The 62,612-nt window shown below is 42.1% G+C and overlaps 3 protein-coding genes, 1 long non-coding RNA gene and 2 other non-coding genes across 7 annotated transcripts; 5 read left to right on the forward strand and 1 right to left on the reverse strand.

Annotated features, from left to right (window-relative positions):
• The first annotated feature begins 7,131 nt into the window (after window positions 1–7,131).
• Window positions 7,132–8,199, forward strand: Ccr8 (C-C motif chemokine receptor 8). Its single transcript, XM_076869188.2, has one exon. It carries the CDS (start codon window positions 7,132–7,134, stop codon window positions 8,197–8,199), a length of 1,068 nt encoding a protein of 355 aa, XP_076725303.1.
• A 9,517-nt stretch (window positions 8,200–17,716) lies between these two features.
• On the forward strand, window positions 17,717–34,780 carry Slc25a38 (solute carrier family 25 member 38). Of its 2 annotated transcripts, XM_076869201.1 has the most exons (7): window positions 17,717–17,992; window positions 24,275–24,396; window positions 24,989–25,073; window positions 27,581–27,760; window positions 28,013–28,181; window positions 31,811–31,977; window positions 34,000–34,780. In XM_076869201.1, the coding sequence occupies exons 1-7, from the start codon at window positions 17,924–17,926 to the stop codon at window positions 34,120–34,122; spliced, it is 915 nt and encodes a 304-aa protein (XP_076725316.1). In that variant the 5' UTR covers window positions 17,717–17,923; the 3' UTR covers window positions 34,123–34,780. The 2 variants fall into 2 exon arrangements, with proteins under 2 accessions (XP_076725316.1, XP_076725325.1); XM_076869210.1 differs by lacking the exon at window positions 31,811–31,977 and having other exon boundaries at window positions 17,844–17,992.
• A 1,818-nt stretch (window positions 34,781–36,598) lies between these two features.
• On the reverse strand, window positions 36,599–39,436 carry LOC143409233 (uncharacterized). The gene is made up of 2 exons (XR_013092626.1): window positions 39,339–39,436; window positions 36,599–36,896 (listed from the first exon to the last, which is right to left on the reverse strand). It is a non-coding gene; the product is annotated as an uncharacterized LOC143409233 (long non-coding RNA).
• A 161-nt stretch (window positions 39,437–39,597) lies between these two features.
• Rpsa (ribosomal protein SA) lies at window positions 39,598–43,972 on the forward strand. The gene is made up of 7 exons (XM_076869223.1): window positions 39,598–39,648; window positions 40,574–40,740; window positions 41,523–41,641; window positions 42,503–42,748; window positions 43,128–43,256; window positions 43,365–43,530; window positions 43,791–43,972. Exons 2-7 carry the CDS (start codon window positions 40,608–40,610, stop codon window positions 43,883–43,885), a joined length of 888 nt encoding a protein of 295 aa, XP_076725338.1. The 5' UTR covers window positions 39,598–39,648; window positions 40,574–40,607; the 3' UTR covers window positions 43,886–43,972.
• LOC143384086 (small nucleolar RNA SNORA62/SNORA6 family) lies at window positions 41,224–41,372 on the forward strand. The gene has a single exon (XR_013089256.1). It is a non-coding gene; the product is annotated as a small nucleolar RNA SNORA62/SNORA6 family (small nucleolar RNA).
• Window positions 42,803–42,951, forward strand: LOC143384080 (small nucleolar RNA SNORA62/SNORA6 family). Its single transcript, XR_013089255.1, has one exon. It is a non-coding gene; the product is annotated as a small nucleolar RNA SNORA62/SNORA6 family (small nucleolar RNA).
• Window positions 43,973–62,612: the final 18,640 nt, after the last annotated feature.

Consider the following 62,612-nt stretch of genomic DNA (forward strand, 5'->3'; position numbering starts at 1 on the left):
AGGACCTCACAGGTGCTAGGTGAGTGCTCTACCGCTGAGCCACAAACCCAGCCCCCACAGTTGTTCTTCATATTGTCAGATGAGAATTTTTATTATTATTATCATTATTTATTGTTCTACTTAGTTGTACATGACAGCAGAATGCATTTCAATTCATCATACACAAATGGAGTACAACATTTCAATTCTCTGGTTGTACATAATGTAGAGCCACACCATTTGTGGAATCATATATGGACCTAGGGTAATGATGTCCATCTCATTCCACCATCTATCCTATCCCCAGAATCCCTCCCTACCCTACCCTTTGCCCAACCCAAAGTTCCTCCATTCTTCCCATGCCACCCCATCATAGATCAGCATCCACTAATCAAAGAAAACATTCTGCCTTTGGTTTTTGGAGACTGGCTTATTTCACTTAGCATAATATTCTCCAACTCCATTCATTTACCTGCAAATGCCATAATTTTATTCTCTTTTAATGCTGAGTGATATTCCATTGTGTATATACACAGTTTCTTTAACCATTCATCTATTGATGGGCATTTAGGTTGGTTCCACAGTTTAGCTATTATGAATTCAGCTGCTATAAACATTGATGTGGCTGTGTTACTATAGTATGCTGATTTTAAGTCCTTTGGGTATGAGATAGCTAATATTATCTACAGGATAATGAGGAGTGGCATAGCTGGGTCAAATGGTGGTTCCATTCCAAGTTTTCTAAGGAATCTCCATACTGCTTTCCAAAGTGGTCACACCAATTTGCAGTCCCACCAGCAATGTATGAGCATACCTTTTTTCCACATCCTCTTCAACACTTATTGCTTGTATTCTTGATAACTGCCATTTTGACTGGGGTGAGATGAAATCTTAAAGTAATTTTGATTTGCATTTCTTTAATTACTAAAGATGTTGAACATTTTGTCATATGTTTGTTGATTACTTGTATATCTTCTGAGAAGTATCTGTTCACTTCCTTAGCCCATTTATTGAATGTTTTTTTTTTTTTTTGGCACTTCTTCAACAAAGGGTGCTGGAAAAACTGGAAATCTATATGTAGCAAAATGAAATTAAATCTCTATTTCTCAGCATGCACAAAACTCAACTCAAAGTGGATCAAAGACCTAGGAATTAGACCAGACACCAAAGAAGAAAAAGTAGGCCCAAATCTTCATCATGTCAAATTAGGCCCTGACTTCCTTAACAAGACTGCTAAAGCAGAAGAAATAAAATCAAGAATCAATAAATGAGATGGATTCAAACTAAAAAGCTTCTTCTCAGCAAAAAAAAAAAAAAAAAAAAAAAAAAAACACAATCATTGATGTAAAGAGAGAGCCTATACCATGGGAGCAAATTTTTACCACATGCACATCAGATAGAGCACTAATCTCCAAGATATATAAAGATGAGAATTTTTAATGCACAGCAATGAGAAAAGCATCCTGGGTCATGTGCCATGGAAGATCCAAATTTTGGCTTTGGCTCCACCACTAACTTACTATGTGACTTTGAGTAAATCACTTTTCCCTTGTGGACATAAATACTCCCACTGGGAAAAAGAGTCGGGATATAAGAGGTTGACTAATGGCCCCCCAAAGATATCAAGTCCTAATTACTAGAATTTGTCCTTGTTACTTTATTTGAGAAAAGAGCCTCTGCATACCGATAATCTTGAGATGCAGAGATCACTGTGGATTATCTGCATGGATCCAAAATTCAATCACAAGTATCTTTATAAATTAGAAGCAGAGGTAGGACACATACACACCGAGGAGAAGAAAATGAGAAGATGGAGACAGAGGTTGGAGTGATGTGGCCACCAGTCCAAGATTGCTGGGGCAGCCAACAAGTGGTGGAAGAGACAAGGAAGGATTGTCCCCTAGAGCTCCCAGGAAGAGGCAGTTCAGCTGTCTTACAGTCATCTGGTCTCCAGGACTGTGGGAGAATAAATTTCAATTTGTTTAAGAGACTGAGTTTGTGTTCATTTGTTACAGTATCCTCAGAATGTTCATATGTGTTCTTCGATTCACAATAGCCAAGCTATAAAACCAACCTAGGTGTCCTAGGACAGATGAATAGATAAAGAAAATGTGCTCTATATATACACAATGGAATACTACTTGGTCATAAAAAGAATGAAATTACGGCATTTGCTGGTAAATGGATGGAACGGGAGGCTAATCTACTAAGTGAATAAGCCAATTCCCCAAAGGCAGAATGTCCTCTTTGATTTGTGAATGCTAACCCACAGCAAAGGAGGAGAAGATTAAGTTCATTGGACTAGCTAAAGGGGAATGAAGGGAAGGGGGGATGGGAATAGAAAAGACAGTAGAATGAATCAGACATATATTTTCTACCTGCATATATGAATACATGACCAATGTACTCCACGTCATGCACAATCACAATAATGGGATCCTAATTGGAACAAGTCATACTTATTCTATTGTGTATAATATTTCAAAATATCCTGTCCTGTAAAACATTAAAAGAATATCTGTCTATCTATCTATCTATCTATCTATCTAAATGCTCATCCACAGGACAAGGGAAGATGGTGTTCAGCTCAGGGGCCCACACAGCCCTCTGATCTCAGAACAGAGTCACCCTTAACTCTGGGCTGTGTATTCCTTCTTCCCAGAGCTTCACCTGACTCCCACATCTTCATCGTGTCTCATTTCCCTTCACTAATTTAAGAAATCCCAGTTCACCAAGCCCTAGTGCCAGGCGTGGAGGAGCAACAGATTAAAGGATTTTAAGGAATTCACAAGAAAGATTGTCTGGGGCACCACTGGGCCCCAGAGCTGCCTCCTTTAACTGCGTTTGCTTCTATACAAGTTAAGTGCCTTAATAAAAGTAAGCCTTCACCAGTGCCCAGCTCTGCTGAGTTCAGGAAATGTGGTGGATGGAAATCATCCCACCGTGCCTGGGCTCCCCACATCCTGCACTCAGGCATCTTATACCTTCTGTCCTAGGCGCTGGGCTGTCATTCTGGCCCCACCTGGAAGTGGGCTTGCGGGAACTCCACCTGGGCCTTGCTTAGCTGGGTGGGGGAGGGAGGAGCACAGCTTCCACTGCTGACGAGGGAGATCTTGCAGTTTCCACCGTCACAGCAGGAGTCAGCTATACCAGGGAACCCTGAGTTCACTGCCAGCTCACCATTGATCTTTGCTTATCGCATATAACATTCTCATAAAAGAGCTAGGGTTTTCCCCAGACTTCGTCAGAACCCAAATGAGGTTGGGGAGGGGAGTTAGCTGGATATGTGTTCAGCCACAGGCAGATGTTTCTAAAAGATTAAACTGTTAGGCCGGAGAGTGTCGTCTGCAAGTGGGAACATGCTATCTCCCATTTCCATAAAGAATTCCCCCTCGTGTCCAGGAGGGGAGAAGCAGTAGGAGGAGAAATTACAATCCCTCTTTCCTTTTCCCTTGCTGTCCTTCATTGGAGGAGGATAAGTTTCCATGCTTGACAGGTTGAGGAGAGTTCATCCTTTGTCCTCCATTAGGGCCATGTTAACCTATTGGGTCCACCTCTCCTGCCTTCTTGGGAGAACCTAGACCTCACAGCAGTGGCATTTGGGCTTGAGACCTGTGTGATAAGGTAGCTAAGTGGGTTTTTATTTTTTAGATAGGTCCTTGACCTTGATAACCTGGCAACGCACCATCCCCATGTGCTGGTGGCTGTCTCCCCAATGGGCTGATTGCAAATAGCAGAAATAAACCATATATCTGTCAGCTTAAGTTCTATCCCTGAAAAGCCCCGTTGCTGTCATTGTGTGAAAGTAAGCACAAAGCATTAAGACAGGTGAGGCAACAGTTCTTGCCGAAATACAGAAAAAAAAAAAAAAAGTGACATTTTTGCTTTTTTTCCATCTAACATTGTACAATTCCAATGACGGTGCAGTTTCCATAGTAGAATTCAGCAGTCTGCTTTTCTTTCTGCTTTTAAATACCTTCCAAGTCGTTTCTAGTAGAAATGCTATGGTATTGTAGCTGGAAGCCTTTCTTTCCTTTCCACATTTTGGATTATTATCTTAGGATAGATTTCCAAAAGTTGGTCCCAAGTTCCCCCAGAAACTTTACACGTTCTTCCATGACTCCCAAATTGTGCCTTTAGATGTGCTCCGATGTCCCTTTGCGTGACGGCCGTGCTGCAGAGAGAGTGGCAGAGGCTTCTCTGGTTGTCTTAGTGGTTTTCCTTTTATCTCCTGCGTTTGAAGGAGGGCCCAGCAGCTGACCTAACTCTCTCTTTCTTTTTTTTTTTACTGGGGATTAAAACCCAGGGGCAATTTACCACCAAGCTACGCCTCAAGCTGTTTTTAATTTATATTTTGAGACAAAAACTTGCTAAATTGCTAAGGTGCCCGGCTTCCTCTTGCCTCAGCCTCTTGAGTCACTGGGATTACAGGTGTATACTACTGTGCGCCTGGACTGTGCCCAACTGAGATTACCTGCCTTGCCATTTGTGCAAACCCTTCAGCAATGTGACCCCCAACCCTCGCCCTCATTTCCCTATCCATAAAACCTTAAATTTATTGTCAATCTCTCAAAGACATTTCTAAGGACATGAATCCCCCATTTCTTCCTGGTGTAGCTACACTAATTAAATCTCCTTTCCTCCTTTTTTTTTTTTGGAGGGGGGATGGAACCCAGGGGTGCTTAACTCCCTGAGCCAGCACCTTTTATATTTTTGTTTAGAGAGAGGGTCTCACTAAGTTGCTTAGGGTCTCGCTAAGTTGCTGAGAATGGCTTTGAACTTGCAATCCTCCTGCCTCTGCCGCCCCAGCCACTGGGATACCAGGTGTGTGCTTCCACATCCTACTCCTTTCTTGCTTTTTACCATTACTTTATCCTTTGGGTTTGGGAAGCAAGTAACTGTTGACACCTCCAGAGTCAGGCCTCTAGCAACATTTTCAGCTACTTTTTCACTTTCATGAGTTCTGTCTTAACACATCTGTTTTTTAGCAAATTTTCTCCCAAACTTACTAGGTCCTGAGGGATGGTGATGACCTCTATCTGCTCCTATTCCAGATTTGGGATGAAAAGCTAGATGGAGTCCATGGAAGAGTGAGGACAGGAGGGGCAGGGGGACCCAGCTCACTGGTAGAGTGCTTGCCTAGCATCCATGCAGCCCTGGGTTCCATTTCAGCTCTGGAAGAAAAAAAATAAAACATTTAAAAAGGAAAAAGCTACTGTTGCCTAAAAGCATGTCATGGGCTCCACCCTTCAGACTGACATTATTATTATTTTTTCCTCACAAGCACTCCAGAAGGAAGCGGTATATTTTCCATACAAACAAGCTAAGAATGGAAGACCAATGAGCTGTGAGCCCAACTGCATTCCAAAATCAAAGAGCAGCGATGCCTACGATCTTCATTGGTTCCCACACTCTATATCTCCCAGACTTTTCTAAGATTCCTAATCTGGCAAGATCTTTTCTATCAGTGAGTTTTTAATCAAAACTCTGCTGCATAGCAATGACAAAATCTCAGTTATGCTTAAAAAGAATTCATAATTGTTATTATTAATGCCAAGTGTATCTAAATTGCTCATGCAACCCCGGGTGGCCGGTGAGGCAAACCTGTTGATCTTTGATAGTATATTGGTCTGTTTTATGTTGCTAATAACACAATATTATACAATGGATAAGTTCTAAAAGAGAGTCTTGGACTGGGGTTGTAGCTCAGGGGTAGAGTGCTTGCTTAGCATTTGTGAGGCACTGGGTTCGATCCTAAGCACTACATAAAAATAAAAAAAAAAAAACAAAAACAAAACAAAGTTCCATTAACATAAAAAAATTAAAAAAATAAAAGACAGTCTTCCTCCTCATAAAAGCCCTTCAGCTCACTTGCACCTGATTGGCCAAAGAAAGTTACATGAATGACAGTGACAGTCAGAGGTACTGCAAAGTCATATAGAAAAATGTGTGGACACAGGAGGACTGAGAAGAAATGAGCCACACAGAAACCTCCAGAACAAAGGGTCTATTAAGGTATGTGTTGATAATCAGCTTTGGGAAAGGAGGGGATGAGTAGGCAGGGACACTTTCATGTCCTCAGGGAGAGGCACCGAAAAGGCTGATATTTTAGAGATGAATTTTAAGGATCTTTGTATGCCTTCAGAGCCCACAAACTGCAAGGTGTCTTAGAGGCTGCCTGTGGCTGTGGCTGAGAGAAGCAAGTCAGCGAGCCAGGCCATTTTCTCTGCAGGACATAGGAGGGAATCAAAGCTCATACATGAGTGAAAAGTAGATAAGAAAAGATACCTCCTTTCATTAAGCATTTGGGGGGACTTGGTCTTAATACATAGAATATATTTTATTTTGATCATCTCATTGGGCTCAATGTGTTCTCTTTTATGCTTTTCAGTGAAGAAAAATGTATGCATGTATGTGTGTATATGTGTGTGTGTGTGTGTGTGTGTGTGTGTGTGTATGTATGTGTGTGCAGGGAATTGAACCCAGACTTGTGCATGCTGAGCATGTACTACCATTGGCCTATATTCCTGGGCCCTATGATTTTTTATACAACTGAATTGCAGTTTTCATTAGGTTTACTACTAGTGAATCTGGTGATTTTCATTTTTAGTACAATTGGGATCACTTTTTTTTTTCCCTACTGCATTTTAAACTTAGCTATTTCTGGTGCTTAGGAAAGCAATTAAAAGAATGAGCTAAACTTATGAATATCACGTTGATGCATCTCTACAATACAAAATGAGAAACATTTTGTCATCTGTGTAACTTCAAAGCAAACACAGAACAATATTACACATAAGCATGAAAAGAACAGGGGGGGGTAGGGAAAGAGAGAGACTGAGAGAGGGACAGAGAGAGAGAGAGAGAGAGAAGAAAATAATGAAGGAAAGCAAGAAAGAACGTGGAGAGGGAGGGAGAGGAAAAGGGAGGGATTGGGTCTTTCTGACCTTATTGAACTTTACTTACCTTCTAAAAGGTACGATCTCCAAACATGGTCACTTTGGGGGCAAGGACTTCAACATGTGCATTGGGGAGGGGACACAATTGGGTCTATAACATACACCGCATTTGTTTAAATAAAAAATATTTTTAAGGAATGAGTGACTTTGCGGTACCCTCTTATGTGTCTTTTTGACTAGGTCCCCTGCCTTGATGGATTATACCCTTGAGCCCAACCTGACGTTGACGTCCGACTACTACTATCCTGACACCTTCTCGAGCCCCTGCGATGGGGAACTTATCCAGAGAGACAGCAAGTTGCTTCTTGCCATCATTTACTGCTTCCTGTTTGTATTTGGGCTTCTGGGAAACAGCCTGGTTATCCTGGTCCTTGTGGTCTGCAAGAAGCTGAGGAGCATCACGGACATATACCTCTTGAACTTGGCCTTGTCTGACCTGCTTTTTGTCTTTTCCTTCCCCTTTCAGACCCACTATCAGCTGGATCAGTGGGTGTTTGGAACCGTCATGTGCAAGGTGTTCTCTGGTTTTTATTACATTGGCTTCTTCAGCAGCATGTTCTTCATCACCCTTATGAGCATGGACAGGTACCTGGCTATTGTCCACGCCGTGTATGCCATAAAGGTGAGGACGGTCAGGACGGGCACAGTCCTGAGCCTGGCAGTGTGGCTGGTCACCATGGTTGCCACTGGCCCATTGCTAGTATTTTACCAGGTGGCCTCTGAAGATGGTGTTCTCCAGTGTTATTCATTTTACAATCAACAGACATTGAAGTGGAAGATCTTCATCCACTTTGAAATAAACATCTTAGGCTTGTTGATCCCATTTGCCATCCTCCTGTTCTGCTACGCCAGGATCCTGCACCAGCTAAAGACTTGCCAAAATCACAACAAGACCAAGGCCATCAAGTTGGTGCTTATTGTGGTCATCGCATCTTTACTCTTCTGGGTCCCATTCAACGTGGTCCTCTTCCTCACGTCCCTGCACGACATGCACGTCTTGGATGGGTGCATCCTGAACCAGCAGCTGATTTATGCCACCCATGTCACAGAAACCATTTCCTTCACTCACTGCTGTGTGAACCCTGTTATCTATGCTTTCATGGGTGAGAAGTTCAAGAAATGCCTCTCAGAAATATTTCTGAAAATTTTCAGCCACATCTTCCCCTCCATGGGAAGACAGATGCCCAGGGAGGGGTGGGAAAGGCGGTCATCTTCCCACCCTATGGCCTCCCGCTCCTCCAGCATAGACTACATTTTGTAAGGGGTGGGGGGGCGTGCCTCCAAGTGTCCTCTGCCTTCATTGCCACTTTTCTCTAAAGAGAAGAAAATGACTTCCATGGGGGCTGTGAAGCCATGTAGGAAAATTCTTAGGAACTTTGGTTTATCGATACAGACATATTTTATATATTTAATCCATTCCTACTATTGCAAGTTAATCTCAACTTTCAAAAATATTGGTACTATTCTGGAAATATTCTATATGTTTCACTTTTTTATTTTTTAGCTTTAGGTGGACACAATATCTTTATTTTATGTTTATGTGGTGCTGAGGATCGAACCCAGTGCCTTACACGTGCTAGGAGAGCACTCTACCACTAAGCCACAACCCCAGCCCCTCCACTACTAATTTTAATGCTAGCAGTAGGTTTTTTTAGGTTTTTTTTTTAAGGAAAAAACCATATTCAATCCGGTGCAGTGGTGCACACCTGTAATCCCAGCTACTTAGGAGACTGAGGCAGAGGGTCACAAGTTTGAGGCCAGCCTCAGCAATTTAGCAAAAACTTGTCTCAAGAGACAAAAAAAAACCAACGCCTTCCACAAAACCAAACCATAATCTTGATATTGAAGAACTTCTATTCTTGCTTCTTTGATGTCTTTATTAGGCACAAATTTAAATGTTATCAAATCCCTTTTTCTTATCTATTGATGTAACCATATAATTTTCCACCACTGTTAATTTGGTTTATTATACTGATTTTAGTATCTTAAGTCAACCTACATTTTTCCTGAAAAATTAAAAATGACCCTTTGGTCTTGGGTTTCTTATATCTGTGTTCATTAGTCTTGAAGTTTCCTTTCTTTTCATGACCTGGTCAGATTTGGCCTCTTAAAATGTATTGGGAAGTACTCCCCTTTTCTCCAGTTTCTGAAACACTTTGTGTATAAATTTGATATGATTTCCTCCTTGAATGTTTGGTAGAATTCACCAATGAATTTATCTGGGGTTCCTCTCCAGGAAAATTTCAAATTATGCACACACATTCTGTGACAGAGTCTATTCAGTTTCTCCTCCTTCCTCCTCTTTTTTCTTATCACCAGCCCTTTCCACTTTTATATCGTCAGACAGGGTCTCACCAAGTTTCCAGGGCTGGCCTTGAACTTGCAATCCTCTTGACTCCTTCTCCCAAATTGCTGAGATTACAGGCATGCCTGGATAGACTATTCAGATTTTCTAGTTTTGCTTGTCTCAGTTTTGAAGAGTTGTGATTTCATTTTATTTGACAAGTCTACTAGCATTATACTGTCCTCAATATCTTCTCATTACCTTTTAAATACATGAGGAGCTAAGAATTGTCCCTTTTCAGCCCTGATACTGACAACTGGTGTTCTCTTCCTCTTTTAGATCAGTCTTTGGGGCTTATCAGTTGTATTAATCGTTTCAAAGAACCAGCTTTGGCTTTGTTGGTTTCCTGCCTTCATCTGTTCATTGATTTCTGCTCTTATCTTCATCTTTTTTGCTTTCTTTGAGCTTAATTTACTGTTTTATATTAGCTTCTTGAAACAAAACCTTCCATCATTGATTGCCAATTGTTGTTCATATATTTAAATCTACAAGCTGAGTACAGTGGTGCATGCCTATAATCCCAGCGGTTTAGGAGGTTGAGGCAGGAGGATTGTGAGTCAGTCTCAGCAACTTAGTGAGGCCCTAAGCAATTCTGTTTCTAAATAAAATTTAAAAAGGCCTGGGGATATTGTTCAGTGGTAAAACACTCCTGGGTTCAATACCCAATACCAAAAAAAAAAAGAAAAAATCTACAAAATTCCCTTAAAGCACTGCCTTAGGTGTATCGTGTACATTTTAATGTAATAGATCTTCATTATTTTTTCAGTTTAAATTATTTTCTATTTTCCATTGTGTTCTCCCGCTTATAATCATGAGTTACTTAGAAATTAATTTTAAATTTTGAAACATATGCAGACTCTATATATGTGTACACTTTCAGTTATTTGAAATTTGTTGAGAATTATTTTATGATGCAAGATTTGGTTTGTTTCAATAAGTGTTGCATTACACTTAAAAAGAATGGTCATAGTGGGGAGAGAAAGGGGGTCATGAATTGAAATCAATTTCCATGCATGTATGAGTTTATTGGGACGAAACCAACTACTAAGTATAAATATAAAGCTCTGGGGGGAAAAAGAAAGAAAAAGAATGGTTGTATTCTGAAGTTGTTGTCCATACCTGATTAATTAGATTGTTCAAGATTTCTATACTCTTGCAGACTTTTTCTTTTGCTTACTCTGTGTGTAACTAAGAGAAGTACATTAAAATCTCTAGCTGTAGTTGTGAATTGTCTAATTTTTTTTTCATTTTAATTTAGCTTATTCTTTCAGTGTATATTTTAAAGCTACCTTATTAAGTACATACAAACAGAAGATTTTTATGCCTTTTTATTGAATTGGTCCCTTTATCATTTTGCAATATCTCTTTTCTCCAGTAATACTTCACTAGGCCCAACCTCTTTAAAATTCCTCATGTCGCAATAGCACCAAGCTGAGATCAGGTCTTTAACAGATGGACTTTTTTTTTTGGGGGGGGGGGAGGTGCTACCAGGAATTGAACTCAGGGGTACTTGACCACTGAGACACGTCTCCAACCCTATTTTGTATTTTATATTTAGACACAGGGTTTCACTGAGTTGCTTCGCGCCTTGCTTTTGCTGATACTGGATTTGAACTTGCGATCCTCCTGTCTCAGCCTCCTAAACCACTGGGATTACAGGCATGCGCCACCGCACCCAGTATTAGGAATTTTTGAGGGACAATTCAGATCCAATTCGTAAAGTCTACTCTATTCAGCATAGAAACACTGGCTTTCTTTTCATAAGTATATGCATTGCTTAAACCAAATTACTATCCTATGACTAAATGACCTCTTTTGTAAGTATAATTTAGTTGGTGTTTTTTCCACAGAGAGGGTTGTATTACCACAAGGATATATACAAAATCCAAAAATTGATAGACTCTGCTGGAGGCACACACTTGTAATCTCAGCTACTTGGAAGCCTGAGGCAGGAGGATTAGAAAACTGAGGCCAAACTGGGCAACTTAGCAAGAACCTGTCTCAATACTTTGCCTGCTGCCTCCTGGGTTCAGTTCTCAGAAGAGAAAGAGAGAGAGAGAGAGAGAGAGAACCAAAATATCACTTTTAGGTAAAATATTCTCTACAAAAGACTGACTTTACAATGTTTTTTTTATCTTTTATTTTCTAGTTTAACAATATAATTTTAATTACAGACAATAATACATTCTGCAAGGTTAGTGATCTACATGGGATGGTATTTGTTAGTCAACTTTCTTTTGCTATAACAAAATACCTAAGATAATCAACTTAAAAGGAGGAAAGGTTTATTTTGACTCACAGTTTTGGAGGTTTCAGTTCACTGTCACTTAGTTCTGTCATTCTTGGGCCTGTGGCAAGGCAGGACATCAGAGCAGGAGCACATGGCAAAGGAAACTGCTCATCTCATGGCATCTGGGAAGCAAAAAGAGCAAGAAAGGGGAGGGAACTGGGGACTGGATATGCCTTTCACTAGGCCCAATCTCTTAAAAATTTTTCATATTGCAATAGCACCACACTAAGATCGATGAACCCTTTTCTTTCTTTCTTTTTAAATAATTTTTAGTTGTCAATGGACCTTTATTTTATTTATTTATATGTGCTGCTCAGAATCAAACCCAGGGCTTCACACATGCTAGTCAAGTGCTCTACCACTGAGCCACAACCCCAGCCCAACATGTAGACTCTTGAGGGACAATTCAGATCCAAACTATAGTATCATGAGCAAGATTCCCAAACTATAGAATCATGAGCAAGGCAGGAGGATTGCAAGTTGAAACCAGTTTGGGCAACTTAGTGAGACCCTATTTCTAAAGGTTTTATATATATATATATATAACGGGGTTGTGGCTCAGTGCTTGCCTAGCATGTGCAAGGCACTGGGTTCAATCCTCAACACCACATAAAAATAAATAAGTAAAATAAAGGTATTGTGTATCGGACAGGGGACAATGGCCAGCGACTCATTAAGGGGTCCTTCTTCCTGCCAAGGATAATGCAAGCCACCCTAAGATTTACAATCTCAAATAATTAAAATAACAAAGCACAAATACTCAGAAATATTTACAGAAAACGAATCCCCTGATAGATCTAGTCCACATGGGTTCTGGAACTAGATAGTTCCAGTGGTTTAAGGTTTCAAGGGCGGAGCCTAGCTTCCTGATGTCTTGCAGTCTGCAGGTTGATTGACATCTTGGCAGGTCACACCCATCTCAGGTGCTGGGTGGGATCTTTGGTAGAGCTTGAAGGGGAAGTTCATCTGTATCAGGCAATCTATCCCTGTGGGGGGGTGCCACCAGAGTTCCCAATGCCAAACTTATCCCCTCAGGAGCCTACTATGCGCAACAGTCCACACACAGCCCATGAACTGACGGCTCGTGACAATTGTGTTCAACTACAACTAAAATAAAATTTAAAACACATACACACACTAATAATAATAATAATAATAATAATAATAGGACTGGGGATATTGCTTGGTGGTAAAAAGTCTCTTGGTTCAATCCCCAGCAACTAAGCTAAATTAAACTAAGCTAATTCTAACCTGAGGAAGAAATCCATCAGTTCTTATGTTATGATTGGGGTCTATTGTAACCAGAAAGTAGCATTAAAACTTATTTGATAAGGGAGAAAGAGAGGAGTATAGTTAACCTAAGAGACTGCCAATCTGGAATCCCAAGGGATATCTCCAAGTCCTGGGCTCTTCCTACTCTACCTCCCACATGGACCAGTAAATCCATTGTCCTGCTCACACAGGCCCAGTGCTTCTCAGCTTGACCGCCCTACTGCCCCGCCTAGAGCCAGCCACGCCCTGTGGACCAGGATTAAGAGCACAGTGCCTTCACCCTAGTGTAACCAGGATCTGTTGGGGACAGGACACAAGCTCCCTCTAGTGGTCTATTTGAGCTGAGTCCTGATTGGATAAAGAATGATGGACAAAAAAGAAAGGGAGAAAAGGGAATATCGCATATAAAATCGGGGGTCGGGGGCAGCAACTGGAAAACTACTAATCTAGAAATTCTGTCTTAAGATTCTTGGTAAAATGCAGGGGGTTTTTTTGTATTTGGATTTTACATACTGGAGATTTCACTCAAGACTGGTAATTAAGTCCTATAAACCTGCTAACCCCCCTTGGAGGTCCTACTCTATAGACAGACCTCATTTGAACAGACTCCCAAAGCCTGTGGGTGTTAGAGGAGGGGATACACTTGTTCACCCTAAAGAAAGAATTCACTTCTGCTCCTTCCTTGATCCGCCCAAATCCGTGCATGTCAGATTAGTATTTCCCAGTTGGTTGATAGAAACAGTAGCATCCTGAATTCACAGACAGCTCACTCCTCCTCTGTGACCCTTACACACTGATTGCTTCCCCTTCCTGGAAGCATCTCTTGCTTGAAGGGATCCTTAGGGAAGAGGGCTTTCCCGAGGTCCTCCTCTGGTCAAGTGCCTTCTGATCTGGACCATCCTAAGGGTCAGACACCATCCTGAGGTGTTTTTTTTTTTTTTTTTTTTTTAACAGACCTGGACATTTTTTCTAGTTCAAATGATAGAAGATGCTCTTGCTCAGGTTCACACAGACAGAAAGACCTGGCTTTGAGTATGTCCTCTTCTACAGTGACTCAGAGAAGATGTGTATCTGCTTGTTCCAGCCTAGGCCCCGGCTGGAAGGGCTGCCTGGGTAAGGCACAGATGGCCATCCCAGCCAGCAGGGCCAGTTGGAAAGCGGCTACCAAGTTCTTGTTTACCGAAATGCAGAGGAGACAGGCCTCATTCTACCAGCTCCCTGGGTCGAAGCTCCCCCAGCCACTGGTCCAGGGTGTGGCCAGTACTTCTGTGGGAATTCTTCCCCTTTGATATCCACCCTCCTAAACTGTAGAGGAGTAAGCAGTGGACCTTAAGAATGAGAAAGGGGAAACTATTCTTATTCAGTGGTGGCCAAATGCCAAACCCTGTACCACCAAGAACTTGGGCTATGTTAACTCCCCAACCCAACCGGGGATCAAACCCAGGGCCTGCCCCCTCCCTCTGCCAGCCTTGGCTATGTTAATGTAATGGTCACAAGAACTTTTAGAAGAGAGTGTTTTTTCCTGCTTTATAAATGAATCAACAAATGACCCAACTGGAAATGTAGGATGGAGAGTCAGGTGTTTGCCTGCAGAGCTGGTGCTGTTTTCCCTGCACCATAATATTGACAATAATTCAGGAGGGAACACAGATCCATCAGAATTTGAGAGTGAGGGTAGAGCTGGGGCAGAGGGCTTGCCCTGTTTGAGCAGGTACAACTCCCTCTACACACCTTGGTCTTTTCTTTGCATTTGTTTTGTCCCCAATTCATCTGCTCCACACCGAGTGGGACAGTACTGTGGTGCTGGCTGGAAGAGAGCCCTTGGGCATCTCACTTCACCAGCACCTGGCCATGTGGAGGACAGGGCCTGCTTCTTCGGTGCACCAAGGACCATGATAGACACCACGTTTTTCATGACAGTCAACAGTCTTTACAGGAATAATGACCATCACCTTCAAGAGGTCTGTTTCCTTGTCTGGGTTCAAGTTAGAAGTAGAGGGTCATTCCATGGGTTATGGTGGGAAGTAAAGGTTCACCCAACAATCCTGACAGCAAAGAGTTTTCTGCTTTTGATTTTTAACATGGAGCAATCGGAACTTTTTATTTATTTCTTTTTTCTTTTTTTTTTATTGGTTGTTCAAAACATTACAAAGCTCTTGACATATCATATTTCATACATTAGATTCAAGTGGGTTATGAACTCCCATTTTAACCCCAAATACAGATTGCAGAATCACATCGGTTATACATCCACATTTTTACATGTTGCCATACTAGTAACTGTTGTATTCTGCTACCTTTCCTATCCTCTACTATCCCCTCTCCCCTCCCCTCCCAATCGGAACTTTTTAGATGATTCTTCTTCACCCAAGGACATGAAGCTTGAAGATGACTTATTGTGTTCAAACATATATTCTACAGAGAGCCAGATGTGGTGGCTCACACCTGAAATCCCAGCTACTTAGGAGGTTGAGGCAGGAGGATCATGAGCTTGAGGCCAGCCTGGGCAATTTAGCAAGACTCTTTCTCAAAATTAACATTTTTTAAAAATGGCTGGAAATTTAGGTCAGTGCTTGCCCAGCATGTGTGAGGCCCTGTGTTTAAACCCCAGTACCACAATAAATAAATAATGTACATATAAATGTTCTATTATAAATATTCTACATAGAATGATGATGAACTATGTTTCACTGAAAACTGATCAAGGTGCTTATAAATAAATACTTAACTCGGTTTACAAATAATTACTGAGCCCCTATGTAATGATGATTTCTCACATTTTATTATCTATGAAACACTTCTATATACATTGTTTTATTTTCTCTTTACAATAATCCTGGGAGGTTAGGTAATGTTACTTTTAAGCTGACAATAAGGATTTGAGGTAAATATACACGTTGTTGGGTCATCAACAGGACCAAATGCAGGAATTTGTACTATACTCCTCTGCCTCAGTGGTCTCTTGAGAGAAGATCTAAATGCAATCCATACCCTCTGCCATCCAAGGAAGAGGGCAGGAACTGGTGGTGCAGTCTTGAGGCAGAATTTCTGCTTTCTTGGGGGAAGCCTCAGTTTTGTTCATAAAGACCTTCAACTGAGGGGCCTTCACAGATTATGGAAGATAATCTCCTTTATTTGAAGTCAACTGACGGTGTTAACAACATCTACAAAATATTTTCACAGCCACACCTAGAGAAGGTGGGGTATGATAGCCAAGTTGATACATAAAATTGACCATCACATAGGGGATGATGTTTTATAAATAAATACAGTCATTCTGTCAAAGATGAAACCTCTCCCCTGTGGGTAGAGCTACTTGATAGTAGGCAAACGGCAAAGTAGTTTCTGCAAAGTGGGTTCTCATCCCTGTGGGCAATTCACCCCAGTTAGAGAATCATGACCAGAAAATATGTGCTTATGTGTAGCAACAATGTTGCATAAAATTCCTGTGTGGGAAGACAACAGTAAAAGAAGAGTCTGATTTTTCCACAAGATGGGGAATTGGTGTGCCAAAATGTTGATGGAGTGATTCACGGTTTGAACATAATACAACACTGTCTGGGCTTGGCTTACAGCTCATCTTCTGTTACTGCTGACATCTCAGCCCTTGGAATAGGATCTGAGGACCCCATTCTGATAGAGACACAGGCCACCCTGACAGTTACCCATCTATATCTTGGAGACCAGCCCATGAGCTGCTCTCATTTACTGCTCTCTTATAGCCCAGTCACCTTGGGCCAGGTGATAAGACTTGAAGCAAAAGTCACTGGCACAGAAGGAGGAAAGGCATTTCTCTCTTATGAAGCCCAAAGCAGCAACAGGACCATCCTCTAGGCCAAAGCTGCTGGTTAGGCCACTGGAATTCTCTTTTCCTGCTGTTTGTGCCCATCCATATTGGTGGGCACAGACGGTGGCTTCCCACTTTGCTGAAGATTTCAGCCTTAAGGATGGAGATCATCACAAGATATCCACAGACCTCTCTGAGAGCACTAAGCTTAGAGAGGTTTATGAAAATGGCAGAATATCATGGTATATCCCCTTTCTACTCCTATTGGCTTCCAAAGGGTAAAGGTAGGCTTACTGCCTTGGCATCAAAAGTGAGAACTTAGACTCCAGGCAGGCAGAAGGACCTTGCTGGGCTGGTTTCCCTGGAAGCATGGGGTGATTCACCTGTATTCTTTGCCTTTCCAGTCATTTCCTTCCATGTAAACTGACCCAGCTGCAAAGACTACAAGGCTCATTTCCCCTGCCCTTGCAGGGAGAAGAAAAAGAAACCAAACATTCTGCTGGAGTAGATTCTGTTGGTCCCATTCACTCCAGCTCCCATGTGTACTTTAGCCCTCACTCTGATAGTAGAAACTTCTCCAGGTAGCAAACCTTGCTGTGAATAAAATTTTAAGAAGAGTTCCTATGCTCAAACTTATACTTGTATATGTCTTCCTGGATAGAAGGTGTCTACAATCCCTGGAATGGGAAAGCATCACGTGACCTGAACATCTAACCCAGAAAGCAAAAGCCACATTGGGTTTTTAAAGGGAGGGGGCTGGGGTGTATAGCTCATTGTAAGAGCGCCCCTGGGCTAATTTCTCCCTCTCCCTCTCTACCCTCCTTCAACAGGTCCAGGCAAGAACAGCGGTAATTCTATGAACTTCCACAAGGTGGCACTAAAGACACGCTCACCAGGGGCGTGACCCAGCGAAGCACCCGGAAGGGAAATCTTTCCGCCGTGCCTTTCCATTGGGTTCGCCTGGCTTTCTCTTCCCCGGTACACGTAGGACCGTGCTCCTCTAGCGCTGCCGACTTCGGCTGGGCGGGATGGGTAAGGTAGGCTGGAGAGCCGAGTCACGCAGCCTGCGGAGCTAATGAAGAAGGGCTAGTAGCTTCCGCGCAAGGTCCGGGCGTGGACGAAGCTGGGACGCGCAGGCCAGCCAGGCGCTGGGAGCTCGGGGCTCCTTCTTCCGGAGACCCCGACGCGTTGCCCGGCTACCGCGTCGTCTCATCTTCCTTCCACAGTCTCCAGGGCCGGGCCTCGCGGCCACCGAGGCACCCGGCCCCGAGCTCTCGCTGTTCGCCTCTCCAATGAATCAGAAGGTGCGCGCAGCGCTGCTGCCTCCCCAAGATGTCGGAGACAAGGTGGAGACACTTATGGTGAGGAGCCTGTGAGAAGGGAAGGAAGGGGTTCCGAGGCCGCCAGCTCGGGCGGATTCGAGGCTCTAGGGGGACCCTCGGCACAGTCGGATGGCGCGCGGGATTGGGACGTGGCCGGAGTGGTAAAGTTGGGCTGTGGGATTAACGCAAGGCGGGACGGGAGGAGTTGCCGCCCAAACTCTGGGACGGGCTGGGTTGACGTCTGGGGACAGCTGCGGTATTGCAGCGGCCGGGACGCGGTGTCGGGGAGTGTGCCCGCGCGGGCCCAGCACCGTGCGCACTACCAGAAGTTGTTCCGAGTGGAGTCCTGGAGCGATAGATGGGAGGGCAGCCGGGCAGAGCTTTGAACCATAGCACGGCCAGGGATCGCGCCAAGCCTGAGGAGCCGTAGTAGCCACAGCGAGCCGTCCCAGGGTTGCCCCAGGAAGCCAGTGGGCCACCGCTTAGGCTCCTCCGGGGCGCAGCCTCTGAACCCGCAGTGGCAGGCGGATTCGCGGGCGCCAAAGACGGCACGCCCCTTGCGGTCCGTACTGGCTGCAGCCTGCGAGCCGCCCAGCCGCCATTGGTGGAGGCGGAGGTGTTGGTGGGCGAGGCCGGCGGCCCCCCAGCGTGTTCTATCCTAATCCTCGCCGGTGATTGGTGAAGGCGGGGGTGTGGCTATGCTGGGGGCGGGCCCTAGGAATTGGGTAGCTAGCTAGGTGAGGTGGCTAGCTTTTTTGTTTTTTGTTTTTTTTTTAAATTTAAAGGCAGCCGCAGCAGCTATACGTTCATGATTTTGAAAATCTGCTTACCTTTTTCTACCCCTCTAGCCTTCACCTTCAGATCTGAATTGGATTTAGGATATTTTTTGTAGAATAAAAATTATTTGTGGAATCATTTTGCAAACTGTTACTGTTACCTTTGTGTTTGTATTCTTTTCTCTTTTACTCGCCCTACCCCTCTCACACCTAAAAAAGAAATAAATTATTCATCTTATTTTCCATGAATAACAGCAGTTTTTTTAAAATTAAGTCTATTCTTGAAGGCTGGAGGTGTAGATCAGTGGTAAAGCACATATTTAGCATGGGCAAGGCCACCAGAAACGGGGGAGGGGAAGGGAAGGAGAGGGAGGGAAAGAAGGAGGGAGGGAAGGAAGAAAAGCCCACTCGCAAATGGTGTGCTATCTACCATTGACAAAATGTTAATTACCTGCCTTTTTTAGTTTACCTACTAGAGGTTAATTGATACTTCTCACATATATATTTAGCATATGTGTTCATATATGTTCATAGACCTGAAAATTTATAAATATTATGGGCTTTATTAATTTATTCAACAAATATGAGTCAATAATATTTCCAATTTTTGCTGTGAAAATAAAGATATTAAAAAGATAGTTTTTGTCATCCAGGGTCCAGAGGTGAAGGATTTCAGCCTTGAAACAAATTAAGTGCAATACCAGAGGGAGCCTTGGGGAAGCAGAACCTAAGAGAACTGCTGGAGGGAGAAGGGCTAGAGAAGGGCTGGAAGGAGCTGAGGAGGATTAACCTGTCCTGGGATGAGGCACCCTGAGCCCACTGAACTTTGCCATGTCACATTTCCTATTATGTGACAAGAGCCTTGCATTTATCACTGTTGAACACCTATTGTGCCCAGTTATTGAGATACCACCATGAAGAAGACAAGACAGGAGTTACCATATCTTTTGTCATGGACCCTTAGTTATAAAGGAGATGGGCATGGGTGCTGCTTCAGGAATCCTGGGGAGGGGGCATTGAACCCAGAAGCAGGGGAGTTAGGGAGCAGTAGATGAATTAGGGCAGAGAGACAATACCTCAGTTTTCTGGGGTGAGAGGAAGGTAATAGGCCTCCATTATGGCAGAGGAATTGTATTTGAGAGAGAGTGAGAGCAAACACAAATGATAAAGAAGGAGCTACATGATCATGAAGACTTTGCAGCCCGCAGTTTGGACTTTATCCTGAGAGGAATGTAGAGCAATTAAAGGGTGTTGACTTTAAAAATTTTTTTTATTTCAATAAGTACTAATGACTAATATTCTTTCTTCTTTAGTTCTAAAGATTGAGCCCAGGGGTGCTCTACCACTCCAAATCCCTAGCCATTTTTATATTTTATTTTGAGACAGGCTCTTGCTAATTTGCTCAGGCTGGGACTATAGGCATGTGCCACCATGTCCAAGGATACTTTGTAGTTTCTAACACATTTATTGGTACTTATATTTTCAACACATTTGTTCTGTTTTAAGTTGATAACTTTTAAAAAATATTTATTTTTTAGTTGTAGTTGGACATAATACCTTTATGTTATTTATTTTTATGAGGTGCTGAGGATTGAACCTAGGGCATCGGACGTGCTAGGCCAGCGCTCTACTGCTGAGCCAAAACCCCAGCCTCTTAAGTTGATAACTTAAAATTGTATAAAACATTAACTCTTTCATTGAAGGGTTTTATACCAAAAAGCACTATGGTTAGATCTGCAGTTTTGAAAGAGGACTCTGGCTGCAGGGTAGAGTGTGAGTTAGCCCGTCAAAGAGATGAGGTGAAGAGGTAATGGCAGTCAAGAAGGCAAGAGATGATGTATCCTGAGCCAGGATGGATACAAGACATAAATTTGAGCGCTGTTCAGGAGGTGAATGAGCAAGTGTGGAGTGTGGATGGTGCTTGGGTTTTTGGCCCAGGAAGCTGGGTAGATAAATGGCAGTGCATTCACTGGGATAGGGCATCCTAGAGGAGGAGCAAGTTGAAGGTGAGGGGTGGGGATCCTTCATATTTGGAAATATCATCAGAGGTGTGTGGGGGACATCTGAGCAAGTGACTGTGTGGGCCTGAATCTCCTGAGGGAGATGGTAAGTGAAGCCATGGAGGGATGTGGAAGCATGGTTCCAGGGGAAATAAAGGAGGTCTTCATTTAAAAGAGTGTCCTGAGAAGTGGGAGGAAACCATGGACACTGTTCATACCTGAAACCCCCCCAAAAAAAGCATTTCAAGAGGAAATGAGTAGTGGTCAGCAGTGGTGTGTGACTGAGCAGCCTGAATATCCTAGATTTTCACTTCAGTGGAGCATGAATTTTGAGTTTTGACCAATGGCTTCAACACCTCTGACCTAGGACACATTCACAACCTCTGTGAGCTTCAGTTTGATCTGTAAAATGGATTTAAATAGCTCCTGGGGTTGTGAGATTTACCCAGTGCTTCTCTGGGAGTGGCCTGGAGGATGACTTTGCACCCCTGAGACTAGAGACTGTCAAGGAGGCCAAAATATGGATACATGGGAGTATATAAGGAGTTAGCACCAAAATGGAGTAACTTATGTCAAAATGAAACTAAACGGAGCCAGCAGGGTCCTTGTGCCTATTTGCCTGATAGCAAGAACGATCACGAGAGACTTTGCCAAATCTAACCACAATCTTGCAAGTAGCTTTGTTAAACACAACTTTGTTAAGGCCAATTCAATGAAGACAAATTCCTAGTAATAGCCAATACTGCCAGTCAGCTAATGAAGCTCCTGCAGTGAACTCTGTAACCAGTGATTCTTTTTTTAAAAATTGATTTTATTATTATTTTTTTAAATACTAGTGATTCTTGTTTAAAACATTTTACATGGTGGACTTCTTTCTGTCTTAAAATTTTTCCCTTTGCAATAACCTCCTCCACTGGGCCTATGATCCATCATAGCACACAGATTGCAGATTTGCAAATCCCCTACTCATTCCTGAATAAATTATTTCTTTTTTTCTTTTTTCTTTTTTTTAAATGCAGTTCTGGGTATTGATTTGAGGACCTTGCCCATGGTAGGGAAGCACTCTACCACTGAACTATATCCCCAGCTATTTTTATTTTATTTTTGAGACAGGGTCTCACTAAGTTGCCTTAGCTAGCCCTGAGATTCTCCTGCCTCAGCCTCCCAAGTAGCTGGGGTTATAGGTGTATACCAACAAACTCAGTATTCTTTAGAGTCCTTCTAGATTGACAGAGGGCAGACCCTGGGAAGACCAAGGGATCAGCCAGCAGGACATGGTCATGAAGCTGCAGGCAGAGAAAGCCTTCATGTCTTCTGGGTTTCCAGCCTGATGCCTGGAATATCCCAGTATGGATCAGAGGAGAAACAGGTGTGTGTGTGTGTAGAACTGTTGACCAAGTTTCCATTTTGCATCTGTTGAGTTTGAGACTCTTATGAGACTGAAGGAGGAGGTGTTGAGTTGGTGGGGCCAGAGATGTGGGTGTTACTAGCATGTGTGTGAAGTTGCCCTGAGAGGGCTGCAGACAGAAGAGATAAGAGGAGCAGCAACATCTAAGTGGCAGGTCAAGGAAAAGGAGACTTTGAAGGAGAGCCAGAAACAAAGAGAAAGAGAAACCAAGACTGAGAGGAGAGGCAATCATCTGTATCAGATGCATCAGAGAATCTAAGTAAGATAAAGACAGGGACAGGACAGGAAAGAACATGCATGTCTTTGGTGAGCCCTCAGAACGACTTTAGTGAAGGATATCTAGCTAGATGGCACACTGGGGGCCCAAGGAGTGACTGGCAAAGTGTGAGTGAAGCTGCTATAGGCATCGGTTTGGAAAGACGGCTTTGGAGCACCAGGCAGAGAAGAGAAGCCAACAATGGAAGGCAAAGGCCCAGTGTGTGAAGAAGCAGCACTCCTTGATGCTGCAAAGTCTCAGGTGAGGCTGAGAAACACATATCTCCTGGGATCTTGGTTAGCAGAAAAGGAGGACATCCCTGGGCAAAAGGGAGTTGGGCCCATACAGACAAAATGTACACCTTTGCCAGGCATGGTGGTGCATATATCTGGAATCCCAGCAGCTAAGGAGACTGAGACAGGAGAATTATGAGTTCAGAGCCAGCCCCAGCAACTTAGTGAGACCTGAAGCAATACAACAAGACCCTGTCTCTAAATAAACATAAAAAAGGGCTGGGTATGTGGCTGAGTGGTTGAGCACCCCTGGGTTCAATCCCCAGTACAAATATATATATATATATATATATATATATATATATATATATTTTTTTTTTTTTTTTTTTTTTTGAGACCCTGTCTCAAAAATAAAATAAAAATAGCTGGGGATATAGTTCAGTGGTAGAGTGCTTCCCTACCATGGGCAAGATCCTCAGTTAGCTTGCGTCCAACCTGTGTAGAATGTGTGTGTGTATATATATATACCTTTGTTTGCTGTCATTTCAGGGCTATTGGAACGTGGTTGTAAACTCCAGCCTTTAATTTCTGAATTTATTTAGTCCTTCCAAGTGGTTTTCTAAGTCATTGCAGTTATAACTTGCTCATGCTGGCACTTGGGATGATCTGTATATATTTGTGATGATTTGTTTTTTTTCTGTGAAACAAGTACTACATATTAGACATTTCAATTTCTGTAGGTGATTATGTGATATGTATAATGGCAAACTGTATTTATCTTAATAGTATTTTAGGGCTACTGTAGTATAAGTGCTACTAAATGAGGGAAAAGGTCTTTTTTAGATGGAATTTGCCAAGTGTCTTCTTTGGAAAAGAGGGTTTTTTTTTTAAAAAGTGTGTTTTCACTATCATTTGTGCTGCTGGGTTCTGGGGCTCTGGAAAGAAAACACAGCATCATACTAGCACCTAGTATGAGCTGAGGCTCCTGGGCCGTGCTTGAGGGAGGTACATTTAGTCTTTGAAGGAGTTATACTCCTCCGGATGGTGCCTATAGATAAGCCAGTGTGTGAGACAGTGCCAGGGCTGAAGTAGAGGCAACAAACCTAGGAGTGGCTACTGGTCTATAGAGCCATCTGTCACCTCTGTAGGTCCCAGTGAGATGGGTGGGTAGAAGAAAGGGAAAGTTTTAAATGAAGGAAATTCATAGATTATACCAGAAATGGAACTTCTCATACATTGTGACTAAGCTTCCGGTTTCATTTGTTTTTGACCTGATCATATATTATAGGATGTATAGCCAAGGGAGCCTGGAAACCAAAGTTTAGAGTTAAACTCAATTGAGTTTGCTTTTCCAAAGACAAAGAGATATCTGTAATTTTTCAAGTAGGACAAAGTGTGGTTAAGTGTGGACAGTGGCATGGAAATAGACATGTTGCTCAGTCTGTTTGCTCAGGGAGTAAAATTATTAGCAACACTAAGACCAGAGGAATAGCTCTTGTAGGGCACAATATCCTCAGCAACATTCCTGTGTTATGAATTTGCGGTCATGTGTTTCTCTTATCTAATATATAAAGATGAGGCCCAGCCGTGGAGAAAGGTGCATAATGTGCTAGCAGAGCTGCTGACACAATGCTCTCTTGTTCTGCAGTTACATCCAGTGATCAAGGCTTTCCTGTGTGGCTCTATCAGTGGGACCTGCTCTACCCTCCTTTTCCAGCCCCTGGATCTCCTTAAAACACGCCTGCAGACTCTCCAGCCCTCAGACCACGGGTAGGGCCTGCTGCTCCACATTTCACTGAGGAACTGGGCTCCATTTCTCAGGCACTGGATCATCTTTCCAGTTAAATCAACCTCCATTCTGTTGAATGCTCAAGGAGAAGCACAAGCTGTGTCCAACTGCTGTGTTTCGTATATAGTGTTTTCAGTGAATATATGTTTTTTTATATTTGATGTTTCTTGTTCATTAAGTGGGATCCTTTCCTGTGCAGCTCCAGAGAATCTGCCTCAGTGATATTTGCATTTTATTGTGCTAGCTCGTGATCATAACTGTACTGCTTGATAGGGGGTGGTTTGTCTACAAATAACATCAGTTGTGTCTGTTTTGTGCTATATGGAGCTCAGCACTATGGGAAGTATATAAAGTGTATTTAAAATGGGAGGTTATTCCATTGCTTGCCATGTGAATGGACAGATGAACATTTGTCAAACCAGGAACACATGGGAAGTCAAGAATAATTCTATGATGCATTGTAGGGATTCCTAAGTGTTTTAGGAAAGAGTAAATACAAAATCTTTGAGTGGAGATTTTTTTTAATAAGGAAGTGATTTAAGTGACTTTTCCTCTTCTTTTGTCTGCCTTCAGGTCCAGACGTGTTGGCATGTTGGCTGTATTCTTGAAGGTGGTTCGCACTGAGAGTCTTTGGGGCCTTTGGAAAGGGATGTCCCCTGTAAGCCACCTTCTGGGTCTGGGTTCTCTTGCAGCACTTTACTTTGATAACCAGTCATGTCTCATGTACCTCACCAACTCCTTAGGAAGTGATGAGAGTATAATGGTTTCCCCTTATCTGTGGTTTTATATTCTGTGGGTTCAGTCAATCCCAATCCAAAAATATTAAATTCCAGAGGGGAACAATTTATAAATTTTAAATTGTGCACTGTTCTGAGTAGTGTGATGAAATATCACACTGTTCACTGCCCAGCCCTATAGGTGAATCACGCATTTTTATAGTCAGTAGCTATGTCAGGAATCAGATTGACTGTTGGGGAATCAGTGCTTATGTTTAAGTAACCCTTATGTGCTTAATAATGGCCCCCAAATGCAAGAGCAATGATGCTAGCAATTAGGATATGCCAATGAAAAGCTGTAAAGTTCTTCCTTTAAGTGAAAAGGTAAAAGTTCTTGAGTTAATAAGCAAAGAAAAAAAAAAGTGTATGCTGAGGTTGCTAACAGCTATGGCAAAAGTGAATATTCTATCTGTGAAGTTGTGAAGAAGGAAAAAAATTCACTCTAGTTTTGCTGTCACACTTCAAACTACAAAGTTACAGACACAGTGTGTGAGAAGTACTTAGTACAGATTGAAAAGGCATTAAATTTGTGAGTGGAAGATATGAACAAAAAAACATGTTCTAATTGATAACAGTATGTTGCACCAGAACGCACTGAACCTAGAGGAAGACTTCAGCAAAGTGTCCCCTGTGATGAATGACAGCAAGCCATTTACTGAAAGTAAGAGATGGTTACATGGATTTAGAGATAGGTTTGGACTGAAAAATGTAAGACTTACCCGAGAGGTTGTATCTGCTGATGAAATTGCTGCCACATTTCTGGCAGAGTTGAAGAAGTTCATTAAGGAGAAAGCAGGTCTTCAATTTGATGAAGCCAGGCTCTCCTATAAGAAGATGATCAGGGCTGGGATGTAGCTCAGTGCAAAGCGTCTGCCTTGCATTCGCAAAGCCCTGGGTTCGACCCCCAGTTCCAAAAAAGACAAAAAAAAGAACCCCACCAAAAAAAAAAAAAAAAAAAGATTAAAAAAAAAAAAAGAAGATGATCTGTATTCATGAAAGTGTAGAAGAGGCACCATGGCATAAATCATGGAAGAATGTGCTTGATGGGGTGGAAGAACATATTGAAGGCCATGAAGATGTGTTAACAAATGAGGAATTGGAAACACTTGTTGAGTCATGAACAGAGGAAGAAGAAGAGGAAGAAACTGAAGCAGAACCAACAACATGGATATTATTAAAATTTGCTGAAGTGTTTTGAATTGCACAGACATTAAAGGACAAAATTAAAGTCACCCAGATCATCACCAAGAGATGACGGCCACTGAAGCAACACTTGGATGAGTGAGAAAGAGATAACTCTTGAATACAGTGTCCTTCCAAAAGATTTTGGCAAAAAGGCCTTCAACTATCAAAGCTCCCCAACCATTGATATCATCTGCTTCTGACATTCAGCCATCGAGGTTGGTGGCTCTATGATTCTCCTTCTGACCTATTGTCAGAACGCCAGTAGTAGCCTCATACTGTGTCATTCATCTCACGAGGTAGGCTTTGTCATCTATTACCACAAGAAGAAGGGTGAGTATTGTGTAAGCTGTATTGAGGGGGGGGGGAGAGAGAGACAGACCACAGTCATATAATTTTTATTACAGTGTTATAATTGTATTTTTATTAATTACTATGTCTAATTTATAAATGAAGCTTTATCATAGTTATGTATATACAATATAGGAAAAAACATACTGTTTGTAGAGTTTGGTACTATCCACTGTTTCAGGCATCCACTGGGGGTCTTAGAACATATCCTCCACAGATAAGAGGGCACTACTGCACATCCCACCCATCTCTTGTACTGTCACTAACTTCTGTTTGAGGGCTCAAGGAAATATTGCACCTGCATACCTTGGGTTTGATTTGTTAGTGTAACACAGTCTGCAGCAGAAATAGCTGATCCACCTCCTCCCTCTGCCTGCCTTTCAGTGTTTTCTTGCCCCTTACCACTTCATTGAAAGTGGGCTGGAACCTCACACCTGTATTTCTTTCCCTAATGGCTTTTACTAGCCCTAAGGACTCACTTTGCTAGGATTGCCAAGGTGTTAAAACTTACCCCAACCCACACAGTCCTCAACCACTGAATAATAGGTTGATGTTTAAACTTCACCCTCTCCCCTCTGATGGAGGACTAACTCTGAGGTGTGTTCTTCACTGGTTCCCAGAGTTCCCCAAAAGGACTGAGTTGCCCACAGCTGTAACTGCTTTTGTAGTTCATCCTTTATTAGCTGCCATCTCTCCTGTCTCTCTTACCCACTTCCTGTTGGTGTTTTCTCTGCACCTTCAATAAACTACTTGCATGCAAATCATCTTGGGATCTTCTGGGGAAACCCAGCTAAGACAGTATCTAATGGTGTTGGCTCTTTGATTTCATTGTTCTTCCCTCTGGCCTTTTCTGCAGTCCATCGTGAGATGTGTCCCTGGCGTTGGAATTTACTTTGGCACTCTCTACTCTTTGAAGCAGTATTTCTTGCGAGGCCATCCCCCTACTCCCCTGGAATCGATCATGCTGGGTATGAGCTCTCGCTCTGTTGCAGGGGTCTGCATGTCACCTATCACAGTGATTAAGACACGCTATGAGGTGAGTTTGATAGCTCTAGGACTTCACAGAGCCACTGGGTTCTTGGGAAGTGACTAGTGTCAACTCTTGATTTATAGTCCAACTTAGAGTTGGATGTGGTCACAGAACTCATTTCTGTAGGCAGGCCAAAGCATGTGTGAGCTAGAGCCCATTAGTGCCTTGGTGACGCTGAATAACCTGAAAAGTCAGCTGGGGTCACTGCTCCAGCGAAAGACCTCTATATCAGTCACTGGATCTGTGCTCCCTTTGCAGAGTGGAAAATATGGCTATGAGAGCATCTACGCAGCCCTGAGAAGCATCTACCGCAGTGAGGGACACCGAGGCCTGTTCAGCGGCCTGACAGCAACTCTCCTTCGTGATGCACCCTTTTCAGGAATTTACCTGATGTTTTACAGCCAAACCAAAGGTCTAGTGCTCCATGGTAAGGATAAAGGAAGGTGTGGTGGAGGTATCCCTGAGACATTGGGTTCTTGCTGTTTTTTTTTTTTTTTTTTTTTTTTTGTTATTCTGTTTGTTATTCTTACCAGTTTTAGGATCTGAGCCATACTAAGATTGTCTCCGGTTTTGGGCTGAGTGCTGTGACACAAAGGTGGGTGTGACAGACTTGGCCATTGCCCTTTGGAGTTTATATGCTCTTCAATCAAAGAGTACTGATGCTACTATAATTTGGCAGATTGGGGTGGACTGGGTAAGGAATAACATGTGTTTTGCAGAGGTTCTGTAATAGTACATCCCAAAACAGTACATTGTAAAATTTCTGTGTCCCATCCAAGGCCTCCTAGATGAGAAACTTTGGGGTACAACCCGTGAGGTGTATCTTTTTAGAAGACTTATTGTGATTCAAGTTTGAGAAACACTGATGGATTAGAAGTTTGAGGGGAAAAAAAAATTTCATCCTTGCTGTGTTCCTAGTTAATGTTGTTTTGAGCTCTCCCTTTGGGTAGAGGTAAAGCTGCCAAATCTGAGTTTCAGTTAGGCCCACCTCACCAGTAAGCTTATATTGGACTAGATGTGGGTGAAATCTGTAAGTTGTAAACATCCACCCAAGCAGAGCAAGATGTAGAAAGTTGTTCTGTAGAATGCACCTGCATTCAGTAAAGTGTCTGTGGCTAATTAGGGAAACTGGAATGCCTACTATCCAGACTGGTGATCTGCTGCAGTTAGAATGCTTTAGGAGATTAGCTGTCTCTCCCCAAGCCGCAGGAGGTGTGACCCTGCAGGTCACAGCTTTATTTTATAACAGAAAATTAAGGCAATAAAGCATGGAAGTGAATTTTTGTTTGTTTGTTTGTGCGAGGGATTGAACCCAGGGCCTTGTGCTTGTACTCTATCACTGAGCTACATCCATAGTCCCTGGAAGTGTATTTCCCCCCTTTTTATTGGCGCATTATAATTATACATATCAGCAGAATTTGTTATATGTTCATACATGCACACAATAAAACAGTATAATTTGATCAATTTTATTCTTCAGTATCTCCCCTTCCTCCCTCCCCTGTTCCCCTTCTACTATTCTACTGGTCTCCCTTCTATTTTTTTTTTTTAATTTGTTTTAATTAGTTATACATGACAGTAGAATGCATTTTGACACATTTTACACAAATGGAGCACAACTTTTCATTTCTCTGGCTGTACTTGGTGCAGAGTCACACCCGTGGTGTAATCATACATGTATATAGGGTAAAATGTCTGTCACATTCTACCTTTCTTCACATCCCTCCCTCCTCTTAATCCTCTCTGCACAATCCAAAGTTTCTTAATTCTTACGCTATCACCACTACGGATCAGCATCTGCTTATCAGCATACATTTAGTCTTTGTTTTTTGGGGATTAGTTTATTTCACTTAGCATGATGTTCTATAGTTCCATCCATTTACTTACAAATGCCATAATTTCATTTTTCTTTAAGGCTGAGCAATATTCCATTGTGTATGTGTACCACATATTCTTTATCTATTCATCTGTTGAAGGGCACCTAGGTTGGTTCCATAGTTTAGCAATTGTGAATTGAGCTCCTATGAACATTGATGTGACTGCATTACTGTAGTATGCTGATTTTAAGTCCTTTGGGTATAGACTGAGGAGTGGGATAGTGGGTCAAATGGTGGTTCCAATCCAAGTTTTCTGAGGAATATCCATATTGCTTTCCAAAGTGGTTGCATCAATTTTCAGTCCCATTGGCAATGTGTGAGTGTGCCTTTTCCCCCACATCCTTGCCAACACTCTTTATTGCTTGTATTCTTGATAATTGCCTTTCTGACTGGAGTTTTGATTTGCTTTTCTCTAATTGCTAGAAATGATGAACATTTTTCTATGTGTTTGTTAATCGATTATATTTCTTCTGGAAGTGCTTGTTCAGTTCCTTAGCCTATTTATTGATTGGGTTGTTTGTTTTTTTGGTGTTATGTTTTTTGAGTTCTTTTTTTTTTTTTTTAAGAGAGAGAGAGAGAGAGAGAGAGAGAAATTTTTTTAATATTTATTTTTTAGTTTTTTCGGCGGACACAACATCTTTGTTTGTATGTGGTGCTGAGGATCGAACCCGGGCCGCACGCATGCCAGGCGAGTGCGCTACCGCTTGAGCCACATCCCCAGCCCCGGTTTTTGAGTTCTTTACATATCCTGGAGATTAGTGCTCTATCCAAGGTGCTTGTGGTAAAGATTTTTTCCCATTCTATAGGTTCTCTCTTCACATTATTGATTATTTCCTTTGCTAAGAAGAAACTCTTTAGTTTGAATATATCCCATTTATTGATTCTTAATTTTATTTCTTGTACTTTAGGAGTCTTGTTAAGGAAGTAAGGTCCTAAGCTGATATGATGAAGATTTGGGCCTACTTTTTCTTCTATGAGGTACAGGTCTCTGTGCCTAAGTCTTGGATCCAATTTGAGTTGATTTTTGTACAGGATGAGAGAGTTTTATTTCATTTTGTTACACATGGATTTCCAGTTTTTCCAGAACCATTTGTTAGATAAACTGTCTTTTCTCCACTGTATGTTTTTGGTGCCTTTGTCTAGTATGAGATAGCTGTATTTATGAGGGTTTTTCTCTGTGTCTTCTATTTTGCATTGGTCTACATGTCTATTTTGGTGCCAATATCACGCCTAAAATTTTTTAAATTGGGTATTTCGATATAATGTTAAACCTATGAGAAAGGCCACAAGAACAATACAATATATAAATCTTTAAATCTTTTGAGAGTAAGTTGTAGACATGACTCATCTTTACCCTTAAATATCTCAGTGTATATTTCCTAAGAACAAGGACAGGCCCTCATGTAACCATCTATTTTTTCAAATTCAAGAAGTTTAATACAGGGCTGAAGATGTGGCTCAAGCGGTAGCGCGCTCGCCTGGCATGTGTGCGGCCCGGGTTCGATCCTCAGCACCACATACAAAGATGTTGTGTATGCCAAAAACTAAAAAATAAATGTTAAAAAATTCTCTTTCTCTCACTCACTCTCTCTCACTCTTTCTTAAAAAAAAAAAGTTTAATACAGGTAAAATTCTTGAACACATAGTCCATATTCTGATTTCTCTAATCATTCCAGTAGTGTACTTTGTAGTAATTTTTATTTCCAAGAATAGAGGCCAGTTGGTATACCTAAATTTGGGTTTATATAATGTGTTTTTTCAGTGATTAGATTTAGTTATTTATTTTTAGCAAGTGGACCAAGGATATGATTCAGTTTTTATATCAGGAGGCACATGACATTGTGCTTGACCCATTATGGATAACTTGTATCACTTGGATATTAGTTACACATTTTTCTTTTTAGTATTTTTTAGTTGTTGGTGAACCTTTATTTTATTTATTTATATATGGTGCTAAGAATCAAACCCAGTGCCTCACACATGCTAGGCAAGCGCTCTTCCACTGAGCTACAACCCAAGCCCATTAGTTGCACCTTCAAATATGTAATCCTTAAACTTGTTTGAATCTACATCTTTCTGAATTTTGGGAAGAATGAAGGGACAACTTGCACTGAGTTTTATCTGATAAATCTGATAAATATGAGATATGTAATTCCATGTTATGTGTGTTCTCTTTCAGACCAGTTGGATGCAGTCTTTATTCCTGTCATAAATTTCAGCTGTGGGATATTTGCTGGTATTCTGGCCTCCCTGGTAACTCAACCTGCGGATGTTATCAAGACCCACATGCAGCTCTCCCCAGTGAAGTTTCAGTGGATAGGACAAGCAGTAACTATCATTTTCAAAGTAAGACCATAGAATGAGTATAGTTTCTTGTAGTGGATAAGGATCTCTCTCTAAAGCAGTAGTTCTTGTCCTTCATTCATTTGGAATCATTTGAGAAGCTTTTAGAAATCTGCATTCCCAGGTCAAAATCTAGGCCAATGATATCAGCGATTTGGTGGAAGGGCAGTATCAGAACTATTTTTTTAGGGGCTTGGGGTGTAGCTCAGTAGTAGGGCATGTGCTTAGCATGTATAAGACTGTGGGCTCAACTCCAGCACCAAAAGAAAAAAAAAATCAGAAAAGTTTTGTTTAAAGGTCCCAGTAATCCCAGTGTGCTGCCAAGGTTGAGAACCATAAAAGCTTATGTGTTTTTGTTTTTGTTTTGAGGGGAGGGGCACCTATATTAGGATCAACAACATGCAGATTGTTCATCAACATGCAGATTGTTTGACTATAGCCCAGATCTGCTGAACAGGACATCTGGGTGGTCTCAGTACTCTAATTAAGGACATAGGAAAAAAGATAGTCAGAAAAGAAGCATACATATTATGTTCTAGCTGTTTGGTTTAATACAAATGGTACTGAAAATAAAATGTTATAAAAGATATAAAAGGCACTAAAGCACTATTTAAAAACCAGTGGATTGGCCGTTTTGGAACACAGTACTGTTATCAGACACCAGATATTCCTGTTAAAAATAAATGTGAATTTGTGACTCTAATACTGCTCATACCATTTAGGCTGTCTGCTTTCTTATTCTCTTTACATTAAGTCATGAAGCATAACAATAATATATTTTTCAATATATGTGAGATTGCAAATCATTTCAGGTTATGAGGGAGAAAGAAGAGGTGTTTTGCTAGGTGCAGAGGTACATGCCTCCCAGGGGTTTAGGAGGCTAAGGCAGGAGGATCAGGAGTTCAAAGCCAGACTCAGCAAAAGCAAGGCACTAAGCAATTCAGTGAGACCCTGTCTCTAAATAAAATACAAAATAGGGATGGGGATGTGGCTCAGTGGTTGAGTGCCCCTGAGTTCAGTCCCTGTTACCCCCTAAAAAAATGAAGAGGTGTTTTGCCTTTAATTCTTATACAGATAAGGCTACCAGGAGCACAGTGAATTACACAAAAAGTACTCCCTCCTGGTAGACAAATGGTAAGAAGCCTTCTCTTCCTTCAGCCTGTATCCAGGATCCAGGTTTGGCAAACAAACCTTGGCATGGATTTCATCTGCTACTTGGGGCTTAGTGCTTCTGTGTAGTGTACAGACTATACAACTATACACAATAATCTTGCATGACATAGGGGGCCTGTGAGTGTTGCTCATGGTAGAGATCATGCTTAACATGTACAAGTCTGGATTCAGTACCTAGCACCCCTCACTCAAAAACATAAAACAAAAAGATTTTTAAGAAATTCTCTTAGATAGGCTTTAAGCTAGGCTTAAAGCCTAGCAGCTATTCAAAATGATTTTTTTTTTTTTCTTCTTCTGTTACTAGGGATTAAATCCAGGGTTGCTCCATGCTGAGCTACATCCCTAGCCCTTTTTATTTTTTATTTGGGGACAGGATCTTGCCAAGTTGTTGAGGCTGGCCTTGATATGCATCTTTCTGCCTCAGTCTCCTGAATTGCTGGAATTACAGGCATGCACCATCACAGCTGGTCAAAAAACATTTTTTAAAGTTCATTAATTATCTTTTTTTCCTTTTGTGGTGGTAGTGGAGTACCAGGGATTGAATACAGGGGCACTCAACCACTGAGGCACATCCCCAGCCCTATTTTGTATTTTATTTAGAGACAGTATCTCACTGAATTGCTTAGTACCTCGCTTTTTCTGAGGCTGGCTTTGAACTCGTGATCCTCTTGCCTCAGCCTCTTAAGCCACTAGGATTACAGGTGTGTACCACCGGGTCTTATTCATAGATATGGCATATACTTTAGAAACTAAGACTCAGAAACAAGGTAACAGAGACTCTCTGGTGCCAGATGGATAGTTAATTATATTACTACTTTATTTCTGGAGTTTTGACATTTATTTTCATCATAGGACCATGGGTTGCGTGGCTTCTTTCAAGGCAGTGTCCCCCGGGCCCTCCGCAGAACTCTGATGGCAGCAATGGCATGGACGGTTTATGAAGAGATGATGGCCAAAATGGGCCTAAAGTCCTGATAAGAGAGGACCAGGAAAGGGTGGAATCTGCTGTCCTGCTTGGTTCCTGTCAAGCACTGCTTTATCTCAGCATCTGGAGTCTTTCCTACCTGGAAAGCCAGGAAGAAACATGTTTGCCTCAGTCCCCCATTGAAGGAGAGACCTGCCTGGAGGCTTCAGATTCCCAGAAAAGGAGTCACCAATGCACAACACAGCCCACTAAAAAGTTGGGACAGAGGTTCGCATATCCTGCAAACTACTTGAAAGGCATTTCCAGAGAGATGTCTGCCAGGTGGTTCTGCTTTAGCCACCTGCCTACACTACAGCTCCTTGAGCATGTGCTGGGGCAAGGAGTCATAATCCGGAGAAGCTGTAGGCCTCCTTCCATGTCCAAGGAGCTCTACATGGGGAAGACTAGATCTGAGAAGAGACATAGTGATATCTACCAGGTGAAGACTGTCTGAAGTATACCAGGTGTAAGAAGAAAATATTTCATTTATTTGGTTCCTAATCATCTTCTCAGAGGCTCTGGAGAATGGGGACAGTAACTTCCTAGTCTCTAAATGTCCAAAGAAGAATTTTTGGTGTTGGCCCCTATACTGTTTCAACTCTAAGCTGTTCTGGCTTTTTTCCACAACTAAAGTTTGGATTAATAAAGTAATATTCTTTATCATTGAAAGCTGTTTGTAAAATTTAAATAGTATATTTATCATTCTGTTTGAAAATAATAAATTAGTTCTAGGGTGGTTGTTAACTTATATAGGTCATTAAAACCTAATTTTTAAAAAATAACCTTGTTTTACATATTATACAATTCATCCATTTCAAGTATACAATTCAGTGATTTTCAGTAACTTTACTGAAAGGTGTAGCCATCACCATAAATTAGTTGTGAACATTTTCATTCCCTAGTAAGATCTCTCATACCCATTCATAATTAGTCTTCATTTCCATCCCCAGCCTACCATTCATCTACTTTCTGTCTATAAATTCACCTTTTCTGGACACTTCATATAATAATAGTGAAGTCTATTGTATTTAGCTTCTTTCCACTTAGTATGTTTTTGAGGTTGATTCATGGTGTGACATGTTTGATTCTTTATTCTTTTTTATGCCCAAATAACATTCTATTGAATGCATGTATGGTTGACCTACAGTGTACATGGAGATTTTATGCAGGCCCTCCCATGGATGGTCAACTTCCTTATATAAGATGGCATAATATTTGCATATAACCTACATCATCTTCCCTTATATTTTAAATCATCTCTAAATTACTCATAATTTATATCAAATGTAATGTAAATACTTTGGAACTAGTTGACACACTGCATTGTTCAAGGAATAATGACAAGAAGAGTCTATACATGTTCAGTACAAAATATAAGGTTTTTTTGTTTTAACCTTTTTAATCACATTTTAGTTGAGTTTATACATATGTAACTCTAGGACCAGCCAGGCAACTGTGCTTTATTAATCCATTCTTGAATTGAAGAATGTTTGGGTTAATTTCACTTTGAAGCTGTTGTAAATAATGCTGCTATGAATATTCATGTACAAGTGTTGGGATTTTTTTTTTCATTTTTGGAATTACTAGACCAAATGGTAAATGTTTAATACTTTGGGAAGTTTTCAAAAACTGTTTTCCAAAGCAGCTGCACCATTTTACATTCCCAGCAGGAGTGTCTAGAATTTCCAGGTTCTCCACATCCCCTTCAACACTTGTTACTGTCCCCTTCTACTGGGGCTATCCAAGTATTTTCTTTCAAATTTAGGAAAGTCATTGCTTTATCCAAGGAGCAGACGGAGTTGTGTGGTCTTGTGGTTATCTTGGGTTCTGATCCACATAGCACTTGACTTAGACATATTGAAATTGTGACTAGGAAATGGGAATAGTTAAAATTTTCTACCTCCGGGCTGGGGATGTGGCTCAAGCGGTAGCGCGCTTGCCTGGCATGCGTGCGGCCCGGGTTCGATCCTCAGCACCACATACAAACAAAGATGTTGTGTCCGCCAAATACTAAAAAATAAATATTAAAATTCTCTCTCTCTCTCTCTCTTTAAAAAAAAATTTTTTTTTCTACCTCCTAGGGTGGTAGTGAGGGTTGAGTGAGTAAATGTTTCTAGAACATTGTATTAGTTTCATAGGGTTGTATAAACAAATTAGCCATAAGCTGGATCACCAAAACAACAAATTGTTTCAGTTCTGGAGATAAAGCAGAGCATTTACTTCATGCTCTCTTGAAGGTTCTGGAGAACCATTTCTTGTCTGTTCTTCTGGTGACTGATGGCAATCCTGGGTGTTCCTGGGTTTACACATGCATCACTCTGATCCCCTACCTCTGTCTTCATGTCTTCTTCTCTGGGTATGTCTCTGCAAGTCCAAATAACTCTCTTAAGAACTCTAGTCACCCAGACTCAGGACCTCATCTTAGCTTGATTACAAATGCATAACAATGACCCTATTTCCAAAAAAAGTTCACATCCACAGCTACTATAGATTAGAACTCCAGCATGTATTTTGGGGGCATGCTTCATCCCATAGCATAAATATATTTAATGATTTATAAGTTTACAATAAGTTTATACTTTAAGTTTTAAATTAAAATGTCCTATTTAAAATAATTTGGCCGCCGCCGCCGCCTCGTTCCTGCCGCCACGTCTCCTCCTCAGTTTTCCAAGTGATAACTTCATGAAGATGGCCAGTGATAAGCAAATGTCCGATGATGATGACAGCCCCAGCACAAGCAGTGGTAGTTCAGATTTGAACCAGCAAGACCCTGCTGCTCCAGAGCCTGAAGATCATGAAGAAAGAACCTTCTGTCACCCATCGGAAGAAGAGCACCAAACTCTCTAGCAAAACCACTGCTAAGTTATCCACTAGTGCTAAAAGGTAACATTGTCAGGTTGTCTTCCAAGCAATTGGATGCTTTTATTTTTACATCAAGAACAATACTCCAGAAATACTTCATGACCAATTTTATTTGTACTTGAATGAATTGTCATCCTTTAGGGAGCATGAAAACGTCCTCACTAAAATTATGCTTCTAAGCAATCTTATTCTGTACTTTGGTAATTTCATTAAGAGTCCTAGAGACTGAATTCTCATCCTGACAGTTTAAGGAGTTGGCAAGGAAAATGTGTGAAACTGAATTAGATGGTACATTGGGGATGTTTCCTTTTGTGAGTTATACTCTTGAGTGAAATTAGCACGTGTCCACCTGGGTGTCAGTCCAGGCATCTGTGGTGGCAGGTTCATAAAACGAAATGTGTCACTTTTCATGAAAGGAAATGATCAAAAAAGTTTATATTTGCTAAAAAATGTTGAATGTCAGGCCTTGGCATTTTTTGAAAGCAGATTTTAAATTTGCTTAGTTTTACAAATAAATCTTTAAATCCTGCATAATAAGTATAATTTTTTTGTAGTTATAGTTATCCCTCCTTGTTCTTGTGAGAACAAATAAAACTGAAAAGTAGCCATTAACAATCTCAGGTGTCACTTTGCTGTTAAAACTTTGCACATCTTTAAAACTCGTGGATGTTCTTGACATAGTAGTGAAAATCAACAGCAGGAAAAAACATTTTGTTGGTTGTAAGTGAAAGATTATTTGTTTCCTGCTGACTTTTATTTTCTATGATGGCAAAAAAATCCATCAATGGGACTCCATCAGTGATAGTGGTTGTATTGAGTAGAACTCTTGTATCAAACATAAAATGTACCTATAGCATTACTTAATGTTGATGTTTTGTTGTTTTTCATTGATCACAACTAAAAGAAAAAGAGAATATAAAAACTGATCAATTATTGCAAAAAAAAAAATAATAATTTGGGTAGGACTATGGGAGAGCATAAAGCAGTTCCTGGCTTCATAGTGGCACCCAAACCACCAGTGTGGTGATCTCCATGTTGTGAGCCCTGTGCTGGGAGAAGCACTTAAGATGTGAAAGACCGGAAGGCAAGTTAGACAGAGTAGCTATCTCTTAAACTTGGGACATGGTAGCTGTTCCATGTCCTCAGGATCTCTTCAGTCTCCTTTGACCCTTGAGGCCAGAGAACCTGTAGGTGAGGCCCCTTGGGGAAGAGGGGCAGAGATGAATCTGGATGTATGGACTTCCCATGTGGATTTGCTGCCTTACACCTGGTGAATTTCAGTCACTGGAGCTCTGGGGTAGTGCTTCGTTTTGCTTTGAGGGGGTGGGAGTGCAAATAAACAAAATAGCTTAATTTTCTCCAAACATGAAATAAGACTGAAATTTACTGGAAATCCTGATTCCAGTGGCAAGTGGTCCTAGAACACATTCCAAGCCCCAAGGATAATTCACCTTTTCTCTCTTCTCATATGTCTCATGGGATTGAAGCTCAGAAATGAAGTGACTAGGAGTTCCATCTGGCATTTGAAACTTTGCCCATTGCCCTGTATTGTTTTGTTTCAATTTGAAAACCTGTGTTCCTCATTGAAAAAAAATTAATATACTAGAAAAAGAGGGGGCGGGGAAAGCCAATGCCCTTACATCATATGTGGTCCTCAGGTTAACTTCACATAGAATTATCTGGGAGCTATTTGTAAAATAAACAAAAATAAAAAAAAAAAAAATGGGGTTGGGCACTATACCTTTAAAAACTCTCCAAGTGCAACCAGGGTTGAGATCTGCTGTATTATTAATAATTTAAATTTAAACCATTTCTTTATGGTAATCTTTTAGTAGCACAGGACTTAAACCTTCATAATTGTCCTCATTCCTAATAATTATTTTTGGTATCACAGAACATAACTTCATTATTTTTTAAATATTTTTTTTTTTTAGTTGTCATTGGACCTTTATTGATAAGCAGTGCTGAGAGTTGAACCCCAGTGCCTCACACTAAGCAAGTGCTCTGCCACTGAGCCATAATCCCAGTCCAAGTTTCATTATTTTTTAAGTGGCTGCATGGTATTGTATTGGATGGAATAAATCTTTATTAATGGCCTACAGATAGAAACTGCATTTTTGTGGGTGTATGTGTGGGGGTCTACCAAAAACTAACAACCTCAAGTGTACAGTCTTTTTTTTCGGGAAAACTTTCCGTAAGTGAACACTAGAAATCTGAATTACATGCTGGTAATAGTTCCTCCAGGTTTTGTTTACTTAACACTTAGGCTTGATGTGATGCACATACTGTCCTACATTACAATAAGAGAAACTCAGACGACGAAACGGCCCAAGTTCACCTGCGACTCGATAAGACAGTCACATACTTGGCCCACGGCCGCGTCCCAGCGATCCAGCAAGCATTCTTGACAGGAATTACTGAAGTAAAGCACGCGTGTCGGAGCAGCCCGGTTAAACCCGAAAGTCAACCTCCGGGTTCAAAATAGTCTGCGCTTGCGCTGTGAGTCCGCCTTCCGGAGCGGGAAGTCGCGCCACAGCGTCGCGCCGCTCCGCTCCACCCTCCTTCCGCTTGATTTTCTTTGCCATTGGTTGATGACGGGCTATATAAGAACGTCATTTCCGGCGGCCTGTCCTTTCCGCGCTACCCAGGGAGGGATCCATACGGCGTTGTTCTTGGTGCGTTTTTTTGGGGGGGGTGCCTCGCGCTTCCTTAATCATCCTGAACCAGTTTCCTATGCAGATAAAGGGCGCGAAAACTAAAATGAAGGCCCGTGGGTCCTGGGCCGCCTTCCGTCGGCGTGCTCTGCCTCAGGCCTGCGGCCCACACGTGGCTAGGCTCCCGGGCCGAGGTAGGGATCATGGCCTGAGTAGGCTGGGTCCCTTCCCGCCCCGACGGCAGTAAACCGAGACCCAAAGGGCGATCTACACCACCTGCTTGGCTGTAGTGTTTTCTGTTAGCGCCTTGCGGGTCAGGAATTAAAATTCTTAGCAAGGTTTTCCGAAACAAGTGATGGCTTTGGGAAGTAAATTCCTAAACTTGGTTACAACTTTCTGGGGAAAAAAACCCTGTTATGCTTGGCATGTGCTCAAACATGACGGCTCTTTTCACATCTAGTTACCTTTGTCCATAACTTTGCTTTATTCGTGTGTACCTTGAGAATCGATAAATTTAGTTCGCTGGTTTTTAAATTACCTTGGTATTTTGTAACCCACGCTACTTTTCTTTACAAGATTTGATATGCTGGGCGTGGTGGCTCACACCTGCAAATCCAGCGCCTCCAATGACTGAGGCAAGAGATTGCAAGTGAGTTTCTAACTCAAAAAGAACTGGGTAGATAACTGAGTGGTGAGCGCCTCTGGGTTCAATTACCGGTACCAAAAAAAGAGTTAATTTGCTGTAATTCTTAGTATGCTATGCGTCCGTTAATTTTCTGTCTTGTTCTTTCACTACCTTGTAAGCTCAGTACCTGACACTGTAGAAGATGAAATTTGGTTGCATTTAAACTTGAAGTTTAAATGGAGCCACCCGTATTGCTGGTATAGTTAGAAAGTAGTCCTGTTTCACTTCATTCACACTAGATTGTTAACATTTTTCTTTCAGATTCCCGTCGTAACTTTAAAGGGAAACTGTCACAATGTCCGGAGCCCTTGATGTCCTGCAAATGAAGGAGGAGGATGTCCTCAAATTTCTTGCAGCAGGAACCCACTTAGGTGGCACCAACCTTGATTTCCAGATGGAACAGTATATCTACAAAAGGAAAAGCGATGGTCAGTTACTGCTTTAATTTTTGTTATTTTAGCTGTAAGTACAAGTTTTGACTATGCCATCTCATGGATAGTACTAAGGGTTTTGGTGGTGGTGGGGAGAAAATACTTTTGAGTTCTAGAGGGAAGACTATTGATATCTTAGGTTTGGGGATTTGAAAAGATGAAATGTCAAGTACCTTATTTCCTATAGTTCCTCCTACTTAAAGGTTTATTTAACTGAATTCTAAGAAGAAAGTACAGCAAAGGATGGGGATAAGCAACTTTGCTTGGAAACAGAGAAGGAAAGATAGGTTATGACAACAACCTGGAGTAAAAGATTTAAGCTTGGGAGTGCAGTGCTGTAACTGAGATATAGAATGAGTATGTTACCAATGCAGATAGAAAAGGAAGAGTGGCTAGAGGGCCTGGAAGTGGGTAAGAACTTAGAGAGGAGCCCAGGGGTCCAAAGATTTCTACAGGAGAAAGAAAAAGATGGACTTTGCCAATGCACACTATTAAAGCTCAGGTGGAGGCCAGTCTTGGCCAGTGAACTTCTGAGTGTCGGAAGTGTGCTACATCAATGGCAGGATTTTCGCTAACACCAGTAGAGTTTATCTCTGTGACTGGAGTTGATAGTACTCACTGCCACATACACTCACATTTATCAAAGAATGTGCTATTTGCATAGCCAGTTAACATGTTAAAAAATCCATCTGGGGGTTTAACTCTGGTGGAGTGTATATTTAATCTTATTCCAGGCTGTGGATTTAATCCCTAGTACAAAAACAAATGTTCTCATCTAGGCATCTACATCATAAATCTGAAGAGGACCTGGGAGAAGCTTCTGCTGGCAGCTCGTGCCATTGTTGCCATTGAAAACCCTGCTGATGTCAGTGTCATATCCTCTAGGAATACTGGCCAGGTATGTGCAACGGTGCTTAGTTTTTATGGAAACAAAATAGACAATTATTTCTGGAAGTTCTTTAAGGATTTTATACATTCCAAATATTTACAGATTTGAGTTATTCCTATAGAACGAACTAAGGGACTGCTCTTGCTTTTTTCAGCAAAAATTTACCAAGCATATCCAGCCTGGTCCTGACATGCTAGATCTGTGGGATATGGCAGAAAAATAAATCTGGGACTAGTTACTGATCCCAGGGCTGACCACTAGCCTCTTACAGAAGCATCTTATGTCAATCTGCCTACCATTGCTTTGTGTAACATAGACTCTCCTCTGCTATGTGGACGTTGCCATTTCATGCAGGTAATAGTCTCTGGAGGAGAAAAGGAAAGGTGGTAATATACTTTTCTTCACATTGGGTAACTGATTAAATTTGACCAGACCTCAGAAATGTTTATTAGGTGCCAAACTGTTCTGTTAGGTGTATGCATTTCTCATAGCCAGTTCCTTTAAGCGAGGAACTTAAAGGCACATGAATACCTTATCCAAGTCACTGACAAAGTGATTTACTTGGTATTTGAAACCAGGCAGTATAGTTCTATAGCTACCAGAAGTAGTGGAGGAAGTGAGGTTGAGTGGGAAGAGCATTTCAGGTAGGACATGTAAGGAAGGACCTGAAAAGACTTTTCAGTTAACCCAGAATTGTTAGATGCTTTTAAGAAAGGGTGATGCTTTCTTTATTTTTAAGAAAAGGCTGTCTCGAAGCTCCCAACTAAATGGGCTGGTTTATGTGACTACAGAATTGACAGATGGTGTGTGGTATTCTTATGAAACCATCCCTGGAGTACTTATTGCTAATTCTTCCTTTAATTCTAACAGCGGGCTGTGCTGAAGTTTGCTGCTGCCACTGGAGCCACCCCTATTGCTGGCCGCTTCACTCCTGGAACCTTCACTAACCAGATCCAGGCAGCTTTCCGGGAGCCACGTCTTCTGGTGGTTACTGATCCCAGGGCTGACCACCAGCCTCTTACAGAAGCATCCTATGTCAATCTGCCTACCATTGCTTTGTGTAACACAGACTCTCCTCTGCGCTATGTGGACATTGCCATTCCATGCAACAACAAGGTAACAACTTTACAGTATTGTAAATGAATACTGTAGAAAAGAATTGGAAATTCCTGTGCACATTGTTAGAGCTTGGAGTTGAGGCCATTAACTGGCTGATGAACTCGCAAGTGTAGGTAGTGTGCTACATGAGGGGCAAGTTTTTCGCTAACACTCCATTCTGACCCAGTGAGTGGAGTTTGATAGTAATCCTTGCTACAAGTAAACTATTATGTATAACAGCAAAGAGAGATGGATGATATTTGGAAAGCAGCCTATGTTTTCTTCATGACTTTTGGTACCAAGGGGCCTAAATGATATGGGCCAGGTAAGGTGAACAGGGAATTGCTTGCCATTTGGGGTTGAATAGATGTCAACTAATAACCCGGCATACTTGCAGGGAGCTCATTCTGTGGGTCTGATGTGGTGGATGCTGGCCCGAGAAGTTCTGCGCATGCGTGGCACCATTTCCCGTGAGCACCCATGGGAGGTTATGCCTGATCTGTATTTCTACAGAGATCCTGAAGAGGTAAGCTTCTTCCACAAAAGGCTGTCACATGAGCATTGGGCTACGTTGGTGTGTGCTTCTTGGAAACTAAATGTTGGTTCTTCTAAACTTCAATATGTATATTACCAGATTGAAAAGGAAGAGCAGGCTGCTGCTGAAAAGGCTGTGACCAAGGAGGAATTTCAGGGTGAATGGACTGCTCCAGCTCCTGAGTTCACTGCTACTCAACCTGAGGTTGCAGACTGGTCTGAAGGTGTGCAGGTGCCCTCTGTACCTATCCAGCAGTTCCCTACTGGTATGTATCCAGGGAACTTTTAAATTTTTTATCTCAGGAAATTATGCTAGCATTAAAAGGTTTTTAATCAGTGTGCCTATCTACAAATAACCTTGCTGTTGAATTCAAGTGTTTTTGGAATATGTTAGCCTTAGTCTTTGTCTTTGGTATATTATGTGAAAGAAGGCCATGAGTATCTGATAGATGGGTTGTTGGGCAGAATAGGGATAGTAGTACTTTTGGGGACAGAGCTAATGGCTTTTTGGTATTTTTCTTAACAGAAGACTGGAGTGCCCAGCCAGCCACTGAAGACTGGTCTGCAGCTCCCACTGCTCAGGCCACTGAGTGGGTAGGAACAACCACCGAGTGGTCTTGAGTTGTTCTGCAGTCACACATTAACAAGCAAGGTGGAAATAAGGAGAATAAGCACCAGTTTACGGAAAATAAACACCAGTTTCTAAAAGTTTTGTCTACTTCAGTTTAATTCTAGATCAAACTGTTTAGGATTCTCTTAACACCTTTTGCTGGGAGTTTTTCTGAATTTTCTATTATAAGAAACGTGTCCTGAAAGTGGACTTCCACTATCATTTTTATTGGTAAATTTTTGAGAACCAAGATAGTAAATTAGTTTTCACTGCTTACCTTGCTGTTTACAATTTGTGCAGCCAGTGCACAAATGACTGTGGCATCTGCATACCTGTGTTGGGCAAACTTGGGGTTTAGTCTTACTGCTGGAATCCACGAAGGGGCCATGATCTTCCCAACACTGAGAGACATTTCCTTTCACCTGGTCAGTTTGCGTACAGGCTGTGGTGGGGAATGTTTGTATTATGCTTTCTTATCCATTTCTATATTCATATGTTGTCTTCTTGGGGAATTTATAAAAACCTTCATGTGACTACATTTCCAGGACCCTTTTGCTGAGGCCGTGAGGGAACTGGACCCCTCCATGCATAAGCTCTGCATAACAGATCAGTCTGCTGTGTGCCTGGCTCGGGGTTTTAAGTATGAAGGGTGCTCAAATTTGATTTCTGGGACCACAAATAGCATTACCAGTCAAGGAAAGGCCTGCGGGAAGGGTAGCCCAAGTACATTGGAGTGGGTGCCAAGAGCTCTACCCAGGATGTGGTATCAGCAAATGATGATTAGAGGTGGTTGACAGCAAGCAGGTTAGGAAAACTCTAGTGTTACTTAACACTTTACATAATGGAAAACACCCTACCACAGGTGAGACCCCATGTGGTAAGTGCCCACACCTCCAGTTTCAACCTCTAGCCTTAAGTCCCATAGGCACCTAGTGTCCTTGAATTGTCCTTGAATTGGCAGTTGTGTTTGGCATGGAGGAAACTAGGAAATTAAGATGGGAGGTTATATCTACTTGACTGTTAAGCTGGGTTTAGATTCCCCTGGGATCTAAAAGTCTGTCTCCCTTTATCACCAACCACCTACAGATAACTGGCAAGGTGGTCAAGATTAGAATCAATTCACTCTTCTAGGATCAAGCAACCCCATAGCTGCAGAGCCAGTTCCTTCAAGCCAACCAGCCATTTTTTCCCCCCTTGTACTGGGAATTGGGGCTCAGCTCATACTTGCTGGTGGGAATATAAATTGGTGCAGTTTTATATTTAGTGACACATTTGCATTGTCACATTTGGGGGCATATACTAAAGAAAGGTATGGCTGTTTGCACTGAGACAAACATACATGAATGATAATTGAGGGGCTGGGGATATAGCTTAGTTGGTAGAGTGCTTGTTTCGCATGCACAAGGCCCTAGTTTCAAACCCCAGCACCACCCCCCCCAAAAAAAAAAATGCTAAATAAGAGGCCCAAGGTCCACCTACAATGCTAACTATGGTATATAGTGCCTGGCAACAGTGAACACGAATGAACAAAGTACAGCAACACACGGTGACTTGCCTGAATCTTAGAACCTTAGACAAAGGAAGCATTACAGAAAATTATTCATAATATGTGATTCCAATTGAAAAAAGTTAAAAATGGGTAAAGGCAAGCTATATTCTTTATTAGAGATGTCTCCCTTGGTCTCAAATCATTAATGAAATGTCTAATTTGGGGGTGAAAAAGCAAAATAAAATATTCAACAAAATTCATTCAAAAAACTTAATATGTGGAAGATAAAATGTTTAAATATCAACTTTGCAACATATGAATGTCTCTCATCCCACAGACTTATTTTACAATATGCTATTGCCACTACCCCATGGGTGGAAGCTATGTCCTCTCCCTGTTAACCTGAGTATAACTGTGTGAGTCTCTTGATAATTGAGACAGTGGAAGTTCTATGTGATTTCCAAGGGATAGAGCATAAAAGTGCCATTCCCTTTTATCTGGATCACTTGGGACATTTCTTCTTGGAAACTGAGCAGAGATCTACATGAAGACCAAAGTCCCCAGTTCCTGGTCAGATCCCAGCTGAACTCCCTGCCAAGGGTCAGCACTAACTTGCTGGCTAAGTGAGTGATGTGTATTGAAAGTGTTGTCCAGTCTCAATTCAAGCCATCTCAGCTGATGCCATGTGGAACACATGCAAGTCATTCCTGTCAAACTGTGTATTTGTGAGAGAAAAATAAGTGTTGTTGCTTTAATCAATTTAACTTTAGGGGAAGTTTGTTAACTGAAGAATAGATAAGACATGCCTACTGTCACTTTAATCATACCAATGAACTTTATTGGGCAATGCAATTGGTCAAGAGTAACTAATTATATATATTACAGCCAACTAGCTTCTCCCCTTAGAATTTACAATAAGCATTATCCATGGTATTATAGAAAAGTAAACTCTCAAACTTTTGTAATATGACTACTCAACAGTACATGCTGAAAACTAACCCTGTGTCCTGGAAACATGGGATCTGATGGAGCTAGAACCCTTCCCCATCCTCCAGGACCTTACTCTGTAACTTGGAGAGAGACAGACAAATAGGTATTTGTCAATGAAGGTGATCAAAAGGGTCACCAAACAGCATTAACATCATTTGAGATTAAAAATGCAAATTGACTATAGGAAAGATGCCAAGTTCTCATATAATTTCTAAGCTGGCTCCAGAGCAAATTTCCAGTGAGAAGTCTTGAAGCATGTTTTGAGCAATGACAGCATTGCTAGTATTCACATGTGAATCCTCCAAAGAGCCATGTTGCTTTGCAAGTATGGTCTCTTAATTTAGGGACCAGTCATGAAATTTTTTTAGTATTTATATTTTAGTTATAGGTAGACACAATATTGAGGATCAAATTCATTGTCTCACACATATGAGGCAAGTGCTCTGCCTCTGAGCCACAACCCCAGCCCCAATCATGAAATTTTATCTATCCATATTTCTTAAAACTTTGCTAACAGATTCAACCTGCTTTTGATGTGAATATTCAGGAAGAGACTGCAAGGTTTAGCTTGTAAGAAAGTGGTTCTCCATGAACTGGAAAGTTGGTCAAGGTAGTATCACAGTCCATTCTGCAAGCAACAGTCAATGCAAATCTGCTATTATCCTGCTAAAATCTGCCATCAGACATAGTCTCCCATACATAACCACTAAAAACTCTGGGAAATGTATTAAAAAGGACTGCTAGAAGATAGTGGAGAAGAACAAAACCAAGTAGTTTCTGGAGGGAAATTGCCCCTCAGAACAGAGTCACTAGGCAAATTTCCTATCTTTTATAGCTTTATCCTTTGGTCAACCTCAGTCCATCCCAAGTAAGGCAGCTAACCCTGGAGAGACTCTGGTGGTTGAGCAACCAAAGTAGGTTGAGGCAACTTAATAAAAATCACCTTAATCCCACTAGCACTCAATGCCAGTCATCTCAAATGAGGAAACAAATCTATCTATGCTCTCACATGTACAAGGATGGTAATGTATACCTGATAGTAAGGATAAAGGACATCTTTGTGAAATGACCAATCACAGGGTGCAGCATATGGCAGGCACACAATGAATGTGTCCTTCCTTTCTTCTCAAGAAACAATAGTACCACTTTCAGAGTTCAGATTTCACATCCCCAAATTCCTCTGTTGGCCCTTCTCTGAGATTTGTATTGTCTAATAAAACTTATAACAAGGATGTCTGTCTCTGGATGATGGTTCCACAACTGCTTTTGACCAGAGAGCCTTCAAATATGAAATCTTAAGGTCCAGTCATTGCTAGAAAAAAAGGAGGCATGAAGGAATTTAGGTAGAACAAAGTAGCTTGGTCCTCACTGATTTGGCCATAAGCACATAGCCATGGGGTGAGAACTTGCTGGGCAGCCAGCAAGGCATTCTAAGCACTCTGTGCTGGTAGGGAAGATAGCAGTAGGCTAAGTTCTCTCCTAGGAAATCATTTTCTGGAAGAAGGAGATGGTCATATGGGGTTGTGAAAGGTTGACAGTGTTCCCTTTAAGGTATAAGTCCTGGGCTTTTTTTTTTTAATTAAAAAAATTTTTTTAGAAGAGTAAACTCAGGAGCACTGACTACAGAGACAGAATTATAAAATCGACTTCCCCTTAGTTGATTCTTGAATTCAAAATAAAAATGTGAAAAGACCATTTCTCAAGACCTTACCTTAAATGTTCCTCAGCACCATTTTCAGGCTTCAGAAGTTCCTGAGTCCTGCAGATCATCCCCAGAGAAGGTTGGTCCTGTGAGTCAACTGTGGAGTGACTTGAAGCAGAGCACCGATGGAGGAGGGGAAGAGGCAGGAATGCCGAACTTCCCATTCTCATTGGGGACACGTTGTACTAATGACATCCTCCAAAATCCATAAGGAGATCTTCTTAGGCCCATGTCTGGATGGTGCTAAGGGACCCGGGAAAGTTAAGACACTGCCACAACTGCAGATGGAGAAGGAGAATTATTAAAAAGTGTCCTAGGGAGCAGCGGGACTAGCCAAACTGAAGATTCTCCTACCATTCCCCCAAAGATTCCTAGCATTTCCAGGATTTAAAAGATTCTCCAAGTGATTTTGATAAAGGAGATCTGTGTAAAAAATGTTAGACAACACTTCCTTAGAGACCCTACTGGTCTTCCTCTAGGCTTGTGTGCAGAGTAAAGGTCAAGACAGAGAAATGGGGAGAGAACCAAGAAATGGGATCTAAAGCTTTGAGTGGCATGTAAGGTTATCTCTTGCTATCAAAATTAACAGCACTTTAGCTTAAGACCTAGGATCAGATGGCAGCATGCCGGGAGCTGGGAGTGCCCAAATGGTCTGTCTCTTAGCTGGGTCTTTTGGGGTGCTGGGCCATGTCACCTATGGAATCAGATTTCCAGGAGCAGTAAGAAATTTTCCAGTTTCTTTTTGCATCATTTTTGCTATTGTTCCATGGATCAATGCAACTCACCTTCCCAAACCCAGTAACAGGATTTGAAGTAACCTAAGAGTGTGGATATGGGAAGGGATGAGCAAAAACACCCACAGAAAAATGATAAAGACCCAAAAGGGGACCAACCATCAAATAAAAGGGAGTTCCCTAACATGGGTTAGGTAGGTGATCAAGGCCTGAAAGCAGAGACCACACCTAAGCCACCTAGATCACAGCTCTCTCCGGTGTTACCAGAAATCAGAGTTATCAGAAGCCAGGAGTGTCCCTGCACAGGTTCTTCACAACCTCTAAATCTGTAGCCTGTGTTCAAACAGGTCGGGAAACCGCCACAGTATGAATGGAAATTGCGTCCAGTCCAGCATCTCCAAGCTTCACCTGGGGACACAGAGGTTCGTTGATGGCCCTGTGCAGACGCGGCTTACGACTTGGACTTGGGGACAAGCTAAGCCCCTGGCAGTCCAGATCAGACACACTCCATGTAGGCCCGGGGCCTGTGTTGCGCCTTCGCCCTGTCGCCTGCAGAGGGGCTGAGGCAGCGGGCTGTGCCCGGGAGGCCTGTCTCTCCCTCATCAGACTGAGCCTTGGCCACCACCTGGCTGAATCTGCAGAAGCCCAGGCAGTTGGGGGCTCGAGTCGGATTCCTCCCCACCCTGGGTCTACAGACAGGGTGAAGACCACAGGGCAGGACGCCAGTGGGCGGGTGTCCCCACGAGCGTACACCTGGACTCCCACCTTCTGGCCCCCATTGTCCTGCTCCACCGCCCACGCAGCACGTCTGACTTCCCTCCGGGCTTGAAGCCCCGCCCCAATATCCCCCAGACAGCCCCCAACGGTCACTGGTCAACTCCAACTGCCCTAGCTTTGCCCCAAGGACCCCACCTCCCTCCACCTGACCTCCCAAGGTGCCCTTGGATCACGTGCTCCCCTGCTGGGCGGGGCTGGCGCTGGGAGGGCTCCCTAAGGGGGTTTCAGCAGGCCAGGGGTTAAATAGGAGCTGACAGGGGTGTGTGTGTGTGGTGTGTGTGTGTGTGTGTGTGTGTGTGTGTGTGTGTATGAAGGGGTGGGGTTGGGCGGGCATTGAAGCTGAGTGCAACAGGGGTGCGTAATCCCCTGGAGGACTTGGGAAAGGGCCTTAACCTTGACAGCCTTAGAACTGGAGGCCCCTTGCAGAGGGATGATGCTGGGGAGGAAAGTAGAGGTGAGATCATGAGGCCTCGGTTCTCTGATGAAGAGGGTTTGGGGTGCAGTGATGTGAGGGATGTAGAGTCTTGGGGTGAAAACAGGACTGTTGATATGCTTTGTCCTTCGTGGTGGTCTTTCCCTTTATAACTTCCCAGTATCCACATAGTTGCCCTGAATTCTTTCTGCTCCTCCTCAGATAGGTCCCATCTTCTCTATCCCAGGATCAGGGAGTTGAAGGGGTACTTACATCTTGGAAAAAAAAAAAAAAAAAAAACACTGAAATAGAAGAAAAGGGCTTTGAGATTTCAGCAGGAAGTGCTATTCCTTCATACACCATAAATAAATGGGACTTATACATTATATCAAAATTCCAGCTGGTTCTGTGGCTCAGAGGTAGTATACCTGCCTGGCATGTGTGAGACACTGGGTTCAAGTCTCAGCACCAAATAAAAATAAATAAATAAAATAAAGGTCTATCAGCAACTAAAAAAAAAATTATAGCAAAATTCCCTTGATCATAGAAACATCTATGATTTCTCCATTTTCCATTAATATGAGAAAGTCATGGTGGTCAAACTATAGAGAGTGAACTCTTAATCCTGGTTATGCCAATTTAAACCATGTAACTAACATCATTATAATGATCTCCATTCCAGCATCCTCATGCTGACAGTGGAATCCTAGATCTGGTCCCCTGGCCTAGGTGGGTGCCATCAAAACCAGAATTATATCTCTGGCTTTCACAGACTAGTTGAATCTACAAATGTATATTTCCTGGCTTTTCTTCCTATAAATTGTAACCTTTTTGGAGAAGTGGGAAGACATAGTAGCTGTCTTCCCAGTATTGGCCAAACTGCAATTAAACTCATTTTTTTTTCTATTTTTTTTTCTAGTTCATCATGTATATGGTAAATGCATGAATCATTCACAAATTTGCAGAGTCACTGACAGTGCTAAATTCTCTTGGTAACAATGTGTGGCAGTTTCTACAGAGTTGCAGGAAGCTCTCCTGAGCCTTGGCATTTGTTATGGTTTGGATATGAGGTATCCCCCAAAAGCTCACATGTGAGACAATGCAAGAGGGTTCAGAGGAGAAATTATTGGGTTGTGAGAGTCTTAACCCAATCAGTGAGTGTTAACTGAAAGGTGTGGATAGAGGAGGTGGGCACTGAGGGCTTTGAGGAATATATTTGTATCTGGCAGTTGGAGTCTCTCTGTTTTCTGATCATCATGTGAGCTGCTTCCCTCTGCCACACTTTTCTGCCCCACCTTAAGCCCTAAGGAATGGAGCCAGCCTTCTATGGACTAAAACCTCTGAAATTGTGAGCCCCTAAGTAAATTTTTCCTCCCCTAAAATTGTGCTGGTTGGGTCTTTTAATCAGCAGCAAAAAGCTGACTAAAACAGCACCCAAAGTTCTTATTGGTGCCAGGTCATGAAGATGTGATTGATGTCCATCCACATGGATGATCTTCAGTCTTCTGCTCCCTCTAGTTATCATTAGACTACCTGGTGTGTCTAATTAACAAAGACACTCATAATTTGGCAAGACTCTCCAGGAGCTTAAAGAGCACCCTGCAGAAGCCCAGGGCAAAGATCAGACTTCTCTTTGGTAAGATTAATTCTTTATCACACAGTTAGTTTAGTTAATGGCAACATATAAATTATTTTCAATTCTGGGGCTGGAGCTATAGCTCAGTGGTAGAGCGCTTGCCTAGCATATGTGAGGCACTGGGTTTGATCCTCAGCACCACATAAAAAATAAACAAAATGGGCTGGGGATGTGGCTCAAGCGGTAGCGCGCTCACCTGGCATGCGTGCAGCCCGGGTTCTATCCTCAGCACCACATACAAAGAAAGATGTTGTGTCCGCCGATAACTAAAAGATAAATATTAAAATTCTCTCTCTCCCCCTCTCTCACTCTCTCTTTAAAAAATAAAAAATAAAAAATAAATGAGGGATGTAGGGTCTTGGGTGATCGGTTTCAGAAATATTAAAATCACCTTGCTATCCAGTTTTTTTAAAAAAATACAGAAACACAAAATTAGGATTACTTTATCCATTTGTTCCATTTTTAAAAAACATTCTTTAATCAGGCAAGACACTAAAACAAGCAAAGTGAGGCACTACCACATTCACTTCTGGGTAGCGGTAGTGCTATATTTACAAAGGTTGCATATTTTGTCATTTATTGTCATATTTTGTTGCATATTTTAAAATAAAATGAGCAGTCCTTTGAAAGTTTCACTTTATTTGCAAAATAGGGGATTTGTTTGTGTGGCCTTTAAGTTTCTTTTTCTTCAAGAAATCTGTCATAAATTCTCCCAAATGATCTGACAAAAATTAGTGGCTTTATGGAAAAATTAAAAAAGGAGGCAGCCTCTCAGGGTTCCGCGGTGGCTTTTGTTGGTAGCAGGATCTGGGGCAGCATCTTATTCTGTGCGCCCTTCCAGGGATGGATCTCTGCTGGAGCTTGTTTCACTTCTCCCTGGACTGTAACTTCCTAATAGGAAAAGGTCTCTAAAAAAATTGCATTATCTTGGAGGTCAGACTGCAGGGGTAAAGGCAGAGATTGTTGAGATCTGAAAAACTCTGACTGCACCCGTATGGACCCACACACTTGGGAGCTCTCCTTGGGCACAGCACATCAGGTCAGTGTGGGCTTCCAGTGTTGTGGGGACAGATGAGGCAGGACACTAAAGATAGAGGGAAACAGTTTTATTTGGCTGCAGCCAGGTTCAGAGGGCACAGCTTTTGCTGTAATTAATTACTTCCCTGGACCCCAAGTTCAGGTAGTTTCAGAACTTTATACCCAGAACGTAAGGGGAGGGGCTTACAAGTTCACAGTTTGCAGAAGTTCATATAAAAGCAGCTTTTTCTTTCACTGTTTTGGGCAAGTTAACCCTTCAAGGCTAATACCTGAGAAGGGGAGAGCTTCTTCTCCCCTTTCTTTCTTCTACCATGGAGCCCAACTGGTAACTTTTCTTATCTTAGAAATGTAGACATCTCTGTGAAGCCCCAACTCAAGGCCAGAGGCCTTGTTAAAGGATTTGTCTTTTTATTATCACATTTTGCATTTGCTTCTACAAACTACTATACTGGACAAATGTTTGTGAAAAACTAGTAAAGGGGCATTTAGCACATGGAGTGCTGATTTCTTCCAGGCCAGTGGCCGAATAAAGTAGAGCAGCAGGAAAGTAGGAAGTTTACCTACATTGAACTCTTTCATAGAGACTCTTTGGCTAATAGTGAAGATATCTGGAGAAGCTTAGTTAAGATTTTCTGTGGAGGAGGGGTGCCACTACACGAGGGGTCCTTGGGCTGTTCATGTCCCCCTGCTCCCCTGCCTGCTGGTCTAATTTGGGCTCCTGGAGATGATCATTATGAAGAGCAGATGAGTAATGTACTGATTGCAAACATGTAGGGCCTACAGCTTCTGAATCATATAATAGTACTGAAAGAAAAGTGACCACAACACTCAGAGCAACCAAGAGATCTTTATTGCAGCAGTGCAACAGAGGAGAAGAGAGAGAAAGAGAAGGAGGGGGGGTGGGGGGAGAGCATGCGCACAAAGGAGACAGAGAGAGCAAGAGAGAAGAGAGAGAGGGTCCCGACAGGAGGGAATTTTTATAGCCCAAATATAATGGGGTCTCTGGGTCTGCAAGCTGCCTTGTTGGTACACAAGGGGGTTAAGTGCTCCGCCTTGAGTAGGGGGGCGAAGCGCTCAGCCTTGAGCGTGGGCTTGGGCGTTTGGGCTTGAAGCAAACAGGTGATAAAGAACCAGACAGAGGGTTTGAGTGGACTCATCCTGTGGCTAACTTTGTTTGGCATGCCCTGCAGACAGCTTACTCAGCCTGTCCTGCACCTAACATTCCTCCCTTTTTGTTTTTCTAAGTGACATGGGGGACAGAGTAAAGTCCTCTGGCCACTTCCTGCTTAATGGTGGGCGGCGTAGGGCCTAGAAGGGGAAGTGGAGGAATGTTCGGAGGACAGGTCTGAGAACACCAGGGCAGCCAAAAAATAACACTCAGTGGCTACAGACAACTACTTTGGTCGGGGTAAAGTCCATAAAAGTTCCTTGAAGCCACAAGTCGTAGATGGCATCAAACCCGTCCTGGATGGAGGAGATTCTTGGTATCAGCCACTGGTCCTGTAGCAGGGACTCTAGGAAGTATTGGAGGTGGCTTGGTTGAATCCAGTAATGTTAAGGGTGACAGCCCGATTGCAGCCCGTGGAAGGACAATCACCTTGACTCATGAACTGAGAATGGGTGGTGTCATCCTGGTGCCATGTTGCTTGGATGTTAAAGTGCCATCTGTGGTTGGGATAAAAACTTGAGAGAGAATAATGATTAGTAAAAGAAGAAGAGGGTTGGCGAGAAATTTTGAGTTTGGTGAGCATGGTGGAAGTCCAGGACTGGACATTTGGAACAGGTGCCTTTTTAAGGCAGGAGACATGGTACCAGGGAGAGTGTCTAAAAGCTTGGTCACTATTGGGGTAGTAAGTATGACTGTATGGGGTCCTGACCATTGAGGTTCCAACGATTGAGAATGCAGTTCCTGAAGTAAGACTGAGTCACCCAGTTGAAGAGGGTCCAATTCAGTTTGTGGTTGTGCTGGGATTGAGGCAATGAATGGTGCAGGAAGGCATTGGTCTGATGTTCACTAAGAAGTGAGGGCTGGACCGTTGTCTGGGTGGAGGTGGGAAGTCTGGACCTGGGAATGATCTGCTCAATGAGGATGGAGGCAATGGTGTCAGCAGTTTCCCTGGATGTAGGGAAGGCATCTATCCAACCTGAAAAAGTATCAACCAAAGTAAGTAGGTAATGAAGCTTTTTGTGCCTAGGCATGTGAGTGAAGTTGATCTATCAGTCTTTGTCTGGCTGGTGGCTCCTCATCTGATGTGTGGGGAGTTTAGGTTTGATGCTTCCTTGTGGGGATACTGTAGAGCAGACTGAACAAGCAGAGTGGACCTGCTGGAGAGTAGTTCTCATTCCTAGGAAGTGAAAGAGGGTTGTGAAATCTGGAAAAGGGGTTAGAGAGGGTTTTAGGTGGGGGCAGAGTCTCTGGAGCTAGAGGAGTTGGTCATGAGTTGTAGGTCTCTGTCTTGGGCATCAGGGACTGGTAGTTGATTGTCTGACTTGGTGAATTTGTGTATTTGATCTTGCAGGAACTTCTGTAGGCAATTTAACATACATGGTCCTATTAGGATAAACCTAAAGAGGACTAATAGAGGTCCTGCGAAGGCGAGGAGCCAAGGTCATAGTTGAATGAACATTCCCCATGGAGCCTGTTGGCTTAGTTGCTGTTTCCTCTTTTTTAGCTGTTCTTGTCTTTCATTACTCCTAGGAATGACTTTTTGGCTTAACTGTTTTTGGTAGGTGTTTAAGATCAAGCTGGTCAAAATTGACTTTGTTTCTATCTATTGTTAAGAGTCAGCCGAATTCCCATAGGGGTCGCTCGTGGGGGAACTTGAGAGCAGCTTCTTAGTTCTGCTAATGCTTTTGCGCTAGAATGGGTCCAGGTCTTGCTTGACCATGTGGCTTCCCTTGGAAGCATCAGGGATGTCTCCTGTCTCCAATGACCCTCCTATTCACAGCAAGTGCACTGATTGGCTTTTCATTCTCCAGTGGTCTCAATAATCTCCCTGATCAGGAGGTTATGTGGCCCAGAGTTGCAAAGCTCTTTATAGAGAAGTTCCCTGTTCCCTGGATTCAAACTGACTCAGAGGGCCAGAGCCAAATATTGGTTTTCTTGGCCATTTTAATTTAAGTTTAAGTCTTGATCTTAAACATCCAGCAAAGTCAGTTTCACCTTAAATTAAGAGTACTGGGCTTTAGCTGAAGTCTGGCCCACTTTGGAGTCATTCTGACATGCAGTAAGATGGGAGGCATAGCCTTATCTCAGGTAAGCCAGGGCTCTTTATAAATCTTAGGTAAAGTGTTCTAGTACTGAAGCTGATCTTTGTGTTTTAAATATTATTTTATAAAGTTTACATATATTGTTGCTTGATGTCAAAAGAATATTAACACAATATGATATTACATTTAAATTGTACCCAGTGTATAGAACTTTATATTAATCTTATTAATAACAGGTCCAGTTATAGAAAATTAAATGATATAAATAAATCTCCAATATGTTATTTTTATAAGCCTAAAATTACCATGTAACCTTTTGGAGAACATCAGCTTGATATAATGTTGTTGTTTTTTTTTAAGCTTCTATCTTAATGACTTATATACCTGGAAAATATGAACACATTTAATATACAAAGAAAAGTAATAGTACCACAATTACATTGATGTTTTTATATTAATCAAGTTTAGCTCTTAAAGAAATAACATATTACAATATTGCAAAATAACAGTTGTTGTTTAACCATAGTTGTATAATCCTTAATTCCTTCAATATTACTTGCTCAAAAAACTTACATATATAACCAACATACACAGACCTTCTTTATCATTTACTTAAACCCTCTTATTTACTTAATCACATAGACTCTCTTATCCAGAAACACCTTTTCCTTCTATTAAATCCATACTTAGAACCTTCTAATTTCTCTTTCCCATCTTTTAACTCTTTCTTTATTTACACTTTGAAACAATCCTTGTAAATTTCTGAATTTAGGCAAGTTATTCCATTTTGATAAGAGATATTTTGTTATTTGCAGTACACAATTATTCACATCTGTTGACCATTTCATGAAAACATAAACAATGTTTAAGTGTATAGAATTATACTGTTGTAGGGACAGACAAGGCAAGGCACCTAAGATAGCAGTGAAGATAGGGAAACAGTCTTATTTGGTTGCAGCCAGATTCAGAGGACACAGCTTCTACTGTAATCAATTAATCCCTGAACCCCAAGTTTAGGTAGTTTCAGAATTTTGCACCCAACATGTAAGGGGAGGGGCTCAGAAGTTCACAGTTTGCAGAAGTTCACAAAAAGCATTTTTTTTCCCCCTCTGTTCTGAGCAAGTTAACTCTTCAAGGACACCTGGGAGGGGGAGAGCTTTTTTCCCCCTTTCTTTCCTCCCCCTGCCAGCTGTTACCATGGAACCCAGTTAGTAACTCCCTTATCTTAGAAATGTAGCCATCTCTGTGAAGCCCAGCTCAAGGCCAGAGGCCTTGTTCACATATCTTGTGAAAAACTAGTAAGGGGGTGTCTAGCTTTTGGAGTGCTGATTTTTCCAGACAGTGGCCAAATAAAACAGGGCAACATGAAAATAGGAAGTTTATCTACACTAAACTCTTTTGTAGAGATTCTTTTGCTGAAAGTCCTAAAATCAGCCATGGTGAAGATTTCTGGAGAAGGTCAGTTAAGACTTTTCTGTGGGCCTGGTAGGGAGGGGGAAGACGGGAAGGCGGGGCTGAGAGCAGCTCCAGTGGATCTGAGAATGAGGAAGAAGATGTAAAAGAATAATGGGAAAAGGGTTTGGGATTTTCCCTAGCAAGGAAAACTTGAGCAGCAGAACAGGTAGAGCAGAGGGGAAGATGGGAGTGAGTATCCCAAAAAGCCTGTAAGGGACTTTAATCCTTAGTAACCTGTTTTCAGTGATGACAAAGTAACTTTAAAGGCTATTTTCATTAGATCTTGGATAGGGGTCTGAGGGCTCTCCTCAGCTTGTTTGAGCTTTGGGTTAGCTGGTAAGAGGACCTGGTGGGACCCGGTGTGGGCACTGACAGGAGAAGAGAAGAGTGAGTGGGTGGAGGGATAACTTCAGTACCTGCTACCTCATGCAATGGGGCAACAATCTGAGGAAGGGAAGTCGTGTAGGTTTTTGATCTAGTAATTGGAGGGGAGAAAGCAGGTTATTGAGGTGGGGGGAGACGGTGGAGGGGCTGGGGCCGAAGGCTAAGGGTGAGGATCTATTGGAACCAGGTTATAGGGTGGAGGTTCATCAGCAGGATCAAAAGTAGTGGATGAGTCCGGAGGAGGAGAAAGTTGGGGATTAGTGGTTGTGGGTGTTGGTTTGCAAGCTAGAAAAATTTGCAGAGGTCTGCAAGAGGTGCAGAGAGCACAAGCAAGAAGAAAGCTTTGAGATAGCAGCTTTTTACCCATTTTTTTCGAATGCTCACAGTAATTGTAGAGATCCCTTAGAATGGAGGGATCCAGGGACCCAAAAGGGGGCCATCTGTTTTGGTTGCTTAAGGGATAAGTGGGCCAGGCCTGGGTGCTATATTTGATCAATTTTGGGGGTTTGATGTCTGGTGTCAAGGAGAGGGTTTTGAGGTTATCCAAGAGGCATTGTAGGGGAGAGTCGAACGACAGAGAGGACACATTACCCATGTTGCAAAGGTAGTATAAGGAGGAGGGAAGAGGACGCAAACGTAGTATAAGGGAGAGGGAAGGAGACTCAAAGATAGTATAAGAGAGGAGGACGAAACTGATTTATTGGCAAAAGGGGCATCCCCGCTAGAGCCAAAAATCAGGAGTGCCTTAGTGGCAGGTTCGAGCTGCAGAGATTGGTCGTCACCGAATCCTGACAGTCGAAGCTCTCGTCCTGGATGGAGCCGGAGCCATGGGAGACCTTGGCCAAGGCTTTTTGGGACCCCTCCTGGAGAGGCCGGAGACTCCCAGGGCCAGAAAGAGGGGAAAGAGAGAGAGACAGGGGAAGAGAGAGAGAGGGGAAGAGGAGGGTAAGCATCTCTCTGGCGGCCGAGTCTTGAAGGTGAGTACTAGGACTTTAGGAGAGCCACCGAGACCGTGATGGTCTGGGTGGGGTGTGATGTTCAGTTCTCTGTCATGTGACCCTGGAGGTTACACAGTCCTTTGAGGGAGACCTACAAAGCCTATGCTGGGAAACTACCAGCTGGGAAGGGAAGGGAAGGGAATAAGTTTGAACCTAGGAGTCTATTCTGCCCTAGGAAGGAGTCCCTGAGGGCCACCATGGCCTTGAAGGCTGTGGTGGGGTGTTTTCCTCCCCGCAGGTAGGCAAAGAGGTTTACCGGACAATCAATGGCCAAATCCTCCTGACTTCACCATTGGGTTTAGGACTCCAGGAAGGGGAAATTCACCAATCGAAGGCCGGTGGTGAATGCAGTTCTGGCGATCAAGAAAATGGGTTCAGGTCGTCCGGTGAGTGGCACTTCCGAAGGAAGAGGGACCCAAAAGTGGGTTTTAACCCTCTCCCGGGTTTCGGCACCAATGAAAGAAAAGTGACCACAACACTTAGAGCAACCAAGAGATCTTTATTGTAGCAGTGCAACAGAGGAGAAGAGAGAGAGAAGGAGAGAGAGAGGGGGGGTGGGGTGGGGTGGGGGGGAGAGCACGTGCGCAAAGGAGACAGAGAGAGCAAGAGAGAAGGGAGGGCCCCGGCAGGAGGGAGTTTTTATAGCCCAAATCTAATGGGGTCTCTGGGTCTGCAAGCTGCCTTGTTGGCACACAAGGGGGTTAAGTGCTCGGCCTTGAGCGGGGGCTTGGGCGTTTGGGCTTGAAGCAAACAGGTGATAAAGAACCAGACAGAGGGTTTGAGTGGCCAGGTTATCCTGCAGCTAACTTTGTTTGGCATGCCCTGCAGACAGCTTACTCAGCCTGTCCTGCACCTAACAAATACAATAATGATTGATCTATTTATTTACCCCAAACCCAATGCACTCAGATCCAACCTTTGCACTGATGCTGGGGCCATAGTGGCCAGAATTCAGACATGTTAGATAACAAAACACTTTTGCTCAGGCTAAACTCTCCAGGAATGTCATCATTTGTTCTCAGCTCACTTCTCCAGGCCTCTTTCATTATCCTTCTCTTCAAATTCTGCCCTTCAGTGACATACTCAGTTCACCTTGAGCAGCCCTGATCGCTCTCCTCTCTAGAACTTTACAGAAACTCTTCCTCCTTCCTGCAGTTTTGTGGTTTTGCTTTCTGCATATGGCAGCTTTTGCGATTTTCTTTGGAGAAGAGAACACAGTTTTGTTTTATTATTCAACAGTGAAATGCTGCATGCTGATAATTCTTAATAAAAATCTTACATAAATATTTCTTTTAAATGTGTTTCCCAAATTAATTGCAGCTGGTCTCACATGGTGCCAACTTTTAACCATCTGTGCTCAATTTATTTGTTTAAAAGCATATATGTGGAAAAAGTTTAAATCTAGGTTGCCCCTGGTTACTCCTTAGACTCACCATCTGGGACTCTTTTTCTATTTTCAAGTTAGTAAATCCTCAGAGCATGCCCACTAATTTGTATGGTCGTCTAAGTAAGCAAAAATCCAACCTAAATCCAATAAGCTAAAGAGCCCTTTACCACAAGAAGTCTCTACTACCATAGAAAACAAGAGCTGGCTGAACTGAAAACAGTGATCTTATAATCAACAAGTTCCATAAAGAATAAAGAGAAACTACATCTAAATTGTTTAAAATCCCAAGCCAGAGAAATATATCTCAAACATTGAATACTTAAAAGAGGATTTTTGTCTTCCTACATCTAGAAATACAATCATTTCAGAAAATGTCTATCCTAGTCCACAAATGTCTATCCTAGTCCTCAACTGACATGCAGTAAAAGGAAATCAGGAAATCAAAGAAGTTAAACAAAAGTTTTAGATACTATAAAATATTTACAAAGAAAGACATTATGATTTGCAACATATTTTGCAAAGAAAAACAACACCAATGATAAAACGGAAGCAAGGTTTAATGTCCAGATTTGAAAACTGTAACAGGTGTGGTAGTGCATACCTATAATCCTGGAGACTTGGGAGGGTGAGGCAGGAGGATTGCAAGTTTAAGGTCGGCCTCAGCAATTGAGCGAGACCCTCAGCAACTTCAAAGACCCTGCCTCAGAGGTATAGCACAAGCCTAGTAAGTGCAAAGCCCTGGGTTTAATCCCCAGCACTGAAAAAAAAAAAAAAAAAAAAGGTACAACATACATACATCTCTCAGACTTAATCTACATTGACCTGTGTCCTACATGCCTATCTGAACCACACGTGTTGGAGACATTCTGTCTGTTGCTCTGCCTTTTGGATGATTGCAGATTCATACCAGTCACTGTGCAAGCAGAAATGGTAAGTTAATAACAATATGCTTGAAAGCTGGGACTCACAGCACACAAAAAATATTCATAGAAGTGGATATATATATATATATATATATATATATATATATATATATATATTTCTGGAATGTTGACTTTGTAATTATTTGGGTCCACATAATTAAGATTTCAGTTCTGGCATGACCAAATACACTAGTAAAGATTTTGCCCTGAGTTTTACATCCTGAATTATGGATTGAATAACCAAAGTCAGTCTCACCATCTGCAAACCCACTGAAATGCATTGCCTAATAAAGCTCTCCTTCAATATGCTGGGCTGTGCTTCTTTATCCATGCACTCTATTCTTTTCAAATTTCTCCAGCAAAGAAAGCCCCTCCCCTTTGGCAGTGGAGGAAGGAGTGAGATCATACTCAAATCTAAGAGAGCTGGGAAAGCGACCCAAAGGGGAATGATATTTCTTTAAATACTCTTGTTTATGTTTAAAATTATGAGATTTAATCCATAATGCACTAGAGTGAAACTGACATTGCAGAGAAATGCAGCGTTTTATTCCTGAAGCCTCACACATCCCGGGGGCCCTCTTTCCCCAGCTCAGTAACCAAGCATGAACACATTCTCTCAACTGTGTGCACAGTCCTAAATATTGCTCTGGAGTGCACAAAACAGAGCATAAACATTTTTTACTTAAAATCAAGGATAGAGAATCTTTCTTTTTTTGTACAGCCTCAAACATTTCTACCTACAATAACAGCTCCATGTTCTTTTTTCCAGAATCTACTGACTATGCTGGAAAAAAAAAAATAGCAGGTGAATCTGAAACAGAAGAAAAAGTCTTGTTACAATTCATATTTTCACAGTAGCAAATAAAGTACCTTCTGAGTTTTTTTTTTCCTGTAAGGCCAGTTTGAGTTATTTATACCAACAACAATCACTAATAAATTGTTATGTTAACAATGGAATTATTGTTAATTTTTTTTGTGGGGGGAGGTACTGGGGATTGAACTCAGGGGCACTTAACAACTGAGCCACAACCCCAACCACCCAGTTTATAAAAATTTTTAAATTTTGAGACAGGATCTTACTAAATTGCTTAGAGCCTCACTAAATTGTTGAGGCTGGCTTTGAACTTGGGATCCTACTGCCTCAGCCTCCCAAGCTACTGGGATTACAGGCATACACCACGGAGCTTGGCTGAAATGTTTAGGTGTGACAATAGCATTGTGATCTCTTTAAAAAAATAATGGTCTGTTAGACACATATAGGATGTATTCAGACTTGTGGGTGAAATAATATGATGACTGAGATTTGATTTCCAAACTCCAGACACCCCCACCAAACCAAAACAGTATGCAGTTGGGGAGGGAGGTGGAGGGGACAATGAAGGATCAATAAAACAAACAAACAAAAGACAATGTTAGTAGTTACTGAGGCCAGATTTAAAAAATAAGAGAGTCCTTAATTTTGGACTTTTAAGTTTTCCATAATAAACATGAACTACAAAGTTGTGTTGAACATTGCAATTCACTAAAAAAAAATAAAATAAAATAAAAATAAATAAATAAATAAATAAATAAAATAAAATTAACTGTTATCAAATATTCATAT

Source organism: Callospermophilus lateralis, chromosome 1 (assembly GCF_048772815.1).
Source record: "Callospermophilus lateralis isolate mCalLat2 chromosome 1, mCalLat2.hap1, whole genome shotgun sequence".
In the NCBI taxonomy this organism is placed as follows: domain Eukaryota; kingdom Metazoa; phylum Chordata; class Mammalia; order Rodentia; family Sciuridae; genus Callospermophilus; species Callospermophilus lateralis.

Bases quoted from the DNA above. Each gene is read 5' to 3' on its own strand.
- Slc25a38 (XM_076869201.1), top strand. From the start codon at position 17,924: ATGAATCAGAAGGTGCGCGCAGCGCTGCTGCCTCCCCAAGATGTCGGA. The intron at 17,993-24,274 runs GTGAGGAGCCTG...CTTGTTCTGCAG, and splicing joins ACAAGGTGGAGACACTTATG to TTACATCCAGTGATCAAGGC. The intron at 25,074-27,580 runs GTAAGCCACCTT...CCTTTTCTGCAG, and splicing joins TTTGGAAAGGGATGTCCCCT to TCCATCGTGAGATGTGTCCC.
- Ccr8 (XM_076869188.2), top strand. From the start codon at position 7,132: ATGGATTATACCCTTGAGCCCAACCTGACGTTGACGTCCGACTACTAC.
- Rpsa (XM_076869223.1), top strand. From the start codon at position 40,608: ATGTCCGGAGCCCTTGATGTCCTGCAAATGAAGGAGGAGGATGTCCTC. The intron at 40,741-41,522 runs GTCAGTTACTGC...GTTCTCATCTAG, and splicing joins CTACAAAAGGAAAAGCGATG to GCATCTACATCATAAATCTG. The intron at 43,257-43,364 runs GTAAGCTTCTTC...GTATATTACCAG, and splicing joins TCTACAGAGATCCTGAAGAG to ATTGAAAAGGAAGAGCAGGC.